Source organism: Triticum urartu, chromosome 7A, assembly GCF_056163025.1.
Source record: "Triticum urartu cultivar PI428250 chromosome 7A, HENAU_Tu73, whole genome shotgun sequence".
Taxonomy (NCBI): Eukaryota; Viridiplantae; Streptophyta; class Magnoliopsida; order Poales; family Poaceae; genus Triticum; species Triticum urartu.
The window spans coordinates 651008412-651080180 of NC_141879.1; the positions used below are offsets into that span (position 1 = coordinate 651008412).

The 71769-nt window shown below is 46.1% G+C and overlaps 1 protein-coding gene, 8 non-coding genes and 3 pseudogenes across 10 annotated transcripts; all 12 read right to left on the reverse strand.

Annotated features, from left to right (window-relative positions):
• Positions 1-21572: 21572 nt before the first annotated feature.
• On the reverse strand, positions 21573-21656 carry LOC147961057 (small nucleolar RNA Z102/R77; annotated as a pseudogene).
• Positions 21657-21761: 105 nt separating this feature from the next.
• Positions 21762-21849, reverse strand: LOC147961058 (small nucleolar RNA Z102/R77). Its single transcript, XR_015612474.1, has one exon. It is a non-coding gene; the product is annotated as a small nucleolar RNA Z102/R77 (small nucleolar RNA).
• A 53-nt stretch (positions 21850-21902) lies between these two features.
• On the reverse strand, positions 21903-21998 carry LOC147961059 (small nucleolar RNA Z101). Its single transcript, XR_015612473.1, has one exon. It is a non-coding gene; the product is annotated as a small nucleolar RNA Z101 (small nucleolar RNA).
• A 248-nt stretch (positions 21999-22246) lies between these two features.
• LOC147961060 (small nucleolar RNA Z101) lies at positions 22247-22344 on the reverse strand. The gene has a single exon (XR_015612472.1). It is a non-coding gene; the product is annotated as a small nucleolar RNA Z101 (small nucleolar RNA).
• Positions 22345-22636: 292 nt separating this feature from the next.
• On the reverse strand, positions 22637-22730 carry LOC147961061 (small nucleolar RNA R64/Z200 family). The gene has a single exon (XR_015612475.1). It is a non-coding gene; the product is annotated as a small nucleolar RNA R64/Z200 family (small nucleolar RNA).
• A 191-nt stretch (positions 22731-22921) lies between these two features.
• On the reverse strand, positions 22922-22995 carry LOC147961062 (small nucleolar RNA Z199; annotated as a pseudogene).
• Positions 22996-23328: 333 nt separating this feature from the next.
• LOC147961063 (small nucleolar RNA snoR97) lies at positions 23329-23433 on the reverse strand. Its single transcript, XR_015612459.1, has one exon. It is a non-coding gene; the product is annotated as a small nucleolar RNA snoR97 (small nucleolar RNA).
• A 115-nt stretch (positions 23434-23548) lies between these two features.
• On the reverse strand, positions 23549-23664 carry LOC147961064 (small nucleolar RNA Z278). The gene has a single exon (XR_015612464.1). It is a non-coding gene; the product is annotated as a small nucleolar RNA Z278 (small nucleolar RNA).
• A 134-nt stretch (positions 23665-23798) lies between these two features.
• On the reverse strand, positions 23799-23887 carry LOC147961065 (small nucleolar RNA Z223). The gene has a single exon (XR_015612461.1). It is a non-coding gene; the product is annotated as a small nucleolar RNA Z223 (small nucleolar RNA).
• A 31-nt stretch (positions 23888-23918) lies between these two features.
• Positions 23919-24003, reverse strand: LOC147961066 (small nucleolar RNA R16). Its single transcript, XR_015612471.1, has one exon. It is a non-coding gene; the product is annotated as a small nucleolar RNA R16 (small nucleolar RNA).
• A 622-nt stretch (positions 24004-24625) lies between these two features.
• Positions 24626-27056, reverse strand: LOC147961067 (polyubiquitin-like). The gene is made up of 2 exons (XM_087538112.1): positions 26900-27056; positions 24626-26200 (listed from the first exon to the last, which is right to left on the reverse strand). Exon 2 carries the CDS (start codon positions 25971-25973, stop codon positions 24840-24842), a length of 1134 nt encoding a protein of 377 aa, XP_087394238.1. The 5' UTR covers positions 25974-26200; positions 26900-27056; the 3' UTR covers positions 24626-24839.
• A 19446-nt stretch (positions 27057-46502) lies between these two features.
• On the reverse strand, positions 46503-55350 carry LOC125518035 (polyubiquitin-like; annotated as a pseudogene). Its single transcript, XR_015612392.1, has 4 exons — positions 55161-55350; positions 53572-54250; positions 50043-50047; positions 46503-47207 (listed from the first exon to the last, which is right to left on the reverse strand). The product of XR_015612392.1 is annotated as a polyubiquitin-like (transcript).
• Positions 55351-71769: the final 16419 nt, after the last annotated feature.

The following is a 71769-nucleotide window of genomic DNA, read 5'->3' on the forward strand; positions in this document are numbered from 1 at the left end:
AAAATTCAGCATCATGCCTTGACCATATCACATCACAACATGCCCTGCAAAAACAAGTTAGACGTCCTCTACTTTGTTGTTGCATGTTTTACGTGGCTGCTACGGGCTTAAGTAAGAACCAATCTCACCTACGCATCAAAACCACAACGATAGTTTGTCAAATAGACTCCGTTTTAACCTTCGCAAGGACCGGGCATAGCCACACTCGGTTCAACTAAAGTTGGAGAGACAGTCGCCCGCAAGCCATCTATGTGCAAAGCACGTCGAGGGAACCGGTCTCGCGTAAGCGTACGTGTAAGGTTGGTCCGGGTCGTCTCGTCCAACAATACCGCCGAACCAAAGTATGACATGCTGGTAGGCAGTATGACTTGTATCGTCCACAACTCACTTGTGTTCTACTCGTGCATATAACATCAACATAAATAACCTAGGCTCGGATGCCACTGTTGGGTTTCGTAGTAATTTCAAAAAATTTCCTACGCACACGCAAGATCATGTGATGCATAGCAACGAGGGGAGAGTGTTGTCTACGTACCCAACGCAGACCGACTGCGGAAGCGATGACACGACGTAGAGGAAGTAGTCGTACGTCTTCACGATCCAACCGATCAAGCACCGAAACTACGGCACCTCCGAGTTCGAGCACACGTTCAGCTCGATGATGATCCCCGGACTCCGATCCAGCAAAGTGTCGGGGAAGACTTCCATCAGCACGACGGCGTGGTGATGATCTTGATGTACTACAGCAGCAGGGCTTCGCCTAAACTCCGCTACAGTATTATCGAGGTATATGGTGGCAGGGGGCACCGCACACGGCTAAGGAATAGATCACGTGGATCAACTTGTGTGTTTAGAGGTGCCCCCTGCCTCCGTATATAAAGGAGTAGAGGGGGGAGGCTGGCCGGCCAAGGAGGGAGGCGCAGGAGGAGTCCTACTCCTTCCGGGAGTAGGACTCCCCCCCCCCCAATCCTATTCCAAGTAGGATTCCCAAGGGGGGAAAGAGAGAGAGGGGGCCGGGCACCTTCTCCTAGTCCTAATAGGACTAGGGGAGGGGGAAGTGGTGCAGCCACCTTGGGCTGCCCCTTTCTCCTTTCCACTAAGGCCCATGTAGGCCCATATGGCTCCCGGGGGGTTCCGGTAACCTCCCGGTAACCCGGTAAAATCCCGATTTCACCCGGAACACTTCCGATGTCCAAACATAGGCTTCCAATATATCAATCTTTACGTCTCGACCATTTCGAGACTCCTCGTCATGTCCGTGATCACATCCGAGACTCCGAACAACCTTCGGTACATCAAAATGCATAAACTCATAATGTAACTGTCATCGTAACCTTAAGCGTGCGGACCCTACGGGTTCGAGAACAATGTAGACATGACCGAGACACGTCTCCGGTCAATAACCAATAGCGGGACCAGGATGCCCATATTGGCTCCTACATATTCTACGAAGATCTTTATCGGTCAGACCGCATAACAACATACGTTGTTCCCTTTGTCATCGGTATGTTACTTGCCCGAGATTCGATCGTCGGTATCCAATACCTAGTTCAATCTCGTTATCGGCAAGTCTCTTTAATCGTTCCGTAATACATCATCTCACAACTAACATATTAGTTGTAATGCTTGCAAGGCTTATGTGATGTGTATTACCGAGAGGGCCCAGAGATACCTCTCCGACAATCGGAGTGACAAATCCTAATCTCGATATACGCCAACCCAACATCTACCTTCGGAGACACCTATAATGCTCCTTTATAATCACCCAGTTACGTTGTGACATTTGGTAGCACCCAAAGTGTTCCTCCGGCAAACGGGAGTTGCATAATCTCATAGTCATAGGAACATGTATAAGTCATGAAGAAAGCAATAGCAACATACTAAACGATCGTGTGCTAAGCTAATGGAATGGGTCATGTCAATCAGATCATTCAACTAATGATGTGACCTCGTTAATCAAATAACAACTCATTGTTCATGGTTAGGAAACATAACCATCTTTGATTAACGAGCTAGTCAAGTAGAGGCATACTAGTGACACTTTGTTTGTCTATGTATTCACACATGTATTATGTTTCCGGTTAATACAATTCTAGCATGAATAATAAACATTTATCATGATTATAAGGAAATAAATAATAACTTTATTATTGTCTCTAGGGCATATTTCCTTCAGAACTGTCAAGGGATTCCCATTATCACCCAACCGCGTAAGGAACGCAAAATCCGGGAACATAACACCGATATGACGGAAACTAGGGTGGCAGGAGTGGAACAAAACACTAGGCAAGAGGCCGAGCCTTCCACCCTTTACCAAGTATATAGATGCATTAAGATAACAAGGTAATATAATGATATCCCAACAAGAAAATAATGTTCCAACAAGGAACGATCTCCAATCTTCACCTGCAACTAACAACGCTATAAGAGAGGCTGAGCAAAGCGATAACATAGCCAATCAACGGTTTGCTAGGACATGGTGGGTTAGAGGTTTGACATGGCAATTTGGGAGGCATGATAAGCAAGTGGTAGGCATCGTAGCATAGGCATAGCAAAAGAGAGAGCATCTAGCAAAGCAAAGATAGAAGTGATTTCGAGGGTATGATCATCTTGCCTGCAAAGTTGTGAGAGTTGACTGGATCCTCGAAAGCAAACTCAACGGGCTCCTCGTTAGCAAACTCGTCTCCCGGCTCTACCTAAACAAGAAAAACAAGCACAAGGAACACAATCAACTACGTGCAAAGCTCAAACAACATGATGCAAATATGGCACGGTTTGAAAATGGCAAGCAAAACAAATATGGCACCGGTCTACGATAAACAGCAAGTAGCCATCTAAATGCATCAAGATAAATATGCTACAGCACTCGAACATGGCAACAAGATACATGGAAGGGATCCATTCATGATGCTCGACAAAAGATGAACACTAAGCTACGGCCAATTCATCCATTAACAGGTTCAAACAAGCATGGCAAAAGTGCAATTGGTAAACAGGTTTCAGACTTAGTGAAATTAACACAAGCCTGGAATTTCAGATCAGGTAGCACACTTTGGAACATGAAAACTATATGCTAGAGGAAATTAACATGGCAAAGCAAGGCATGACATGGAGCTACTCAAAGAGCTTAACAAAAGTCCCTTAGTGACCTTGAGCCAAAAGGGATCAGAAAATACAATTGCAAGCATGTGAACATGGCAAAAACATAATCAGATCTCTGACTTAGAGAAAAACTGGAGCATGCAAACCAGAAATCAAGTAGGCATGTTTACGAGCTTGATGCACTCACTACAGAGCAAGGCATGACAATCTAAGCATACACCCATCAAGAATACACATTATATAAGCTAGACATGGCAAGAACAACAACATAGCATGCACGGGTCAACTATAACATCCTCGGCAAAATCGCTAACAAGTAGACAATCTGCCCAGATTCATGAAATAGCAAAAGTAGAGCTCGATTGACTCAAGCTAGGATGCTCCATAATTGCAAACAAAGACATGGATGGATAGATGACCACAAGATTAACAAATCATCCTTACTGATCATCCTCAAAAGAGGCACGGATCACTAGGAAACAACATGAACATATGGCATATTGATAAAAACAGATCAGGACTTAGTGAAATTGCTAAGTCCCTGAAATCAGCATTAACGAATGCACCACTTTGCAAGCTTCTACTAGTCACCACACATATCACAAAAATACATGGATAGCACCTATGGAAAGATGGCAATGCATATAACTAAACTCATGTAGAGCTCAGGGGCATATCATGCACACATTAATCATGGCAAAAATGACAAATAGCTATTTGGTGCACCAGATCTGACAATTAACTCAAATAGCACTCTTCCAACAGCATTTCTGGTATCAAGATGAGCTCAAATGAAAATGATGCAATGAGATGAAATGATGTACTCTCTGAGGCGAACATTTTGATATGCTACACGCCCAAAACGGAGCTACGGATGCGGAGTTACGATGCGTCAAATTTGCCAAAAATTCTGAGAAACTGGGGACTTAGAGAAAATATACCCTCCGGATCTAGGGTTACTGTTCACCCAGACCGGACCTAGATCGGGCGGCGCGCGGATCGGAGTTCGTCGGCTGGACTTGACGGGCTCACCGGAAAGGGAGGTCGCCAGCTTGCCGGAGAGGGAGGAGGAGGCGCGGGGCGGCGCCGGAGTTGGTGTAGCACGGCGGCGGGGCGCGGCTCCCGCGGCGCGGGCGCGCGGCGAGGGGAGCGGTCGGCGGGCGGTGAGGCGGTCGCCGGAGCCCGGTGAGGCACGGTGCTTCGGCCGCCGGAGTTGACGAAGGCGGCGGCGAGAGGAGGCCGGGCGGAGGCGGGCGAAGCCGGGCGGCGGGGCGCGGCGACTGGGCCGCGGGGGCCTCGCATGGGCCCGGGCGGGCCGGCGCGGCGGTGGGCAGCGGCGATGTGGGGCTGAGGCGCGGGCCAACGGGCGGCTGACACGTGGCGGCGGCGCTCAGGTCGGACACGTCCGGCCCAGCGGAAAAATGTCCGGCGGCGCGAGGGGTGGATCTAGGGTTTCGGGGGATGAAGGAAACGTGAATTTCGGAGGGGGTGATATTTATAGGCATAGAGGGAGCTACGAGTGTCCAAATGAGGTGCGGTTTTCGGCCACGCGATCGTGATCGAACGCTCTAGATGATGGAGAGGGTTTTGGTGGGTTTTGGGCCAAATTGGAGGGGTGTTGGGCTGCAACACACACGAGGCCTTCTCGGTCCCTCGGTTAACCGTTGGAGCATAAAATGAAGTCCAAATGGTACGAAACTTGACAGGCAGTCTACCGGTAGTAAACCAAGGCCGCTTGGCAAGTCTCGGTCCAATCCGGAAATGTTTAACCCCCACACACGAAAAGAAGGTAGAAATGACCACCGGAGGAGATAGGAGCGCCGGAATACAAAACGGACAACGGGGAAAATGCTCGGATGCATGAGACGAACACGTCTGCAAATGCAATGCACATGATGACATGATATGAGATGCATGACAACGACAACAACACACGGAGACAAAACCCGAACCCGAGAAAATAAAATAACTTAGTGCCGGAAACGGCAAGAGTTGGAGTACATATTAGGTAAATTACATCCGGGGTGTTACATTAAGACTAAATAAGTAAACTCAATCTCTAAAGAAACATGATGAGAAAGCATCACAAATACACATAGTCAACATACCGACCAATGCAAAGCTAAAACCGAAAAATAGAAGACAATAAGAGCAGTGCCCACGTGTATCATCTTCAAATGAGGCACTACCTAGCACCTGTGTTTCATGGTGACACACCACAAGTTCCATAACCTACAAGAAGAAGAAATTATGACTGTGACGATCTTGGGAAGCAGGACACTAAATCCCAATGACCTAGAAGACCCTAACACCAGCTCTCCACCTTTAAGAAGGTGTGGCATTTGCATATTCTTTAAAACCCAGCTACCTTGCACATAAATTTGTGGTATATATGTGTAACACCCACGATGCGGCTATGTCTCCCATGTGTCGGGGCACGACTTAGAGGCATAACCGCATGGTAGGCATGTCGCAAGAGGGGTAATCTTTACACATTCCATGTACTGAATAAGAATGGGATAAAGAGTTGGCTTACAATCGCCACTTCACACAATACATAAATATATCATACATCATCCAAAATACAAACAAGGTCTGACTACGAAACCAAAATAAAGAAAGACAACCCCAAATGCTAGATCCCTGATCGCCCCAACTAGGCTCCTCTACTGATCATCCGGAAAAGACACATAGTAAGGGCCCGAATCCCCGTCGAACTCCCACTTGAGTTTGGTAGCGTCCCCTGCACTGGAATCATCGGCACCTGCATCTATTTGGAAGTATTTGTGAATCACGGGGACTCAGCAATCTCACACCCTCGCGATCAAGACTATTTAAGCTTAAAGGTAGGCAAAGGTAGTGAGGTGGAGCTGCAGAAAACACTAGCATATATGGTGGCTAACTTACGCAAAAGAGAGCGAGAAGAGAAGAAAAGCATGGTCGAGAAGCTATTAATGATCAAGAAGTGATCCTGAGGCCACTTACGTTCAAGCATAACACGAGACCGTGTTCTCTTCCCGGACTCCGTCGAAAAGAGACCATCACGGCTACACACGCGGTTGATCCATTTTAATTAGATTAAGTGTCAAGTTCTCTACAACCGGACATTAACAAATCCCCATCTGCCCATAACTGCGGGCACGGCTTTCAAAAGTTCAAAACCCTGCAGGGGTGTCCCAACTTAGCCCATCACAAGCTCTCATGGTCAACGAAGGATATTCCTTCTCCCAGGACGACCCGATCAGACTCGGAATCCCGGTTACAAGACATTTCGACTATGGTAAAACAAGACCAGCAAAGCCGCCCGATGTGCCGACAAATCCCGATAGGAGTCACATGTATCTCGCTCTCAGGGCACACCGGATAGGTCAAGCTATGAGTAAAACCAACCCTCGAGTTGCCCCGAGGTGGCCCCGCAGACTGCCCGTTTCGGACCAACACTCAGAGGAGCACTAGCCCGGGGGGGTTTAAAATAAAGATGACCCTTGAGTCTGCAGAACCCAAGGGAAGGTATATGGTGGTAGGTAGGCAAATGGTAAAACCAAGGTTGGGCCTTGCTGGAGGAGTTTTATTCAAGGCAAATTGTCAAGGGGTTCCCATAACACCCAACCGCGTAAGGAACCCAAAATCAAGGAACATAACACTGGTATGACGGAAACTAGGGCGGCAAGAGTGGAACAAAACAACAGGCATAAGGCCGAGCCTTCCACACTTTACCAAGTATATAGGTGCATTAAAGTAAACAAGATATAATAATGATATCCCAACAATATCCATGTTCCAACACGGAACAAACTCCATCTTCACCTGCAACTAGCAACGCTATAAGAGGGGCTGAGCAAAGCGGTAACATAGCCAAACAACGGTTTGCTAGGAAAAGGTGGGTTAGAGGCTTGACATGGCAATATGGGAGGCATGATATAGCAAGTGGTAGGTATCGCGGCATGGCAATAGAGCGAGCAACTAGCAAGCAAAGATAGAACTGATTTCGAGGGTATGGTCATCTTGACTGAGATCCCGCAAGGAAGAAGAACGGGTCCATGAAGAAGACAAACGGACGTAGTCCAACGGATCCTCACAAACGCGACGTTACCGGAACTAACAAGAAGAAGCAACAGCGGAAAGAAGCAAACAACATGGTAAACAATCATCACATAAAGATGGCATGATGCACAACCAAGGATGATGCATGTTCAGTTTAAATATGCATGGCATGGCAAAGTGCACAAACAATACTACAAATTCAATGGAGCTCAATATGCAACGAGTTGCATATTGACGAAACACCACATGACTTATTTAGTTCTCTCTCTTTAGGTACTCAACAATATTAAATGTTGTTAAACATGGCAAGAGGAGAAGCATAAAGAAATTATCTATTTAGGCAAGTTTAATTAAGGCCGGAACGCCAAACAACAATTCCGGTAAAACCCCATATGCATTTAGCAATTTAAGGCAAACAACAATTTTAAACATTTTAAATGTTAGTATCATGATGCGGATGACATGAATAAGTTATATGCAATTTTATGAAAAAGTTGGCATGTTAAAAGATATGGAGCATTTTGTCACCATGGTGGAAAGAAAGGGTGCCACAGCGACGATAACGAAAACGGTGCCACGGCAACGTTCCGGTTCCGGTAATTCGATTGAGATGCCGGTGGAAAAGATAGGGCGTGAGCGAGTTGAGCAAGATGGTGGGGTGATCCCAGTAACCGGGTTCCCATGGGTCAGCGGCAAACGAGGAGGACCGAGCGAGCAGCGATTCGAGCATGGTGCAAACATGGGCATCTCATATAACACATCATATGCATACGGTCTACGGGCATCTTTCCGGCGGTTATACCTTCCAAAGGTGCATTTACAGAGTGATTCGAGTTCGGTAAAGGAAGTAGGCATTCTCGCGACGGTAGTGGTACACGGTCGTCGTGGAAGTAGTTGTTCACGGGTCGTTGTGGGAAGTTGTCCTTCTTGTGGTGACGGTAGTGGAAGTAGTGGTACATGTTTCATAGTCGTACACATTCCGTAGATGTTCGGTGTCGTAGTGAGGAACATGACATCCATGGGGTCTTCGAGGGTCAACGGTAGTGGTACATGATACGTCTCCAACGTATCTATAATTTTTTATTGCTCCATGCTATATTATCTTCTATTTTGGACTGTATTGGGCTTTATTTTCCACTTTTATATTATTTTTCGGACTAACCTATTAACCGGAGGCCTAGCCCAGAATTGCTGTTTTTTGCCTATTTCAGAGTTTCGGAGAAACAGAATATCAAACGGAGTCCAAACGGAATAAAATCTTCGGGAACGTGATTTTCTCACCGAACGTGATCCAGGAGACTTGGACCCTACGCCAGGGGGTCAAAGAGGAGGTCACGAGGGTGCCCCCCCCAGGGTGCGCCCTCCTGCCTCGTGGGCCCCTCGGTGCTCCACCGACATACTTCTTCCTCCTATATATACACATGTACCCCCAAACGATCAGAACAGGAGCCAAAAACCTAATTCCACCGCCACAACTTTCTGTATCCACGAGATCCCATCTTGGGGCCTGTTCCGGAGCTCCACCGGAAGAGGGTCGTCATCACGGAGGGCTTCTACATCATCCTAGCCCCTCCGATGAAGTGTGAGTAGTTTACCTCAGACCTTCGGGTCCATAGTTAGTAGCTAGATGGCTTCTTCTCTCTCTTTGAATCTCAATACAAAGTTCTCCCCCTCTCTTGTGGAGATCTATTCGATGTAATCTTCTTTTTGCGGTGTGTTTGTTGAGACCGATGAATTGTGGGTTTATGATCAAGTCTATCTATGAATAATATTTGAATCTTCTCTGAATTCTTTTATGTATGATTGGTTATCTTTGCAAGTCTCTTCGAATTATCCGATTGGTTTGGCCAACTAGATTGGTAGTTCTTGCCATGGGTGAAGTGCTTAGCTTTGGGTTCGATCTTGCGGTGTCCTTACCCAGTGACAGAAGGGGCAGCAAGGCACATATTGTATCGTTGCCATCGAGGATAACAAGATGGGGTTTATTTCATATTGCATGAATTTATCTCTCTACATCATGTCATCTTGCTTAAGGCGTTACTCTGTTTTTAACTTAATACTCTAGATGCATGATGGATAGAGGTCGATGAGTGGAGTAATAGTAGTAGATGCAGAATCGTTTCGGTCTACTTGTCACGGACGTGATGCCTATATACATGATCATGCCTAGATATTCTCATAACTATGCTCAATTCTGTCAATTGCTCAACAGTAATTTGTTCACCCACCATAGAATACTTATGCTCTTGAGAGAAGCCACTAGTGAGACCTATGGCCCCTGGGTCTATTCTCATCATATCAATCTCCATCACTTTAATCTTGCTTTGCTTTTTACTTTGCGTTTACTTTTTACTTTGCACCTTTATATCAAAAATACCAAAAATATTATATCTATCAGATCTCACTCTCGTAAGTGACCGTGAAGGGCTTGACAACCCCTAATCGCGTTGGTTGCGAGTAGCTATCGTTTTGTGCAGGTACAAGGGACTTGAGCGTGGCCTCCTACTGGATTGATACCTTGGTTCTCAAAAACTGAGGGAAATACTTATGCTACTCTGCTACATCATCCCTTCCTCTTCGGGGAAAACCAACGCAAGCTCAAGAAGTAGCAGTACACACGTCGCCGGGGTACTTGACGGATCCAAGAGGTACTTGTCGAAATGCACGTCGACGGTAGTGGAACTTGACGCATCGTCGTGTGGAGTCGTACTCGGTGTCACATGTAGTCGAACTTGAGGTGGTCTTGGCGTTTCGGGTCTCGCAGTGTAGTCGAACTTGGTGGCCTTGACGAATCCAAGAGCGTTGGCCGTACTCGGCGTGCAGTCAGCAAAGATGGTCTTGACGATCCCGTGCCTGTTTTGGCAGGCATCCGTGGTCATCGCCAATAGAACTTGGTGGCCTTGGGTCTTGGTGTTGCTTGGGTTGGAGACACACGGCAGTGCTCGCTGTTTGTAGGTCGTCGAGGTGCACACAAGCTACGGGTGCCGATGGTCGAAGCAGAGGATGTCAGCACACGGACGTGGAAGCACAGGGAGGCGACTTGTCGGCGCGAGGGAAGGCAGCGACGCATGGGAGGAGGAGTCCTAGCGGTGGAGCTCCATGGGAGGCGCGGCCATGCGCGGCTGATGGAGCTCCTCGAGTAGATAAGAAGCCGGTGGTGGCTGGGCGTTGGGGACCTCGAGGCCTTGGGGATGACCTGCAGCAGAAGGAGGTGCGGGCGGCAAGACGACGGGGAGGCGCACGGGGCGGACCAGAGCGGCGGCCTTATGGATGGAGGAAGGAGGTCAGGCGTTGTGAGGGAGAGCAGGAGACCGAGCGAGGGGAAAAGGGAGCATGGGGAATCGGGCGCCGGACACAGGGTCTCGCTGGAAAAGGAGTTGAGGGATGGCAGCGGCAGCAAGGCCATGGTGGAGGCGAAGGGATCCTGCCGGCAAGGAGAAAGCAGAGGTGGCAAGGCGGCGGAGGTCGCCGGCAGAGCGACCGGGCGCGGGGGTGCGTGTCCATGGGGATCGGGATCCCTCTCCTGTGTGTGGTGACGGCGCGAGGGGAGAAGTGGGGATCGAGGAAGAGAGGTTGTGCGGGCTAGGGTTAGGAAGGGGTCGGATGGGCCGGGAAGTAGATGGGCCGGCGCGCGAGTTGGGAGGCCCAGCTGGGCTCTCTTCTTTGTCTAGAGAAAATAAAAAATAAAACAGGGATAGGAAGAAAAGAAAGAGAGGTTAGGGGGTGGAGCTTGCGCAGGAGGGTATTTTCTCGGTGTCACAAAAATGAGTTTGACCCAAGAAAATTAGAAGTGGCATAAATGAAAGGTATAAACTCAAACTCATTTGAATTTAATTCAAATGGGTTTGAACTCGGACTAGGTAAAAGGAAGGTCCACAAAATGTTCGGATTTTTAGAGAAGCCTCGATAAAAGAGATAAATAATTGTTGCCAAGGTTTGGAGGTGAAACTTGAAGTAGAAAAGGCATGGGCTTATTTTTGCAAGTGTGTTGTGATAAATTCCAAATTAAAGGAATATTTGGTATAGCTCCCTAATATTGGGAGGGTATGTTGTAAAGAGAATCACCATGTGACTTCCCTCGGTTTAAATGGACCAAAGATCCATGCAATTTATTTAGTTGAGTTTTAAAACGGGTTGCGTGATGACATGATGCCATGCACATGATGCAATGATGAATGCAACGAACCAAACAAATCACACGACGAAACCCGGAAATCATGGAAGGCACCTGAAGCTCCGGTCTTGGGGCGTCAAAACACTCCATCACTACGAGAGGATCTCGTCCCGAGATCTAGGATGGCACCGGAGGGAAACGGAAGAGGAAGAGAAGAGGTAAAACTAAGTTGCTTCTTTGACAAACGAGTGAAACCAAAGAGCCTTGAGAGGTTGAACAACTTGAAAGAAAGAATACAACAAATATGAACAAAGTTGAAAACAATCCATTAGAAAAGAGGAACAAGGAACATTATGGGAACCTTGTAGGTTGAAAGACATAAGAAAAGGGTTACAATGGACAAGAAGTACATGCAAGCACTCCAGTTGAAACGAGATGACAAGGAATGATAAAGATCAATTACGATAACACTCCAGTTGGAAAAGGAAGGCATAGAATATGATCTTGACAAGATGAGAGGATATATACTTGATGAAATCAACAACACACTGCCTCCGTAACAAATGTAAGAATGGAATCAAAAGAACGGAGGAGAAAACAACTTCTTCTACCTCAAATGAGCTTGAAAAAGCATCTTTAGGAGAAGGGTCGAACGGAGTTGTTGGAAAAACCAACAACGAAAGGAGTAAGCTTGTTGTGGGCTTATGGAAAACATCTCGAAATTTGAGGTGAAATTCTGCCACTAGCAGAAACAATAGATTGGACTGATATGACCAAGGAGACGAGAAGCTTATCTCATCGGGAGGATAAATGAAGAACTTGGGCCATTTATAAGCACCATAAATAGCAACAATCCTTAGGGAAAGCTTTAGGTGAAATATAACCCAAGATAATTCCAAGGAAGAAAATGATGGGTTTAAATATCTCATTCTTAACAACTTGCGAATCATGAAACACGAAGGGAAATTGTCAAGAATGACATAACACCACCTCAAAAGATAAAGTAGGAAGAATTGCAGTTCGGAATGTAAGATGAAGAATGCTTGAACTCCTCAAAACAAGACATGCTTTGAACACCATGTTTATTTGAGAGCATAGCTTGGCGGATCTTAACTTCGAGAGAAAATCTTGAGGACAATTGAAGAATGAAAGGAATCCTTGACGAACCACCATGTAGAGCCTCCATGAAGAACTCCGGTAATAAAAGAATGATCAAACAAAAAGGGAAAGTTGAAAAGAACTCCTGGAGAAGCCTTGCAATGATTAGGTGAAGCTTTGAAATGATATAACCGAGAAAAACTTGGAACTCAGGAAAGAAAGAAGAACAACTGAAATCAAGAATTTTGATGAACCTCCGGAATAAGGAATTGATCACTTGGATGAAACAGGAATAAGAATTACATTATGCGTATCCTTCACCAATTTAGATTGATGACAAGCAATGGATTTGGCATACTACTTATTCTCGTAGAAAGGATTAAGATAGATATAGCGTCACTTGGGAAGGTCTTCAACGAACCACCGGTAGGATTTGGAAACAACGAATGAATTAATATGATAACGAAGGAAGAAGAATCTTTGAACAAATCACCATAAGAATTGGAAAAGAACGAAGTAAAGGGATGAATCACCGGTAAGAATTAGAGAATGAATGAAGATACTTGAGGGAATTTAGATACAAGTGAAACGAAGAGATCACGAGCTGATAAGAGAATACTTGAATGATACACATGTATGATTTGGGGAACAATAGCTGAAAGCTGAGAATGAATAAATCTTCTGAAATGATGCCCTTCGGAGAATCAAACTGAAAAGACTCCTGAATTGCTCCGGATGGGTGAAAAAAATTCACAATCGAAAACAATCATGAGAGGATGGCATCAAGCTTGAACTACGCATCTCTGGGAGAACGGATAAGATTTGGAGGAAAAATTCTTCTTCGGTCTTCAAATCCGAGAATGACGATGAGAAACACCACCATGAATTGTTGAGGCACTCCGGGATGAAAATTAGAAAGGTTGAACTGATGATGAAAAATAATTTGAAAGATCTTGGAGAAACACATATAACTGATGATAATTCATTCTTACATCAAACTTTGACATGAATTTGAGAATAACTCCAGAAAAATTAGAAGAGTTAGGTAAGATCCTGGGAAACACCTGTGGGTTAGGGCCCACTGAAAAGATACACCGTTGAACGATTTAAAAGAGAGAATGCGCCGGTTGAATTAAATGTCTTAAATGAGATAACATCCTCAAAAGAACTTGAACGAATGCAGAGTGGAAACACGAATCTTCGAGATATCTTCAGCACTCCGAAACAATTGAATAGCGAGAAGTGGATGATTAAGAGGTGCACCGACATGAGAAAATATTTGAAACGAGGAAAAGGATAAGATCGACAAAGCTTGACTTGAATCCACCGGAGAAGAAAACAGAACGAAGAATGATGAACTTGAAGCTCCGTTAGTATCTTTCTGAGAATCACCGGATAAGAACATTGACGGAAAAGAACGGAGAGACTTCCCATCAATAAAAGGGATACTTGATTAAGAAATCCGAGTCCTTTAAGAAAAAGGGTGGGAGGGCGGGAAAAACAAGGACAACTTCGGACGGATGAAACAAACACCGTTGAGAAACTTATAATTGATCTTGCGGATGTTGAAATGATCGGATCCACTTGAAGAGAAGCACACCGGTTGAAAAGGATTGACATGATAATCTCGATTATTAGGAAGGATTAGTATTCACATAGAAATATGAGAACACCGCTTAGGAAAGGTATGGAATCAACATTTGACATTGAAGCAACTCGAATACCACAACTGAAAAACAAAACAAAGGATTGGCTTGCAAAATAAGCCAAAAACAAACATATGATAGATCCCATATCGTATCATGTGTCTGTTGGAAAGATATTCTAGGAGCTAATTGAATTCCCACTTATCAACTCCCGAAACTTTCCGGTTATGCAATCAGGTGTTGGGGATACAGGGGAAGCATAATATCTCACCCAAAACTAACAAATCCTACATCCAGCTGTATCCATCCTTCAACACATAACCAAGAAACCTTCGAAAATCATTTACCTCAACCTTCGAAAAGCATCCGTTATACGAGTTATGGCAATACTCCTGAACTCCCGCCCCAGTACTGGGTGGCGTCGAGGTTATCTCACCAACAACTGCATAAAAGAGATTTTCGATGTCGGCGAACTCAGGTATTCCAGAACTGCAACGATAAAATTGTGACGACAACACCTCGGAGCTCAACTCCCCTGGACACTGCCACAACCCCTAAATGTCAGGAGGCACCAAGAACAATGTTCTCGTGACAAAACCATCGGAACGATTCCAAGATACTCGCGTGATCCTAAAAAAATCCGTGAAATTTGAGGAGAGAAGAGTCAAAACTCTACGTCAGGAGGCCTCACCAGAGCGACGAAGGGACTGAGGAGTAAAAAGAATCCTACTCTCCGATATATATATATATATATAATCCTAAGACTCAAAACATTTTCTTCTAGACTCAACAATGTCAGTGATTCGATCAAGCAGGGGGCTCCTAAGTCGGGGAAGCCTCTGATTACCAACTTGTAACACCCACGATGCAGCTATATCTCCCACGTGTCGGGGCACGACTTAGAGGCATAACCACATGGTAGGCATGTCGCAAGAGGGGTAATCTTTACACATCCCATGTACTGAATAAGAAAGGGATAAAGAGTTGTCTTACAATCGCCACTTCACACAATACATAAATATATCATACATCATCCAAAATACAAACAAGGTCCGACTACGGAACCAAAATAAAGAAAGACAACCCCAAATGCTAGATCCCCGATTGCCCCAACTAGGCTCCTCTACTGATCATCCAGAAAAGACACATAGTAACGGCCCGAATCCTCGTCGAACTCCCACTAGAGTTCGGTAGCGTCCCCTGCACTGGCATCATCGGCACCTGCATCTGTTTGGAAGTATCTGTGAGTCACAAGGACTCAGCAATCTCACACCCTCGCGATCAAGACTATTTAAGCTTAAAGGTAGGCAAAGGTAGTGAGGTGGAGCTGCAGCAAACACTAGCATATATGGTGGCTAACTTACGCAAAAGAGAGCGAGAAGAGAAGCAAAGCACGGTCGAGAAGCTAATAATGATCAAGAAGTGATCCTGAGGCTACTTACATTCAAGCATAACACGAGACCGTGTTCTCTTCCTGGACTCCGCCGAAAAGAGACCATCACGGCTACACACGCGGTTGATTCATTTTAATTAGATTAAGTGTCAAGTTCTATAACCAGACATTAACAAATCCCTATCTGCCCATAACCGTGGGCACGGCTTTCGAAAGTTCAAAACCCTGCAGGGGTGTCCCAACTTAGCCCATCACAAGCTCTCACGGTCAACGAAGGATATTCCTTCTCCCAGGACGACCCGATCAGACTCGGAATCCCGGTTACAAGACATTTTGACAATGGTAAAACAAGACCAGCAAAGCCGCCCGATGTGCCGACAAATCGCGATAGGAGTCGCACGTATCTCGTTCTCAGGGCACACCGGATAGGTCAAGCTACGAGTAAAACCAACCCTCGAGTTGCCCCGAGGTGGCCCCGCAGGCTACTCGTTTCGAACCAACACTCAGAGAGCACTGGCCCGGGGGTTTAAAATAAAGATGACCCTTGAGTCTACAGAACCCAAGGGAAGGTATATGGTGGTAGGTAGGCAAGCTGGAGGAGTTTTATTCAAGGCGAACTATCAAGGGGTTCCCATTATAACCCAACCGCGTAAGGAACGCAAAATCAAGGAACATAACACCGGTATGACGGAAACTAGGGCGGCAAGAGTGGAACAAAACACCAGGCATAAGGCTGAGTCTTCCACCCTTTACCAAGTATATAGGTGCATTAAAGTAAACAAGATATAATAATGATATCCCAACAATATCCATGTTCCAACATGGAACAAACTCCATCTTCACCTACAACTAGCAATGCTATAAGAGGGACTGAGCAAAGCGGTAACATAGCCAAACAACGGTTTGCTAGGAAAAGGTGGGTTAGAGGCTTGACATGGCAATATGGGAGGCATGATATAGCAAGTGGTAGGTATCGCGACATGGCAATAGAGCGAGCAACTAGCAAACAAAGATAGAAGTGATTTCGAGGGTATGGTCATCTTGCCTGAGATCCCGCAAGGAAGAAGAACGAGTCCATGAAGAAGACAAACGGATGTAGTCGAACGGATCCTCACAAACGCGACGTTACCGGAACTAACAAGAAGAAGCAACACCGGAAAGAAGCAAACAACATGGTAAACAATCATCACATAAACATGGCATGATGCACAACCAAGGATGATGCATGTCCGGTTTAAATATGCATGGCATGGCAAAGTGCACAAACAATACTACAAATTAAATGGAGCTCAATATGCAACGAGTTGCATATTGACGAAACACCACATGACTTATTTAGTTCTCTCTCGTTTAGGTACTCAACAATATTAAATGTTGTTAAACATGGCAAGAGGAGAAGCATAAATAAATTATCTATTTAGGCAAGTTTAATTAAGGCCGGAACGCCAAACAACAATTCCAGTAAAACCCCATATGCATTTAGCAATTTAAGGCAAACAATAATTTTAAACATTTTAAATGTTATTATCATGATGCGGATGACATGAGCAAGTTATATGTAATTTTATGAAAAAGTTGGCATGTTATAAGATATGGAGCATTTTGTCACCATGGTGGAAAGAAAGGGTGCCACAGCGACGATAATGAAAACGGTGCCACGGCAACGTTTCAGTTCCGGTAACTCGATTGAGATGCCGGTGGAAAAGATAGGGCGTGAGTGAGTTGAGCAAGATGGTGGGGTGATTCCAGAAACCGGGTTCCCACGGGTCAGCGGCAAACGAGGAGGACCGAGCGAGCAGCGATTCGACCATGGTGCAAACATGGGCATCTCATACAACACATCATATGCATACGGTCTACGGGCATCGTTCCGGCGGTTATACCTTCCAAAGGTGCATTTACGGAGTGGTTCGAGTTCAGTAAAGGAAGTAGGCGTTCTCGCGACGGTAGTGGTACACAGTCGTCGTGGAAGTAGTTGTTCACGGGTCGTTGTGGGAAGTTATCCTTCTCGTGGCGAGAGTAGTGAAAGTAGTGGTACATGTTTCGTAGTCGTACACATTCCGTAAATGTTCGGTGTCGTAGTGAGGAACTTGACATTCATGGGGTCTTCGAGGGTCAACGGTAGTGGTACACACGTCATCGGGGTACTTGACGGAACCGAGAGGTACTTGTCGAAATGCACGTCGATGGTAGTGGAACTTAACGCATCGTCGTATGGAGTTGTACTCGGTGTCACATGTAGTCGAACTTGAGGTGGTCTTGGCGTTTCGGGTCTCGCAGTGTAGTCGAACTTGGTGGCCTTAACGAATCCAAGAGCGTTGGTCGTACTCGGCGTGCAGTCAGCGAAGATGGTCTTGACGATCTCGTGCCCGTTTTGGTAGGCATTCGTGGTCATCGCCAATAGAACTTGGCGGCCTTGGGTCTTGGTGTTGCTTGGGTTGGAGACACACGGCAGTGCTCGCTGTTTGTAGGTCGTCGAGGTGCACACAAGCTACGGGTGCCGATGGTCGAAGCAGAGGAGGTCAGCGCACGGACGTGGAAGCACAGGGAGGCGGCTTGTCGGCGCGAGGGAGGGCAGCGACGCAGGCAAGGAGGAGTCCCAGCGGCGGAGCTCCATGGGAGGCGCAGCCATGCGCGGCTGCTGGAGCTCCTCGAGTAGAGAAGAAGCCGGCGGTGGCTGGGCGTTGGGGACCTCGAGGCCTTGGGGATGACCTGCAGCAGAAGGAGGCGTGGGCGGCAAGACGACGGGGAGGCGCACGGGGCGAACCAGAGCGGCGGCCTTATGGATGGAGGGAGGAGGTCAGGCGCTGTGAGGGAGAGCGGGAGACCGAGCGAGGGGAAGAGGGAGCGTGGGGAATCGGGCGTCGGACACAGGGTCTCGCTGGAGAAGGAGTTGAGGGATGGCAGCGGCGGCAAGGCCATGGAGGAGGCGCAGGGATCCTGCCGGCAAGGAGAAAGCAGAGGTGACAAGGCGGCGGAGGTCGCCGGCAGAGCGACCGGGCGCGGGGGTGCGTGTCCATGGGGATCGGGATCCCTCTCCTGTGCATGGTGACGGCGCGAGGGGAGAAGTGGGGATCGAGGAAGAGAGGTTGTGCGGGCTAGGGTTAGGAAGGGGTCGGCTGGGCCGAGAAGTAGATGGGCCGACGCGCGAGTTGGGAGGCCCAGCTGGGCTCTCCTCTTTGTCTAGAGAAAATAAAAAATAAAACAGGGATAGGAAGAAAAGAAAGAGAGGTTAGGGGGTGGAACTTGCGCAGGAGGGTATTTTCTCGATGTCACAAAAATGAGTTTGACCCAAGAAAATTAAAAGTGACATAAACAAAAGGTATAAGTTCAAACTCATTTGAATTTAATTCAAATGGGTTTGAACTCGGACTAGGTAAAAGGAAGGTCCAAAAAAGGTTCAGATTTTTAGAGAAGCCTCGATAAAAGAGATAAATAATTGTTGCCAAGGTTTGGAGGTGAAACTTGAAGTAGAAAAGGCATGGGGTTATTTTTACAAGTGTGTTGTGATAAATTCCAAATTAAAGGAATATTTGATATAGCTCCCTAATATTGGGAGGGTATGTTGTAAAGAGAATCACCATGTGACTTCCCTCGGTTTAAATGGACCAAAGAGCCATGCAATTTATTTAGTTGAGTTTTAAAACGGGTTGCATGATGACATGATGCAATGCACATGATGCAATGATGAATGCAACGAACCAAACAAATCACACGACGAAACCCGAAAATCATGGAAGGCACCTGAAGCTCCAGTCTTGGGGCGTCACAATATGCATGTCATAAGTGGGGTACCCAAAACAAACCCAAACTGAATCCTATTGGGTCCTCCTTTCCTTACATGGACACATGAATAATTTGAACCTGCAATAGGATTAACTCTCTGCGTCTAACATTGTACATGGTCAATTCTCCATGCCATCAAATCTCTCGTCTTTACCACAGATAAAAGATCATAGATATTTTGAACTTGAACCGTCACCCAGGGGCGAATCTACTAAGGGGGCTTTAACAGGCTTGAGTCCCCCCTCCAGCACTGCAAGAATTTTTTTTACTACTAGTTTCATGGCCCAATTCAGCCACTTGCAAGCCCAACCCAACAGATATTGGCATGATACAGGCTTTGAGCCCACCCTTCAGTTTCTGTCTAGATTCGCCACTGCCGTCACCTATTTATACAGCCTCCCCTCCCTTCCCAACATATGTTTGAGATGTTAACTATGGTCGATTAGTTGCTCTTCTCATATTATTTGCTCACTATATATGGTCAACCTAGCCATTCCATGGGAATGGTAGGTATAAGGAGAGAGGTTGCTAAAAGTAGCAACTAGAAGGTTACCTATAGGCAAAGATATCGTTCAAGTTTATGCGCCCTTAGCTAGGCCGACGCTCAGGCTATAGCTGATAGGAGGATATGTCTTACATGTACGTGGGATCCAGCATAGATGCAGTGCCTCCAAACACTATTGATGCTCTTACATGTAGTTGTGCGTCGCCATTGGTTGTGAACGGCCCCCACACATAGCAAAAACCCACCGCTCAACCACTGTGTACTCCCCTGACAGAACAACGCCATGACCTCGCACCTCTGCCGCCAAATCTAGCACAACTTGTATCCCAACCCTTCTCATATTCCTCCAAAGCGCAGGGGCACTATAGGTTTCTGGATGTCTAGTGCTAGTCTCGGTCGCAACCTCCACTTGCCGCACACACCAACTCCTTGCCCATCGTAGTTGCTCCAACTACATCAGGCTCATTGTCTTTCCATGTGCACTACCTGGCGTTGTCCTGCAATGAGCAATGCCGGATATGGGCGGCGAAGCCACATCATGGTGGTGACTGTGTCGGATCCAGCTCGTGGTGACTTGCAATCACGATCTCTCTTCTACAATCTTTGAAGGAAGTCTTTTTTACAATCTGAAGAAAGGTTCTTGGATACGGACAATGTTTAAGGAGAAACTTTCTCTGATCAAGTTTCTTGGATACGATTTCTCCTAAATTTTTATCCGTTCTTGACTCAACCTAGAAATTCCATGGGATTCTTGATCAATTAAGGTTGTAGAATTTTTAGTTCTTAATGGATGTTTTTTTCCATTGCCTCTTATTATGTCCATACCTGAAAATGAGCCAATGTGTTTGACGTTCAACAAAGATAATAACACGACGTCAGACACGCCCAGCTCGTGCTCCCTGTAGACATACAACATATTAGATCATTGCCCTGAAACGCCATGCCAAAATATTGGTCGTTGACCCGGGTGTGGTGTTCATTTGGATGGAGGCCAAATAATTGGTGTGCCCACCCCTCTGTAGTTCAATTCCAGCCAACTTTTTGGCAAGGCGTGGGTTAGCAAATCCCGCGCCAATTATTTGGCAAGCCCTCGATTCACATGGCCGGAGCGGGCGCAAACCAAACGACCTCTATTATACCTATAGCAATAGGTCTGCATCATCATGTGATTTATGGAAGAGATGTCGTAGATATGAAAATATCCAAAAAAAAAAAAAACTAGCCTAGGACTGGCTAGTGCAGTGGTTTAGTTTATGGCCTTTGAGTACCAGCAACAAGATTTATAAGGGGTGTATGGTCCTTTATCAACTTGACCATCATCTTAAACTAGACCTGAAGAAGGTGGGGGTGGGGGTGTATGGTCCATTCATGCATTGAGAGTGAGATTTCTAGACGACCTGAAAGCGGTGTCCTTTGTGATCACCTGAACTATGCACTTGTGATCATCACTCTATCTGGGCAAACCGATTAACAACAAAATCATCAAATAAAACACAAGGTCATTGGCCTCGTACTGAAGATTAGATTGTTCCACATGAAGAAAATTCAGACATATGCTTGTCTATAGTATAATTTATTTAATCCTCAGCCGCAACATCATGAATAACCATGGCACTAGGAGAAAAAAACATGAAAAGAGATCCAAGATCACTTCCAGCAAGAAACAACACTGCCTCCCATCTGACATCAAGGCCGGGAGGAAAGAGAATGGCCGCCAATCGGCCTGAGGATTCGGTGACTTGTCAAAGGAGACCGGCCAGCCAACATGGGTGAACTGCACTAAAATCATTTTTGGTACCATTCTACAACAAAGAACTCCAGCACATCTTTTTGAAACTAGGAAAGCATAAAACAAAATCATTTCCTTTTGTATCAAAGAAGCGAGGATGATCAGATTCGGTTCAGTATTTAGGCCATCATCTTGACCAATCAAGCCAATAAGGAAATTAATCATTGATCATCTCATCTCTGTCTATTTAACTAGAAAATAAATCTATTGATTAAATGCAATTACTATACAAATAACAAAGCTAATGAACATTATGAGGCAACCAAAAACATATCAGCTTATTGTGATGTTCAGTTTCAGATCAGTATTTAGGCTATCATATCGGCCAATCAAACCAATAGGGAAACTAAAATCTCATTCATCATTCCATACCACCCATTACAAACCAAAGCAAAAGGTTTTTGAAGGAGAACTACTGAGTGAGGGGGGTGCATCAGATCACCAAGGTGAAAAAGAATGACATCACATAAATGCCTCAGACGAAAATTACCCATAAACTCGTGTCTCCTCATCTATATCAACAACTCTCATTTCAACAACAACAAAATGGCCAACAAATTAAATAAGAGAAAGTGGCCAAACTGGCAAGCTTTTCTTTCTTGGAACATATAGAATAAAACTAGCATGGGATACGATCAGATAGAGCTATTACATGATTCATTGGACATAATATCATCCGTCAACAATGTAATTATGCATAGAATGACTCTTCTTGTTCTAGAACAAAGCACAAAGAAACAAAAAAACACAAAGGAAGAGGATATTATCAAGGATGCATCAGATCTCTAAGGTGAAAAGTGTCTGACATCACAGAGATGACTCAAATGCAAATTACTCATAAAATCTGTGTCTCCTTGTCTGCAACAACAATGCTCCTTCGACTTTGAAGACAATACAAAGTCAAGTCAAATTCAACAACAGATAAAGCAATATAGTTCCTCGACGTTCAATCGCATCTGAGTAGTGCATTCGATGATTAACATACGAGAAGCATATGGGCTGTGTTATTGTGTGATGAAACGGCACATTTATCCGTCACACCAACTCTGTTTTGTTGCAGCGAGTATGACTGTTCTTCCATCAAGAAAATCGCGAAGGCATCAGCAGTTTGTAATAAGGCACAAGAGCGAGGTAGACCATGAATATTAAAGATGGTATTTCATTGCTCAGTCATATGATATGAATTCTCGCTGACGCCAGGGGCATCTCTGAAGTCTGACATGCGAAAATACATAAATTCATCACCACAATGCCACAAAACGAGAACACCTAAAATGGCAAGTACAAGAAAAAAAGGATAAACAAAGATGCATCTGCATGATGGATCAGAAGGAAATTAAACATGGTTATTAGTCACTAGACATCAGAAACACGGACCAACTTTTCTTCATCAAATCCCACGAGATCTTTTGGAAACGAAAAATAAGAGAAAAAATAAGAAAGTGATCATCGGGGAGTTAAATACTAAGAATCAGATCATGGATCATATTGTTGCAGTATTCCCTCATCCTTTGAGACAGATGGGTCCATTGCACCAGCCAAAAGAATTGAGGGGGAGGAATTGTTCATGAACTGGTCATTTATCATTGATGTGCTCCAACTTCCACATTACCCAAATGAATAGAGCTACTGAATTTCCTGGAAAATAATATCAAGCGCATTGTTTAACTATCTACTCCCTCCTTCCCAAAATATAAGATCATTCTTGTGTCAAAAATGATCTCATAGTTTTGGACAAAGGGAATACATTTTAAATTTTATTACATCTAGTTCGGTTCAAGGCAAGTAAGATTGCCATTGTGAACTTAAAACAGATCCCAACACAGATGGTTCAGGCGGGAATGCGTGAGTGAATCTCGTGTCGTTATTTAACTCCCATCTCATAGGAACAAGAGACAAAGCTGATGACAACACACGGTCTGCAAGTTTTTCAGCCTCTACCACAAATCAGAGGTACTTGTGGAATGATAGTTAAACTAAGCAAAGATGATACACAAACGCTTAGTTTTGTCAATTAAAAAACAGAAGTCAACTTGGAAACAACAAGAAAAGTTTCATGTGATCATCAAGAACCTCAGACTTGCCCATTGGATGTCATGTGGATACAGCGCCTCCAGGTAGGTTCATCCTGTAAACAGGATCCTGGAGCCATCTGCACGTCAAAATGTTGGGCATAGCATCATTGGCATTTCAGATGATGTTTCAGAACAAATTACAAGCTCCTAATTCAGATCAAGAACATGGAAGATACAAAGGTTCAACAGCTATATTAATCATGAATTTCCACTATCACCACTGGGAAACCCACAGCTTTTTCATTGCACTGGCTCAGATCAATATAACAGGTTTTTCAGTCATGAATTCTCAGAAGCAGAAATGGCATATTTTCCCTAAAGTAAGAGTGCAAAAATAAGAAGCTCATATTAAGAAATAACTGATGGGATTGCCTTGGATAATAAGTAGAGTTTTGTAAAACATATCAAAGATTCAGTGTATAGCATATAATATTTCATATCATTTGCCAACCCTGGGTTTGCACAACGAAAATTGATAAATTTGCAAGGAAAAAAAAGAGAAATAGATCACGTTACAGCAAGGCATTAGATAATAAGTAGTCCACACATGGAATATCTGTTGTCACTTGTCAGCAGGAAGAGTCAAAAGAGATCGAAATTTTTGATATTTTTTTTAACTAACAGCTATGTATTGACCTAAAGCAAATAAAACATGTGGTATCTTAGAATAGAACTTGATGCATGTCCTGATCCGTTGCTCCCATACTCGGTGGCAATGGTGTGTTTTTGATCTCAGACTCCCTCGTCGGCATGGTAAGGAGAAATGATCATAATAATCAGTCCAGCCATTTTTCAGACCATGAGGACTGCCACCTGTGAAAATTAAAAGCAATATATTGTCTCTATATATGCACTGCTTTCATGTTTTGAACTGACTAGTGTAGGACATACGCAGATGCTACAACATATAACTAGCCTAGGACTGGTTAGCGTAGTGATTTGAAGTGATGTTGGGTACATTAGGGAAAACACAAGCGTTTTAGATGTAGAAAGGGCCTATGCAGATGCTATGACATAGAACTATGTTTTTCACCAAGGCAAGAATAACAGAATTATAGACCGACCTCAGAATATAACAGAATAATAGACCGAATTCAGGGCTCACTTACTCATAGTTCACCAAACATGTTGCACAACAGCAGAAGTTTCAGACCCAACCAGTAAACACTGCATCACAGTACTATAAGAAACAAAGACACCTACAACAGACCCAGACAACACACCGACAACTCCAACTAAAGCACCAAGACTTGCGAACCCAGAAACAGAAGCACCATGTCCAGGAGCTTACTGGCCACCACGGAGCCGGAGCACCAAGTGAAGGGTGGACTCCTTCTGGATGTTGTAGTCCGCTAGGGTGCGGCCATCCTCAAGCTGCTTACCAGCGAAGATCAGGCGCTGCTGGTCCGGGGGGATGGCCTCCTTGTCTTGGATCTTCGCCTTCACATTGTCAATGGTGTCAGAAGACTCAACCTCCAAGGTGATAGTCTTGCCGGTGAGGGTCTTGACAAAGATCTGCATGCCACCACGGAGGCGGAGGACAAGGTGGAGGGTGGACTCCTTCTGGATGTTGTAATCAGCAAGAGTGCGGCCATCCTCAAGCTGCTTGCCGGCGAAGATCAGACGCTGCTGGTCCGGGGGGATGCCCTCCTTGTCCTGGATCTTAGCCTTAACATTGTCAATGGTGTCCGAGGACTCGACCTCCAGGGTGATGGTCTTGCCGGTCAGTGTCTTGACAAAAATCTGCATGCCACCACAGAGCCTGAGCACCAGGTGGAGGGTGGACTCCTTCTGGATGTTGTAGTCCGCTAGGGTGCGGCCATCCTCAAGCTGCTTGCTGGCGAAGATGAGACGCTGCTGGTCCGGGGTGATGCCCTCCTTGTCCTTGATCTTCGCCTTGACGTTGTCGATGGTGTCAGAAGACTCAATCTCCAAGGTGATAGTCTTGCCGGTGAGGGTCTTGACAAAGATCTGCATGCCACCACGGAGGCGGAGGACAAGGTGGAGGGTGGACTCCTTCTGGATGTTGTAATCAGCAAGAGTGCGGCCATCCTCAAGCTGCTTGCCGGCGAAGATCAGACGCTGCTGGTCCGGCGGGATGCCCTCCTTGTCCTGGATCTTAGCCTTGACATTGTCAATGGTGTCCGAGGACTCGACCTCCAGGGTGATGGTCTTGCCGGTCAGTGTCTTGACGAAAATCTGCATGCCACCACGGAGCCTTAGCACGAGGTGGAGGGTGGACTCCTTCTGGATGTTGTAGTCAGCAAGGGTGCGGCCATCCTCAAGCTGCTTGCCAGCGAATGGTCCGGGGGGGATGCCCTCCTTGTCCTGGATCTTTGCCTTGACGTTGTCTATGGTGTCAGAGGACTCAACCTCCAGGGTGATGGTCTTGCCGGTCAGTGTCTTGACAAAAATCTGCATGCCACCACGGAGCCTGAGCACCAGGTGGAGGGTGGACTCCTTCTGAATGTTGTAGTCGCCAAGGTGCGGCCATCCTCGAGCTGCTTGCCAGCAAAGATGAGACGCTGCTGGTCCGGGGGGATGCCCTCCTTATCCTGGATCTTGGCCTTAACATTATCGATCGTGTCAGAAGACTCGACCTCGAGGGTGATGGTCTTACCAGTGAGGGTCTTCACAAAGATCTGCATCTGTAAATACAAATCACACAGAAGAAGAGTAAGGCACGGTACAGGGAAATCTGCAGAAAGCCAACAATAGATGAACCAGATGGCCACGGCACAGCGGAGATGAATTTAAACTAAGAATCCTGTAGAACTAAGCCACTGGATTTGACCATGCAGTGCTAAATTTTAGCAGAACTCACGACTAAAATATTTTAGCAATCTTTAGCAGCGTGGAAGCACTACGAAGGTAAAATGTCAACAATAATATCAAACCCACATGATTCTTTTTAGAATAGAATCGATGCATAACTACAAGCAACTAGCATCGATGCATAACTACAAGCAACTAGCAAATTACAGGCGTATCCTTCGACAGATCAGGCATAGGTGTGTCATGAGCGGTACAAAATCATAAATCCGCAAAAAATCTACCAAGATTTATCAACAGCCCAGCAGAACTAGCGAACTATGTATAACCCAACCAACAGCAACCGCATCCCAATCGGCAGTTCTACTCGATAATCCAGGGAAGATTTATATCTACAATCCGGCATCATCAACCTCGACTAACCGAACCAGCAGCAATTGACCAGCAATGACTACTCGACCCACAGATCTACACCAAACTACGAACAGCAATAGAGGGGAATCAACTAACAATCTACAGAGCCTGATAGCATGTGAACAAGAGGCAAGGACCGGAGGGATCGGAGGCTCGCATACCTTGAGGAGGAGGAGGAGGAGAGAACCTTGGCTTCGCTTGGATCGGAGGTTTCTCGGTGAGACCGGAGGGGGGGGCCGGATTGGATTGGATTGGATTGGATGTGTGGAGAGGAGACGGGAGGGGGCGGGGATTTTATAGCAGGCTCGGACGGGAGGGGAGGGAGAGAAGGAAGAAGAGACACGGCACGCCTGACGTGTGGGGAGGAGAGAAGGCGGTCGCGGAGTCCACCCCCCACCACGCAATTCCTCCAGGAAAAAAACCCGGACACGAGATTCGATGGCGATGCCGTTGGGTGTTTGGCTGCTTGGGGGCCGTCTGAGTTTTGGACGTCGGCTCACGGCCGTTGGTGCGTTGCCTTAGCGTCGTTGGTCACGCGTGAGTCGTGGTCCCTTTCCTATGCCGGCACGCACGGGCACAACTACTATATTTTTTCTCTCTTCATAGACCAAAACTCTGCCTAGCGGAAAGAAGAAAATTGATCAGAAGAAAGCTGGCCAAAAATGATACGGCCACGCAAACACGCCGAGGCCGTGCTCCTAACGGGTCAAGACTCCTCCCTTTCAAGCGATCCGAGTCGACGCTCTGCCACACGACCCAAAGACACCGCTCCAGAATACAAACCTTGGCAATACACGAAACCAGCCCCCGAGGTTGTGCAGCTGACGGGCCGATGACTCCACCACCCGAGAGGCCAGAACACGCACGTTAAGGCCTTGTACAATGGAAGGTGTTTAGGGAAGGTGCTTAGAGAAAAGGAAATCCTGATTTATTTTTCTAAGCACCTTCCATTGTACAGGGCCTAAAGCACAAAGACGATCTCCGGTGTCGCCACTCCGCTAGGGAAGAACAAAGAGGTGATGATGGTGGTTTTCTTGGCGAGCTAGGGTTCTGGCCGTGCCAACCCGTGGGAGCGACCGGGGGGTGGGAGGGGGGGCAGTCCTAGCTAGTTCTGAATTAGGCTACTATACTGTGACGTGAATTTGGTTTTGAGTTTTTTTTAGTGACCTGTATTCGTATTTATGTCCTTTTAGAATTTTGTCCGGAGTTTTTGAATATGCACCTCTTTATTTTGTAATTAGTTGAATTGAATTTGTCTTCCTTGAGTGGAAAGCATGACTTGATAGTGCACCGCCAGAATTTTAGCAAGGGTACTCAAACTTATCAACGATCGGTAAATTTTACGAGCTGTTGCTGGTACAATACAATGAGTTATTTTTTCTAATTGACAATTGGAGCAGGGCATCGTGAAGGTGTTAGAGCCACGTGCGAGTGTACCCCATGGATGGTGCCGATCTAAGATGAAAAATCGTTGGCGAAGATTTTTGGAGGTGGAAAATGCAACAACGGATTTGGTGACAAGCCATTGGAGATAAAAAAACAAGGAAAAATACGGGCGAGGGATGATTTAGAGATTGAAGCAACGAAAAAGCAAAGGAGAGAGAGAAAAAAGAGGCAGTGACGAAGGAGGAGACAGCTCAGACAGGAAAGACCAATACGATAGTTGCTGAATCGAGCAGGAAAGACGAAGACGGTAGTGGCTGAATCAACTCAAAAAAAATTAGGAAACACAAATAGCCGGTCCTATTCACGAGGGGCAACCGGAAGAAAGAAAAGTGTTCTCACATCACATCTAAGGATGACAATGGGTAGGGTATAAGCAGGGTAGAGCAATGTGGTGGGGTTGGGCTGTCGGGTCCGACGAGGCGGACGCGCCCAGAAGCCCCATATCCGCCCTATATTTGGGCGGGATATGAGGGATGTCGATCAGCTTGGGCGTTTGAGACTTGTTTAAAGATCCTTTCTGGATTGATTTTTTGTGACTGGGCCATCCGCCCGGATGTTTAAGGCGTGTTTGGGGGCATCTGGCTGTAGATGCTCTCACATGATGTCATGCTCACGTCTTCCCGTCCTACACGTCGCCATGGCCCATTGTCCTCACATCACACGGTGGATGTCTGCTTTCGTTCTTACCCTCGCATTTCCTTTAAAAACTTTAAAAAGTCATCATCACAAAGAAAGAGAAAGGGGCATGATTACACGAGACGTTTCGTGCAGAGGCCATTTCTTTCTGTTGGTGTCGCATTCGGAGCCCTGCATTGTCGTTGCCGTCGCCGTGTCCACTAGCGACATCCGGAGAAGAAAAGAATCGGCATCTTTTTCGCGTGGCTCCTCCCATGAACTGGTTTTGGTATGTGCGTATGGAATCATCGTGACCTGCCGCTCCCGTTCCGTGACCTGCCGCTCCTGTTTTCGTAGGTTATTCAGACATTATTTTCGCGATGTGTGTGGATATTGAGTTTCCACGTTATGTTATATCCCCACCTTCGCATATGAAGCTATATCGTGGAAAAGCTCCATAATGACACTAATGGCATCAATGATGATGCAATTTATTATGTGGCATGTTAAGAGGCTACTGAGCAGGTTGTATGTCAACTAAGTTTTATTCCCGAAATTATGGCAGTAGACATCATTTCTAAACCACCTACTACAATATGAATATGCAGTTTTCTATGCGAGTAACAACAAGTCAAATGGCGTTGCCAAAACCATTGACAATATGTTTTGTGTTGTGAAAGATAGAATCCAGGATCAAGCTATTGAAGTTGAGCGTATGAGTACGTCTGAATGTTTTATGGATCCATTTATCAAAGACTTACCACCCAATTGAATGATTATTTTGCTAGCATGGGGTGTTGTAAAGTCTTGTTGATCCTGGAAATAAGGACCGTTGAATAATCCAACTCCCATAAAGCATTATGTTTTCCATTTCAAGATAGAACGATATACTATAAGTACTGAGGTCCAATGTCATTTGATAGGTCATTGTGACACCTTACTTTGGTATGTTATTTCTGTTACGAGTGGGTTTATGATGTTTGTTAACCTTACGATTAAGGAGGAGAATGTTGGAATTTGATTTCAGGTAACAACCCGAGAGAAACCATGAGGTTTTTTCACCCCACACCTTTCACGTAGGAGCCTTGATCGGAGGCCTCTAAACCAACAACTTTGGACCCGGTCCCCGGCCCCAGCACTTGATATAAAAGAAAGAAAGAAAAGGATAGCACGTAAGAGAGGCTAACAGAAACCGTGGCTACCGACCAAACTGCCCGATCCTAAAGTTGTGCTAGGGGCTGGAAGACCGACGTCTACCGGCGGCCACCAGGAGAGGAGTGCTGCTGGCATCCATGGGCTTCCTCTTCGACTGCGGCGCTGCTGCATCCCTGCTGCCATATACCTTGCTGCTGCTTTTCTCATCGGAAGGACTCCACATCTCTGGAGACTCATGGCAGCCTGCAAGGATTATCCAATAATGATTTCTACAAGTCAAGGTCAATCCCAAATTTTTAGTATAAGAGGTGTTCTAATCTGGAGATCAAGATCCTATTATGTTAATACTAAAGGATGTTTCTAACAGAAAATGCAACAACAGATTTGGTGACAAGCCATTGGAGACAAAAAAACAAGGAAAAATGCGGACGAGGAATGATTTAGAGATTGAAGCAACGAAAAAGCAAAGGAGAGAGAAAAAAGAGGCAGTGACGAAGGAGGAGACAACTCAGGCAGGAAAGACCAATACGATAGTTGCTGAATCAGGCAGGAAAGACGAAGACGGTAGTGGCTGAATCGACTCGAAAAATTAGGAAACACAAATAGCCAGTCCTATTCACGAGGGGCAAGCGGAAGAAAGAAAAGTGTTCTCACATCACATCTAAGGATGACAATGGGTAAGGTATGGGTAGGGTAGAGCAATGTGGTAGGGTTGGACTGTCGGGTCCGACGAAGCGGACGCGCCTAGAAGCCCCATATCCGCCCTATATTTGGGCAGGATATAAGGGATGTCGATCAGCCTGGGCGTTTGAGACCTGTTTAAAGAGACTGTCTGGATTGATTTTTTATGACTGGGCCGTCCATCGTCCATCCGGATGTTTAAAGCGGGTTTGAGGCATCCGGCTATAGATGCTCTCACATGACGTCATGCTCACGCCTTCTCGTCCTACGCGTCGCCATGGCCCGTTGTCATCCTCGCATCACACGGTGGATGTCTGCTTCGTTCTTACCCTCGCATTTCCTTTAAAATCTTTAAAAAGTCATCATCACAAAGAAAAAGAAAGGGGCATGATTACACGAGACGTTTTGTGCAGAGGCCATTTCTTTCTGTTGGTGTCGCACTCGGAGCCCTGCATTGTCGTTGTCGTCGCCGTGTCCACTAGCGACATCCGGAGAAGAAAAGAATCGGCATCTTTTTCGTGTGGCTCCTCCCATGAACTGGTTTTGGTATGTGCGTATGGAATCATCGTGACCTGCCGCTCCCGTTCCGTGTACAGAGATGCCGAGGCTTTTCCTCGCTTTGTTTGCAGCTCAACTGCATCGAAGTTCAGAACAGGGATTTTACGTGCAGTGCATGTTTGTCTGGTCTCTCCATTGCAAATTTTGCAAGGAAAGAATATGTTCCAGTCGTACTACTAATGCCTAACTTGGCGTGCTGACTGCCGGCTGTCGGCGTTAAGTTAAACATGGTTTATGAAGCTTCGCGGTTCGTCCTTGACTTGGTAGGATATATCAGATCGATCATAGAGCCCATCTGTGTTAATATTGATTAATCAGCGGTACGATGAGTCCGACGACGATGCATTAGGATGGAGAACGACCCTACACCTAAACCTAATGATAATCTATCGCAAGACAGCGACATTGCTACTATCATCACCTCCTTTGCCACCCTTCAACCTGGAAAATATGTCGCAAGAATGAAAAGCCCTACCCACCATCATTTGTGTATTGCAGTATTGCCTTGCACCTGTCCCGTGTGTTGGCATCTAGGCATAGAGAGCGGCGGTTCGTTTTGCCTCGCTCTACAGATAAAACTAAACTACATAACACATAGTAATACCCAAGGAAGAACTCCAGATGGCTCAACCAAATATAAGGTGCCAAGAAGCACAACTATAAAGGTTGCGAAGAAAACAAACACACGAAGGATTAAAAAAAGAAGTGTCGTCTAACACCGCCGAAGCCCTTGCCAGCTAAAACGCTCGTTGACCAAGGTTGAGGCAAGGTGATGCTGTGATGCCAACATGTGAGAGGCATCAAACGTAGGGGGATAAGCCTTCGTCTGCTTTGAGAAGGGCAAACCTCATTGCAATATGTACCTCACTGAAGGAGGCCACCTGTTCCCCTCACCCTGGCATGAAAGACGTCGTCCCGTTGGTCAAAAGACACCAGACCACCAACGACAAGAACACTTTGCTCATCTTGTGGTATTTGACGATGGGTTAACCCATCAAAAAAGGTTATAACGATGGTGGCTACATTTGGTAATCCTTGTTCATGCAGAAATGCTTGCGGATGCATATTTGAACTTCCCAAAACCTCTCATGCCAAACTAAATGTTTGGTCAAAGAACAAGCAGAAACAAAATGAACAACCATCCGGCATGGAGTGTGTATGCCTGCAGTTTTGCTTATGATGGGTTTGAACAGTAGGACCCAACAATCTCCTACCATGGCATGAATACCCCAATAACCTATGCGCTGCCCAACATGGTCACACAACGAGGACCCTAGCTTATAAATAAAGGTGAAATGAGTAAAAAAATCTAAAAAGTACTAAATGTGAGCATAAACTAAGGTGGTCAGGACAACAAAAAATTTTGTAGAGAGTGCACATGATTGAAGTCGCGACTGTCATGTTGCATCTCAGTATCTAGAGCAAGTTTTTTCCCCACCGAACTGGAGCAAGTGAAGGCTGGTGTGCAGGACATAAATCTTTGTCAAAATCAAAACTAATATTTCAGATAAGGAAATATGGTCCATCTCTGCATCAAAACAGACAACTCATGTCACGTGTTGCTTTCCTTCTTATCCTCTAATTTCCTTAGTTTTACTTTTTTTTTGGAAATGGAGGAGGACCCCCGGCCTCTGCATCTGAACGATGCATGCAGCCACTTTATTAATTATTCACACAAGACCTTACAAAGTCATACAACAATAAGACTGAAGACACCGTCTAGGCAACAAAAGTGTCGCTACTCCTATCCAAGAGATGAAGGATGCTGATAGTCTAGGCCTAGTACCAAACAGATCTCGCAGCCAAACCTAACATCTAAGACCTGAGGTCCCATCTAGGACGCCTGCCGGGTATGGGTCACCTATTAGCCCGGTGCACTCCTCAACCAGGATGCCTGCCGGGTCTGAGGCCGCCGCAGCCACCTGCCACCAATCCATCTTCAGAGCTGTACTGCTGCATGTACGTTACCCGGTCTAGCTGCCGTCGACGCCACCACGACGCCAGACCGCGTCACCCTCCTGCGCGAGTCCATCTCCGCACATCGGACGCAGAGTCACCACAACGCCATGCCGCCGAGACCCGCCGCCATCAATGAGTGAGATGCCGCACCGCTCCACCAAAGAATCCGTCCTCTGGTCCTGCATCCAGCTGCTGCTCAAAAACCGATGCCCCCACGAGGGAAAACGATGCCCCAAAAGCACCGCCATCGTCCGATCCGGAAACTATGGATCAAGGTTTTCACCCAAAGCAGCGCAAGCAAGTCGACAGAAACTGCAGAGGCGATGTCTTCAACAAGATAACGACGCAAAAACGCCGCCATCGCCCGCCATGACCCGCGTCATAGCACGGTTTTCACCGGCAGCCCCGTTTCCCCACTGTACGACGGGACTAGATGCGAGAAGCCACAACCATGTAGCCGACCACCTCCGACGAAGAAGATGGCCACCACCTCCACGCCAAGGGCCGGAGCCCCTGACGTCCTCATGTCGCGTGCCTAGTCCAGAGGCCGCTTGACGCGCCGGAACAAAGGATGCGCATGACGGGTCGAGGAACCACCATCCAGATCCGAATGGGATCCAGATCAGACACCCTAGCCGCCGACGTGATCTCTTCATCGCCGCCACCAGCACGACAACCCTGGTCGCCACCGGCCTGCGCCATCGCCCTTGAATCGGCCGCAGTGGGTCGCCGCCACCCAGATCCGATCGCCGGCCGAGGAAGATTGCCGCCGCCGCCGCTGCGGCCCGCAGGCTTAGCCTGCGATGCCCTCGGCGGCGGCGGCGGAAGGAGAGGGAGGCTCGGCGGGGAGGAGAGGGGGGCCGGCGGGGAGGCCCCGGTGCGGCGCGGCGCCGCTGCACAGGGGAGGGGGGGGGAGGGGAGGTCGTGATGTTTGGAATGAAGATCAACATGGTTCGACGAGACGCTTCCTACAAAGTGCTTTACGAAATGCTTTAAGAAAGAATTAAGAAAGGAACAACATGGTTCGACGAGACGCTTCCTACAAAGTATGAGGATTGCTCAGCATTGTTGTTGCTTGTTTTTACACAGCATTGTTGTTGCCTTCGCTGTGTCCTCTTGCGACATATGGAGAAGAAAAGATAGCCATGACTTCTCCCGTAAACTTTTTCTGATACTTGCATATGGTGGATGCTCCTGTTCCGTCCCATGTATTATAATGCAGAGGCTTTCCTTGCTTTGCAGGACGACTCAACTGCATCAAAATTCAGAATAGGGCATTTTACCTATTCTTTTTGGGTGGGGAAGACCATGGCCTTTTACTTGTAGCACATGTTTATCGTATCTCTCTATTGCAACGAAAAGATTTGTTCCACCACTTCGGTACAATCCCCCTAAATACATCAACGGTTGTGATTATCCCATACTCCTTCATAACGATGGGCATGATGGTCTTTTTTAAAAATACGATGTTTTTGTTAGACAATAAAAGTAGACCTAGACGGCGGCGAGACCTTCGTTACCCGGCGCGGGCCGGCCCAGCAGGTGCTAGGCCGCTTGCTATTGAAAGGCAGACGTAAAATTCCTCAAAAGAGGAGTATGTTCCATCGTTTCGGTACAACCCCTAAACACATCAACGGTTGTGATTATCCCATACCTCTTCATAACGATGGGCATGATGGTCTTTTTTGAAAGTATGATGTTTTTGTTAGACAATGAAAGTACACCGAGACCTTCGTTACCTGGCGCACAACTGGGCCGGCCTAGCAGGCGCTAGGCCGCTTGCTATTGAAAGGCAGACGTAAAATTCCTCAAAAAAGGAGTATGTTCACACTAGGAATCAAACTCATCACCTTATCCTCTGGATAACACAGCTTTGCCACTCCACTACAATTGCCTTTGGTGACAAAAACAGCAGAAAGCTTTTAAGAACATACTAGAACGATGTGCAAGACCAGACCGTCGGCCCGCCATTCTGGACCTCCCAAGAAAAAAGTATGCGTTTTATTCGCACTTCTTAGGGCTCGATCTAGCGACCTCTCGAATAATAAAGCTTGTCAAAATAATTGGGGCGACCAGCTAGATGGTAGATAATGGTTAGAGGAAGGGAAATAACCTTTATGACTTCAACTTTTCATAAGTATATAAATTATCAGTTGGATTCCTGCCATTTGTGGATATATTTTCTAAAATTCCAAAACGCCTCCATTCACTTGAGATAGGCATTGGCTATTTCGCACAGCCGCTTTGCCGACCAACGAGTTTGGAAGATAGGCATACTGCAAAACAAGGTTTGAAAAAAACATTAGCTAATCCAACTAATTTCAGATAAACATGAGCTAAAAATTAATGGAAAAGTATTGGATAAGTAGCTAAAATTTCAAAGAAAAGATATATGTAGTTTCAGAAGCAAAAACTGAGTTCCCTGTGCTATAAGCTAGCAGTACAAACATTCCTGTAGTTTCACAAACATAAGCTACAGACATAACCTACTAACTAGTTTCAGAAAGGTAAGTTTCTCTGAAATATAGCTATTGTTTCTGAAATTACATATATGTTTCTCTGAAACTACAAACTGGATAACTGCATGAGCTACAGAAGCTTTGAACTAAAAAAAATTTACATATATGTTTCTCTAAAAAAACAAACTGGATAACTGCATGAGTATTGGAACAGTAGCTTCAGAAAAAAATGAAACAAGGGGATCGTATAAAAACTGCACGCTCCAAAAATTCAAAAACACACCTATGAGTTTTCACAACTATGCGAGTTGACTGCTTGAGTTTCAGTCCAACGAAGGGCTGTTGATCATGCATTTCGCGAAAATGCAGTGGTTTCTACGACTAGTTGATCAGGCTCTGAATTCTGTTTTAGACGCTTTTCGTTCTGCTGTTAGTGTTAATTGAATTTAAGCTTCAAAAGGATTGTCTCAATTCTGCAACAAGTTGGTGGCTCTGAATTCTGTTTTAGAAGTTTCAGTCCAGCTTGAAAGGGTTGTCTGAATTTAAGCTTGAGAGGTCTTATAAGCTGAATGTAGTTTGTCAGCTGGCTTGTTGGTCAGCTGCATTATCTGACTAGTTTTCTACACAATGCAGGCAGCCAAAAGAGAAGCTGCAACGCCAGATACAGATGATGTAGGCGACAGGAAGTTCATAACCTCAGAAGTTTCGCCACCTCCGACGCAATGACAACAAAAATGAACACCTACTTTTGCCTCCAAACATATAGATAGACATATATGGATTCTAAGAAAAAACTCCAAACTAGGTGAGAGCACGTCTGCTAATTTGTAGCAGCAAATAACTGAACTAACATTTCAGCAACCCAAAACACACATATCCAATGCAAAACCATACATGTATTCTACAATTCTGAGTTCTGGCGCCGTTTCGTTCCTTCGGGAAAAATGCATGCTCAAGCAATCGAACAGGGAACAATCTTTGGGGCCCGACAGCGAGCAGTAATAGATCGCGGCGGAAATGCATTACGCGGTGGGCGGGACGAACAGCAGCCTGGGTGGAGCCGACGAGATGGGAGCATCTTGTTCGGGGGGAGGGGGAGGGTTGCCTGATCCATACCTGTCAGACACCGCCGAACCCGTTGTCGTCGCCACCGCGGAGGATATGCGCCGCCGCCCAACGCCCTGTGCCGCCGCCCCCGCCGCCCAACACCCCGCACCGCCCGCAGCTGCCCGACGCCCTGCGCCGCACCACACCGCCGCCCTCCTCTCTCGAATCCAGCCGCGTACCCTAGCCTTCTCAGTCGATAGAGCTGGTCAGTTGATAGAGTCGATAGAAGAGATGGTCAGTTGCAAGAATAACTATACTGGAACAATGACTCTGTTTCAGAAACGCACGCGCGTCACGCAGAAGCGAGGAGGCTGACATCCGTCCTATCAACAGATGATCCGAGGGACGCGTAGCCGGCGGATGCGGCGCGAGTGATTGGTCGGGTGAAGGAGAGCTTTTCCCTAAAAAAATTAGGGTCATTTGACGGATGTGGAGAAACAACGTGCTCTTAAATGGAGTTTTCTGGCCTATCCGGACTTGAACATGGTGTTTTTTTAACACTAGTAAATGCGCACGTGCAATGCACGTTAATATTTAGGCAATATATTAATTGCACACGGATATTAGGTATGCTATTATTTGTGTGTTAATCTTGTGATTAGTGTAATATTTGGCATGCTATTAATTGCACGTTAAACACGTTTAACGCTCGCCATTGGAGCAGTCTAGGTCGTTGGATTGACTTGGTTCGATGGCCGAGATTAGTTGGATCTGCCTCTTTGGGCCTTTTTATATTGATATAGATTCTTGAAATGGTCCCTTCTTTTCCAAGCCGATGGGCAATACCCATGGTAGGACCGGCCCAAGAGCTCGCGGATTTGAAAAAGGTTCATCATTTTTTTAATTATTTGATGGATCAGAGAAATTTCACAAAAATCAAAAGAAAATCACTAAAAAAAGGCTGCAAAAAAGCGTTCCCTGTTTTGGGAACATCGGCTTCCCAGCCATTATCCCGGTTTTGGGAACCTTCTCGAAGGTCGTGAACCGCATTTTTTCTTTTTCTTTTTCTTTTTCTCTTTTTATATTCTCTCCTGTTTTATTTTTTCTGATTCTTTTTCCCTTTTTCGTATTCTTTGACTTTTCGTTCTTGTCTATTTATTTTTTCTGTTTCTCATATATTCAAAAATTTCAGAATTCAAATTATGTTAGTATTTTCCTGATTTTTTTGTGGAATTCATTTTTTTACTGTTTTTAAAAACTGTCCGCGTTCAAAATCTTGTCTGCTCTTTTCAAATAATGTTCGTGTTCTGACATTCTGAGCAAGTTTGAAAGATATGAACATTTTTTAAAATTTCTGTACAATTTTTTAAAATACTAATATTTCTATTTTATGAACAAAAAAGGAACAACAAAACCCAGAGCGAAAACCATGCATAAAAAAGGGAAAGAAAAACCAAAGAGTTAGCCCTTTATACGTTTTATGAGGGGGTTGTACCGAAGCGGGTCTCTTTGTTGATGTGCAACTTGGCGTGCTGAGTGCGGTAAAGTAATCGTGGTTCCTGAAGCTTAATGTATAACTTATCATGAGGGCAGCGGGTTGAAGTTGGCTTTGTCGTGCGTCTTGGACTTGGTAGGATATATCCGATCGATCCTAGAGCTCGTTTGTGTTAAGATTGATTAATCGGCGGCACAGTGACATTGCACTAGGTTGGAAAATGACCCTGCATAATCTTTGAACAAGATTTATTAATACTTTCTCCGTCCCATAATATAAGAGCGTTTTTGACACTGGAGTAGTTTGTATGGTGACTAGGTGAGATGAACTTGCAAGAGCGTTTTTACGGAGCGTTTTTGACACAGGCAGATGGTCTAGAACTCGGAAGACTGTTCCGGTAGTTCTAGATTGATTAGTGAGTTAGCCGCATATAAAGGTTCAACACTGAATAGTACCATTACAAGAGCCTCTGAGGCAGAGAGACAAGTGGATGTTTCATATGCTACTTTTCTTGGTCAAACTAAAGTTTCATCCACTCATCGGTCTATAATGGTCTAGATTGTTCTGGCCAGTCCATATTTTCTAAAGAGGTATAGTTAATAGAAGTAATTCAAAGAACCCCGGGCCGTGTTTCATTGCAAAAGAAGCTATGATTCATCTTCCATTACACGGAATAATACCGTGCAACTATTGGCAAAGAATTACAATATAGTTATCATAGTTGCTATTGTTGTGTCAAAGAGCCCCGTCGACCCTGACGATGATCGTTGTCTCTTGCACCATCACCTCGTCCTATGCGATTGCGTAACTAGACCCGACTGTCTTTCTAGGTCCAGAGGGCCATGATGGTTCTTCAACATCTATAACCCCGACCCACTATAGTCTCTCGATGGGTCTTCCATCCAAATCCACCCACCACCGCATTATATCTAATAAATATAGAAAATGCAGTAAAATTTATCTAGGTTCACCTACATTACACCGCCCTCTCATAAAATTCTTTTTATCTAGGTTCACCTACATTACACCGCCCTCTCATAAATTATAAACAGGCTAATTTCCAAATATCAACCGAGCCCAAGTTGGTAGTCATATATACGTCCACGTATACGAACCTATATGATATGGTATACTTCCACACTAAGCAATTAAGGCAGAATGCGTCGTAGCAAGTTACCGCCTGCCTTGCTACCTGTTGCACTACGTTGTGTATGTAAGTTGTAAAAGCATCTCCAACAGGCGCCTAAGAAAATACCTCACGCGTTAAAAGTTATTGTTTTTTGTGCGTTGGAGACAAAAAACAGCGCCCCTACATATGTTGTAAAATAGAGCACGCATAAAAAAAATTAGTGCATGGGTGTGTGCGCGGGCTGGTGTGCTGCAAATTTGGGGTGTCAGATTGTGCACGCGGACTGCTGCAAATGGAGCCATCGGATTGGGCGCCGTATTTTTATACATCTGAAAAACCTCTTCGTCGCGTCCGCACGTAAAAAGACTATTTTGATATTGTAAAAGAATTATACCGCGCCGAGACGAAGCGTGCCTGTCAGAGATGTTCTAAAGAAAAGGCTCGCTGTGTAGGTGTACACCTTTGGTCGGCTGCAAGATCAAGCCAGCATGTGCAACAGTCAAGCTATCGATCCAGCCCTGTTTGCTTCCTATCCGTGGAGCCGGGAACTAATCACCTTCGTCTAATCCTTACGTTATCGACACGGTGAAGTGCGCGCGGGTCTCACATACCCTTTGCCATGTAGGAGTACTTGGTTAACTTTTGACATCATATTCAAAAATTCGTACATACTGGTGCCATACAATATTGTTTAACGAACTGAATAGGCTTCAACTTGATCTTCATATAAACCATGTAGATGCTCTAGCTATTAAATTCCGGTTTTAACGATGTGATCCTCTGCATGATGCATGCATTGGTGGAGTGGAGACTAGTGGACATGCAGATGCGATCACACTGGAGTAACTGCATTACACGCGTGCACTGGTCCGACATTTTTCAAGGGGGGCAGAGGATAGGGAAGTTAATTACGAGATTAATCCATCTAATGACTTAGGGAACTTGTACTGAAGGAGTGTCTGATTTTCATTACGCACCTAATGCACAGGGACGGAGAGTAGCCAAGGAGGAAAACAGCCACTGATTGACAGAGGACAAGTATCGGAATATTGTTTGATTCTCCCGGCTGGCGCCGTCATAGCACTTGTGCTTGTCCTGATGCATCTCATGTCAAGTTGAGTTCTAGGCCATGATCTCTCAAAAGGAGTTAAGCTCGATCTCCTCATCGATCGGTCGTCATGTTCATACACTGCATATTCTTGTTTAAGTCACCATTCTGGTATTAGAGCAACTCCAATGTAAGGACCCAAACGGACACCGATTTTATCCGTTTCGTGTCTGTTTGAGTCATCTGTCCGCCTAGTGGACATGGGGCGGACAAGCCTTGTATCCAACGCATGTCGACCCAAACTCTCCGCACCGCCCGCCCCCCTCCTCTCTCCCTCGCGCCGCCCGCCCCCTTCTCTCTCCTTTCGCCGCCCCTCCTCTCCTCCTTGCGGATCCCCTCCCCCGCAAGATTTTTCTCTACTCGCGCCTCTGCTGCAGCCAACCTCTGCTCGCGCCGCCGTCCGGGCCTCGAGCCCCAGCAGGAGCGCGCGGAGGAGCCCTGCGCCGGTGGCCTCGCTGGGGCGTGGAGGAGCGGCCGAGCGCGCCGTGGCGACCTGCTCCGATGGCCTCGCGGCGGCACGGAGGAGCGACCGAGCGCGCGTCGGCGATCTGTGCCGACGGCCTCGCTGCGGCGCGGAGGAGCGGCCGAGCGCGCGTCGGCGACCTGCGCCGGTGGCCTTGCTGCGGTGCGGAGGAGCGGCCGAGCGCGCGGTGGAGACCAGCACCGGTGGCCTTGCTGCGGGCGTTGCAGTCGCTGACATATGGGACCAGGGCAGACACGAGCAGGCGACAGCGGTGGACGAGAGCGTCCGCTTCGTACCCATTTTTTCCAGATTTGGGTCAGATATGGACCGGGGACGGACAGCAAGCGGACACGGACGTCCGTTTGGATCGCCCCGTTGGGTCAAGTTTTCTGTCCGGATGACTCAAACGAATAAAATGGGTCTTCCTATTGGAGTTGCTCTTAGACTATGAGGATGCTACCCGGAACCAAATCACCAAACTGGAATTCACAACATGGTAGTAGTAGATAGCACTTGGTGTGCAAAGATATATTCATCTGGATTGAGCGTGAGGAGAGGACCCAACAAAACTCTTCTGTGCCATGTGTGGATCCTCCGAAGACGATGTGCTACCCAGATGTTCTCGGAAAGAGCGCACTAGTTTATAAATAAAGGCGAGGTGAGTAATATTTTGTACTAGAAGTAATTAATTATTTTTTCTAACACAGTGCAGACGCAAGTGCTTGTATAAACGCGCATATACTTATCCCTATGAACCCTCATGGGCAGGGGATACCTCTCTCCACCTAACTATCCTAATCACAGGTTAGTTCACATATGCAATTAATTACAATAAGGTATTTTAAGCAGAATCAATTACAAGGTGGAACGACATACAATTTTTTATAGCTAGCGAATGCACACGATTGAAGTCGTGACTAGGCACTCATCGCAAAAAGAAAAAGTCGTGACTAGGCACATGGTGTTACATCGGTGTTGCACTAGGTTACACAAAATAAGTGAAGAAACATTTATCTTATGGTGTGCGTAACATGAATTTTGTCAATTGTGACTTCCTCTCTAATACTTTTTTCTCTGTTTTGTTTTTCTCTCTCTCCTACTATCTGTGGGGTTTTCACTGGTTTTATTTTCAAACTGTTTAAACTGTCCCACCTTTTGTTGACTTATCAAGTAAAATTATGTTTTCTTTGATAAGCCAATAAATTTTTATCAGATAAATGATTACCAAATAACATCCTAAAGTTTATTTAGGTAGATAAATCATATGCAGCATTTGATAAACATTTATTTACACAATCATATTTTTTGTGAGCGTATTTACACAATCATATTAATAGAGACAAATAAATCACAAGCTAATATACTACTCCCTCTGTTCCTAAATATAAGTCTTTTTAGATATTCTAATTGGGACTACATATATACGGAGCAAAATGAGTGAATGTACACTCTAAAACATTCTAGTTGTTATTAAAATGTCTAAAAAGACTTATATTAAGGAACGGAGGAAGTAGAATATTTATATCATGTTGCAACGCACGGACAGTTGTCTAGTATTGGTATATAACTAAAGACTTCATATCTCTTCATGTGCATCTAAGCACACAGCCACATTTGTGATTCTTGGTAGAAGAAAATAACTCCATCTTATCAAGGGCAGAGGAAGCATGCAATCGTTGGCGTCAAATGACACCAATGATTTCTTACAAACTTGTTAAGATTTAACAAAGTTCTCTTATAAATATGTAATGACAACACTACACATAGGAGAATGACACCATCGGTGTTTTTCCCCACCTTCTCCCCTGGTCTTATTATGTCAATGCACTAAAATTATAAAAAATATCCTATTTTAAAAAATTAGTTTAAATATAATGAAATTGGTTATTGTAACTTACTGTAGCAATAATGATCTACAACAAAGTACTATTAAGAGTAATTTAGTCTATATAATTTACATATATGCGCTACATTTAATTTTGACATTGTAGTACTGTGCAGATTTTTTTTCCGCATGTGTAGTGCATAGAAACCTTGTTTTAGCAACAAAAAAAAATCCCACAAGATAGATGCTCTACAACCATGTGGATTTTCTATGGTAGTAACTTTTATTTCTTTTGTGGAAGGCAATGATGAATATAGTTAATGGTTTTGTACCTAGATGGACTAAAAATGTGACACATTTAAAATAGATTAACCAGTATAAGGACTTGTTTATTTTTTTAGAAATCTTATTCTTGGAGAAAACTAAAATCGGTATGAATGAATATATATTTCATTTCACATTGTTCTTAGTTCTTACATACATGTTGCTCGGGACTAACTTATTGCACATAGCCTGCAACTTCAAGGTGAGCACTTCCTGGATGGGACCGTCTATGGATCCCAAGGGTTTCGAATCAAGCAAGCCTGATGCTGCCAGTCTATACTTTGTTGTAGTGACGTGTCGATCATGCTAACAGTGGCAAGAGGGTCGAATTATATCCAACTTAAACTCTCCACAGTTGATGTGCATTTGCACGTCCCTATACCTCTCATGCCGACTCAACTAGCCATAGGTTAAGTTCAACCACATGTCTCTTCTCTAGTGGCACGAAGTCCTTCAAAGAATAACTACTATTTGGCGGTTATATATATGCATGTTCATTAAGAAATGGCATGGTACCATGTGCAAGATATTTGTTGGTGCATGTTGGAAGAACTAAATTAAGTAACACTTCATGTGACTGAAAGATGGAGGAACTGAAAGGATGGGAGACTTATAAAGGACACTCGGGGAAATAGAAGGTAAGAATGCAATCGTGTATGTTTATTTATTAGCACGGAAGGACAAGGTAGATATGGTATGCTTTCCTGCTGGATGTGCTTCACAATTTGATATTGTATCAGCCTAAATACAATGCATACGGAAACTAATAAGAACCCTGTATGTTTCAAACTCTAATATTGCATCGGTGTAAATACAATGCATGCATATAGAAACAAAGTAATAAGAACCATGGGCGGGAATAATCGAGAAAGTATCCAATGCTCCTCGACATGGAGTAATCCCAGAATTACCATAGAATTTTTGCATTTCTAATTTTTTTTATTGAACTTCACAAAATAATTGATACACTTCTACTACACAGATCAATTATACTACAAATTTCAAATCCAAAATATTTGTAGCTCGAAAGTTCGAAAAGAAGACAAATCCAAAATTAACATTGTTGATGAGCCAACTTCAGAGTGCAAATTGGGTATACTACTTTCCACAACTAGATTTGTCCTTATTTAATTCTATATCTGTATTTTAAAATTAGATTTGAATATTTGCAACAAGATTAATATATAGATTATGTTTAGACTGAGTTTTTGTTTAACATTTGGGAGGTACCGGGAGCACTCCACACCTCGGAATACCTGATACTTCTTGACAAATATTCGTCTATCGGGCATCGCTTTTTTTGCTAGTAGGCTGATTTCTTGAAATTTAGTAACAATTTATACTTTTTTCAAGAGATAAAGTAACTTTTTTGGGGCTTTTCGATCGATGGGCCAGTTGGTATTATGGGATCAAAATCAAGTAGCTCATAGATGTATCACTTTTTAGAAAACAAAAGGTAGCTTCATTACACACAACCTCTGGAGAAACTAAACATGCATATAATCAAATTGTTACAAATCTGATAAAATTGGAAGAGAGAGAAAGAATATGTCATAGAATATTCCCAAACACAACACATGTTGATGCTATGTCTCTTGTAACTACTATGTCAGAGGCTACTAAGAGATCATCCACATTCGATAGCAACTATGCAACCATGAGGTGTGGAGGAGCATAGTCTTCAATGCAACGCATCCATCGAGGGATATGACTGACATCATCGATATCGACCAGTGAATCAGTGACGTCAATCCCTGGATTTTCTTCTAAGGTAGCAGCATGTACTGGCGTTCCACAATGGGTAGTAATATAGACTAGTAACATGCACATGTTATTAGTCTATGTTACTACTAAGCCACAATGGGTAGTAACATATGTGTCGTAATATGGAACACTTTATTTATTACGCTATAGACACATCTTGCCTTAATATGTGTGATGTTACTCATACTAGTAGTAACTAGCTATGTTATCACTTTCGTTCCTTTGTTCATTTATTGCATGCCACATCATCTATTTAACCTAGATATGTGTGATGTTACTACTCCCTCCGTTTCTTTTTACTGTGCATATAAGTTTTGGTCAAAATCAAACTACACAAAATTTGACCAAATTTATACTCCCTCGGTCCTTTTTAGTTCGCATATAAGATTTGACTGAAGTCAAGCCTTGTAAAGTTTGACCAACTTTATTGAAAAAAGTACCAACATCACAATCTGAAATCAATATCAATAGATGTGTCATGACTTAAAGTTTCATATTGTATAACTTTAGCATGACAGATGTTGATATTTTTTCATATAAATATGGTCAAACTTTCTGAAGTTTGACTTCAGAGAATTCTAATATGCAGAGTAAAAAGGACCGGAGTGAGTACTAAAAAATATGAACATATACAATACTAAAACTATATAATATGAAAATACATTTCATGGTGCATCTGAAAATATTGATTTCATATTGTGAATTTTGATATTTTTTAATATAAAGTTGGTCAAATTTTATCAAGCTTGACTTTGACCAAACCTTATATGCAAACTAAAAAGAAACGGAGGGAGTACCTAGTTATTGCATGTTGTAATTTTAACTAGTATTATTAATTTGGACATTCAACACGATTAACTCTCTGCACCTAATACGTGGTCCATGCTCTGAAAAATTGCATGCCATCAAATCTCACATTTATCATGGATATTCTATTGCGTAATACGTACTAAGATTGGGATAGATTTGACAGAAGTTCCGGCACTTGTGAAAAGACATACAGAATTGCCTCAACAAAAATGGATGAAATTGGACCGAAAAAAGCCATTCAGCTTCGTTATCGATTACTCCCTCCGTTTTAAAATAGATGACCGAACTTTATTGAAACGGAGGGAGTAGGTATCAATGGGAACATCAAGATGAATGAGTTAACTAAGTATCAGATCGACCAAATTGAACAAATGATAGCTCAAGATGCAAAGAACATTGTCCGAAATAGATTTGGACCGAAAGGAAGTACTATTATCAATTTTCAGGATTGTGTTTTCATTAAATTTTGACTCTAGAGTGCTCGCATGATCCAAGAGAGTTAAAGTGCTGCATCAAGGACTGATTATGGAGGATTACCGTTTAGCTAGTTTCAACAATACTACAGGACCTACCATTTGAACTGATTTTTGACACGTTTAAGGAAAACACAAGTACTGCAAACGGGCATACGCAGATGCTACAGCATAGAACTAAGTTCTTCCACCACAGCGAGAAGAAAACATTAGAGAAAAGCACATCAAATGCATCAGAAGAAGCCGCACTTCAACACCAGGCAAGAACAACAGAATTATAGACCAAATTCAGGGCTCACTTATTCATAACCTGCCGTACGACAGAAGTTTCAGATCCAACCGATAACAGTGCATCACAGTTCTGTAGAAACAAAGACACCATCAACAGACCCAGACGAGACACCGGACAACTACAACGAAGGAACCAAGGCTTGCGAACCCAGAAACAGAAGCACCATTGCCAGGAGCTTACTGGCCACCACGGAGCCGGAGCACCAAATGAAGGGTGGACTCCTTCTGGATGTTATAATCAGCCAGGGTGCGGCCATCCTCAAGCTGCTTACCAGCAAAGATGAGGCGCTGCTGGTCTGTTGGGATGCCCTCCTTGTCCTGGATCTTCGCCTTCACATTGTCGATCGTGTCCGAAGACTCAACCTCCAGAGTGATGGTCTTGCCCGTGAGGGTCTTCACAAAGATTTTCATGCCACCCCGGAGCCTTAGCACCAGGTGGAGGGTGGACTCCTTCTGGATGTTGTAGTCAGCAAGGGTGCGGACATCCTCAAGCTGCTTGCCAGCGAAGATGAGACGCTGCTGGTCCGGGGGGATGCCCTCCTTGTCCTGGATCTTCGCCTAGACGTTGTCAATGGTGTCAGATGACTTGACCTCAAGGGTGATGGTCTTGCCGGTGAAGGTCTTCACGAAGATTTGCATGCCACCCCGGAGCCTGAGCACCAGGTGGAGGGTGGACTCCTTCTGGATGTTGTAGTCAGCCAGGGTGCGGCCATCCTCGAGCTGCTTGCCAGCGAAGATGAGACGCTGCTGGTCCGGAGGGATGCCCTCCTTGTCCTGGATCTTAGCCTTGACGTTGTCGATAGTGTCCGAGGACTCGACCTCAAGGGTGATGGTCTTGCCCGTGAGGGTCTTCACAAAGATCTGCATCTGTAAACAACAAAGCACGCCGAAGAGTTAGAAACGGTACAGAGAAATCTGTAGTAGATCAAACAATACATGGAACCAGATGATACAACAGGGATGGAATTGTAACTAAGAAAACCCTAGAATAAGCTAATCAAATGATTGACAGTGATAACTTTTGAAGGACCCGCTGTCACAAATATATTAGCAGTTCTATCAGCTAGCGCAATCTCTAGCCTCATGGGTAAGGGACAGTATAAGGAAAACTGAAGGGCATCAAACAATACATAGATGGTTAAGAATAACCTGAACTGTAGAAGAGAAGTAGCTGATCGATTGACAGACAAGGGATAAATTTTAGCAGAAGTTCAATCATTAAGCCTCGTGGAAGCAAACATGTTACACGAAAATCGACGTACAACTACATGGCTATCAGGTATACTCCTTAGTCCTTACAGATCAGGCAAGGGTGCAATATGAGGGCCACAAAATCAGAAGTCCACAATAATACTACTCCTATATAGATGAAAAACCTAGGGGAATTAGCTAACTGCAACTAGAGTGATATAGATGAACCGAAACGGCAGCAAACCCATCGGAATCGGCAGATGTACTCGAAAATCCACGCATAATAGAGAGATTTAGCCACAGAATATGAATTCCAAAACTATTTCAACTACAACCGAGCCTAATCAACCTCGAGTAACCGAACCAGGAGCAATCGACCGACAATAATAGCGCCTACGCAGCAGATCTACTCCAGACGACTAACAGCAATCGAGCACTACAAATAATAATCTATGAACAGGAGGAGGCAAAGGGAACGGTCGGAGAGCCGCATACCTTGAGGAGGGGGACGAGATGGCCTTCGCTTCGATCGGTTGAGAAGATTTTCCGGCGAGATGTGAGGGGGGCTGGACTGATTTGTGGATAGCAGACGGGAGGGGGCGGGGAATTTATAGGAGAGAAGTGCATGTTACACCCTCAAACTCTAGCCCTAATCTAATATACACCCCCAACTCCAATACCGTCTAATATACACCCCCAACTCACAAAACTGGCCATAATTCAACCCTCCCTCCCTGTTGACCGGTTTTGACCCAGTTTGACCGGTTTTCACTGAGTGAACAGTAAAAATAAAATTTTAAAAACCATATTTTTTTTTGAAAAAAATTCAAAAATGTTCCAAGTTTTTTTCACCGCGTGAACAGTAAATTAAAAAAAATCACCTTTTCAGCATGTTTGGACACCTGAGTAAATTCGAGATGTCCGTAAATTCGATTTTTTTTTCAAAATTTCAGCTTGGCGAACAGTAAAATCGATTTTTTTAAAACCCTTTTTTTGCATGGATGATGTTTGAGCGCGTGCTGATTTTCTTTGGATTTTTTTCCCGAATTACTGTTCACCATGCTGAAAATTTTGAATTTTTTTCGAATTTACGGACATCTCAAATTTACTCAGGTATCCAAACATGCTGAAAAGGTGATTTTTTTTGAATTTACTGTTCACGCGGTGCAAAAATTTGGAACTTTTTGAATTTTGTCAAAAAAATAATTTTTTTGTTTTAAATTTTTTTATTTTTACTGTTCACTCAGTCAAAACCGGTCAAACTGGGTCAAAACCGGTCAACAGGGAGGGGAGGGTTGAATTCTAGCCGGTTTTGAGAGTTGAGGGGTGTATTTTAGACGGTATTGGAGTTGATGGATGTATATTAGACTAGGGCTAGAGTTGGGGGTGTAATATGCACTTCTCTCAATTTATAGGCGGCTGGGAGCCTGGGACGGGAGGGAGAGAAGGAGGAAGCGCTACGGCACCGGCCGCGGATAGGGAGAGGAGGGAGAGGCGGTCGCGGTTCGTGTTTTGACCCTTTTCTAAAACTTATTTGAAATTTAAAACCTATTTATGATTCTACGCCATAGAGATGGCTACTATAGTTGGATGTTTTGTGATCATATCTGCAAGGTTTCATCGCGGAAGCATGTCGGTGGGTAGGTGCATGGCTTTCAAAATTATTCAAATATATATCTTGTTCACAATACAAATTAGTAGATAAATGCAGCTGATAACATCTTCCTTTTGTGGAGTGAAAGGGAAAAGATATATATTTCTTTGGTTTGTTGCCGCTATGCAACAAAACAAATTAATAGCTTGTGGAGCCTGAATCCCTGAGCCTGTTACCGAATCCATGAAAGATAAACCACAACATATTGTGAAACCTCAAGTCAAAATAAATACAGAATGATGGTGAAGTTTCACATCATTGCATTTCCTGGATTTTTCTTTGTCTCTCCTCTCCCTGAGTTCTCATCTCCTGGTGAAGGTGCAGTTACCATGCGAGGAGGATGCATATAATAATACGGCATATCAAGTGAAAATTTGTCAACCTCCTTTCGTTGAATCTGATAAATTGATGCCATGTAGATGCACAAGGTATTGGTCTCTGATGTTGAACTTTCAGCAAAGAAACGAAAAGGAGTAGTCCTCGCAGGAATAACATTATTTGCCTTTTCAGGTGTTAGTAAACCTTTTTGACTGGTAAAGATTTTAGAGAAAGGTGTGGTAGCTGCCCAGTGTCCCTCACTACTGGAAACAGAGAATTTGCCACCAGTCAGCTCTTTGCCGTCTGCTAGCGGACGGCAAAGAAGGCCTTTGTCGTCTGCTTATAAAAAACGGACGGCAAAGACATGGCTGACGGCAAAGAGCCTAGTTGCCATCAGCCTTTTTTGCCGTCCGCTAGTAGACGCCAAAGAGATGGATGAGGTCCAGTGGAGGCCTAAACCTTAATGGCCCATCAGCCCCACCCCATTACCGTCTGCCAGCAGACGGCAAACCAAACGCTACCTAACGGCCCGCCCCCACCCCACCTCCCACTCTCTCTGCCCTCTCACTCCATCGCGCCCCCGACCCCAATCGCCACCGCCGCCGCCCCCGACCCCCACCGCCCTCGCCACTGCGCCGTGCCGCCCCACCACCCGCCTATGCAAGCATTAACTTGAAGAAGATGAAAAAAAGAAGTAGAAAAAGTAGAAAAAGAAAGAAAAGAAGGAAAAGAAGGTCGAGGGGTCGAGGGTCGAGGATCTCCGAGGGATCGAGGGTCGAGGGGTCGAGGATCGTCGAGGGGTCGGGGTCGAGGATCACCGAGGGGTCGAAGTTTTTTTTCATAGTTTGAAGTGTCGATACTTTATGTGATGTGATGTCGTAAATTTTCTTGACTTGATCGCTAAAATTTACAGGCTTTGTGCTATTTCATCTCCTTGGAGCCATCGTGGTCGAAGTTTTTGGTCTGTGATCTCGCCATTGTTCGACTACTTCCTCTATAGCCAAGGGTGAGCTACGAATCCACCTTCACCTCCTACGCTCTTTTAATCATGTCGGTAGATTTCATTTTCATGCTAAGTCGCGTAACCAGTATGTGTCTCCCGTCCGAAAGGGTTGCATCTATAAATATGCATTCAGTTGCATATTTATCACATAACTCATTCGGATTGTCCAGCGATTTCCACGGACAGCCCGAGGATGTGTAGATTGGGTACGTTCTCCATGCTCTACCCCATTCCAAGACAAAATTTCGTCAGCGCCTCCCTGTTGTTCTCCGGATGCACATTCTCTCGGCTTTTTGCCGAGACGTGTATCATGAGAACAGCGGGGAGGTGCTACCGAAATTTTGTCTCAGAATGGGATAAAGTATGGAGAACGTACTCAATCTACACATACTCGGGTGGGATTAGGACATATCTTTACCTATTAGAGTGTAGGTTGCATGGACGTACTAAAATTGACAAACTAGATTAACTGATGGATATACATGCTGAATTATATACATTTCTTGTCTGTCCAGTAGCTAGGCAAGATGAGTGATCGTGCGTGGATGTACACCGATCACACTAGTTAGAAAGAGATGACCAATAAATGATTAGCAAAAATCAAAGGAGTTCTCCGTCTGTGGCGGACGGCAAAGGCTTGGGGGGGCATGACGCGTGCCTGACATCAGATAGCACACGGCAAAGGGGAGGGCATGTTTGCTGTCCCCTGGCAGACGACAAAGCCTCCCGTTAGCCACCTAACGTGGCTAACGCCTGTTATTTGCCGTCCATGTTCTTTGCCGTCTGCCACTAACGACAAAGGGTTTTTGCCGTCCGCTTTGAGGACGCAGACGGCAAAGAACCTATTTATCGTAGCTTTTTTTGCCGTCAGCGACAGACAGCAAAGAAGTTTGCCGTCTGCTTTTGGTTCCTTTGCCGTCTGCCATGGCAGACAAATAAGCTGATACATGTAGTGCCTATACCCTTATGAACAATAAATTAAAAAAGGAAACTAATTAAAAAAGGAGAGATTTTGTGACATCAAATTTATAAAACATTTTAGGTGCTTGAAAATGACATGATTATGTCCCTATGCCCTCATTCAGAATATGGTATCATATCGGCTTAATGACATTGCGTATGAAAATAATAGCCATGTTATTGCCACCATGTAGGTAGTAAAACATAAGAGGTGTTTTTCAATAATAGTTTTTTTATTAAAGCATTAAGGTAAGACAAAATAAGTAAACTCGATCTAATAAAGCATCGCAACACAGAGTCAACATACCCACATAACTAAAAGAGAAAAATAAAAGACAATGAGAGCAATGCTTACAATCAGCATCAATAAGGCATCTAGCCCTAGCGCCTCCACATTTCATGGCGACATTACAAATTCCATAGCCTACAAGAAGAAATGCCGACTACGACTATCTTGCGAAGAAGGCCACTAAAACTTAGAAGACCCTAATACACTGTCTCCGCCTAAAATAAGGTGGGGTATGATACAGATTCTTCAAAACTTAGCTCGTCACACATAACTTTTTAGCATGGATATCATAAGAGGGTACACAAAAACAAATCGAAGTTCAAATCATATTGGGTCCTCGTCTCCTTACAACATGTATATATACACATGTGTAATTTTAACTAGTATATTAATTTTAACCTTCAAAGGGATTAACTCTTTGCACCTAACATTGCACGTGGTATGTGGTCTCAAATTCTCCATGCCATCAAATGTATCACCTTTATCGCAAATACTTCCGAAGCTAAACTACATCATATTTATACAACCTCTCTTACTTTCCCCATTGTTCCCAACATCTTTTTCAAATGATGACAATCGTTGATTGATTAATTCATCTTCCTTTTGTCTTTGTCACTCACTATCTCATCAACCAACCACTGGATAGGAATGGGAGGTATCAAGAGAAAGGTAGCGATGATGTATCAAGAGAGAGATAGCAACTCGGAAACAGCTTGTGGTAGATCAGGGATACACTAAGGTTTAGATCATGTTGGTAGGTAGTTAAAGTGGCATATGGGTTGCGCAACGTGATTTTTATACGATTGCATAGCCCAAATTTTTTCATAAAAATGATGTAACTTGGAAGTTTTGCACTTGTGAAAAAATACATTATCCAAAATGCTACATACCAATAATTGAAAACTGGGACAAACAAAACCATGTGAGCATTGTTTTCTTAGGGCTTGCTACTCGTCGGTTGGCTGATCTTTGGAAAAGATTGGCCGGGTGACCAGTCCGATCTCACGATCCTATCCTCTTTCACTTGTTGCAATTATAACAAGACCTCATGTTGCAACTTCAGCTCGTGTCTTATTGTCATTGTGGCAAGCTAGACCCTTGTAGCGGCCCACGTCCACCCACTTTGCAACGGCAACTCCAGCAACAGGGAACGACCCTCACTGTCACCGGACGCCCCAACATTGCAGCGCCGGTGCCCCAACATTGCAGCGCCGGTGCCACATGTTCACGTCTTTGGCTGGAGGTCGCCGCGTCTACAGCAGCCGCGCCTGTGCGAGAGGGCATCAGGGGTCATGCAGCCAACACAAGCACAAGATCAGCAAGAAGAACACACATATGTTTGAATAAAATGGGGCAACGACCAGCACACGGGACTCCACGTATCTTAGAAAATTTGAGGATCAAAGGGATTCTACAGGCCAGAAAGTTGGCAAGTACAAAAAACAAAATCTGTTTGAACACACGCATTTCAGAGGATAGAGCATAGAGGTCACCAACCAGAAAACATGTGCCAAAAGCAGATCAAATGCATCAGAAATATCACAAGAAACCACATAACACAACAGGAAACATCAGGCAAGACAAACAATATTATGGATTGAATTCAGGGCTCACTTAATATTAAGTTCATCAAAGCTGCTGCACACCAGCAGAAGTTTGCAGATACAAACGATAACACTGCATCATAGTACGGTATAGAAACAAAGACAGTTCAGGCAACGACAGACATAGACCAGACTCCTTTGGAGGACACCGAAGACGAGACTTGTGAACCCAGAGACAAAAGCAGCTCCATGGCCAGGAGCTTACTGGCCACCACGGAGACGGAGCACCAAGTGAAGGGTTGACTCCTTCTGAATGTTGTAGTCCGCCAAGGTGCGGCCATCCTCAAGCTGCTTACCAGCAAAGATGAGGCGCTGCTGGTCCGGGGGAATGCCCTCCTTGTCCTGGATCTTCGCCTTCACGTTGTCGATGGTGTCAGATGACTCCACCTCCAGGGTGATGGTCTTGCCGGTGAGGGTCTTCACAAATATCTGCATGCCACCACGGAGCCTGAGCACCAAGTGGAGGGTGGACTCCTTCTGGATGTTGTAATCCGCAAGGGTGCGGCCATCCTCGAGCTGCTTGCCGGCAAAGATCAGGCGCTGCTGGTCCGGGGGGATGCCCTCCTTGTCCTGGATCTTGGCCTTCACATTGTCAATGGTGTCTGAGGACTCAACCTCCAGGGTGATGGTCTTGCCGGTGAGGGTCTTGACAAAGATCTGCATACCACCACGGAGCCTGAGCACCAAGTGGAGAGTGGACTCCTTCTGGATGTTGTAGTCCGCAAGGGTGCGGCCATCCTCGAGCTGCTTGCCAGCAAAGATGAGACGCTGCTGGTCCGGGGGGATGCCCTCCTTGTCCTGGATCTTTGCCTTGACATTGTCAATGGTGTCAGAGGACTCGACCTCAAGGGTGATGGTCTTGCCGGTGAGGGTCTTCACAAAGATCTGCATCTGTAAATACAAAGCAGACAGAAGCAGATTAAGTTACAGTACAGGGATATCTGCAGTACGTCAAACAATAGATGAACCAGATGGCCACCATGCTACAAAGATGAAATTGCAACAGAGATGAAATCAGCTAGAGAGCTGACAGCAAACTGCCCAGGAGCTGGCCACTAGAACAAGCCAATGGATTGACATAATATAAGAGTGTTTTTGACACTATACTAGTATCAAAAACGCTGCTATATTATGGGACGGAGGGAATAGCATATCTACCAGCGCAGTTTCAATGGGAGCTGATGTAATCTGGTTGTACTGAGAAGCTTGTCAACAAGCCTAGAAACCAACAGTAATATCGGCAAACCGACATGAATTTAAGAGTTGAATTCAATGCCCAACTACGGACGCTACAAGCAACTACAAAGCTGAACTATTAATCTAGCAAATCATAGGTGTATCCTTCCACAGATCATAGGGCTACAAAATCAGAAACTAGCTAACTAAGTCTATAACGAGATAGATGAACCGAACCAACAGCAATCGCATCGCATCCCAGTAATACCACGAAGGTGTACCCTTCAACATATGAGGCTCATGAGCGGTACATAATCAAAAATCCACAATAACAACCAAGCAGAACTAAGACGAACCGACCCCACAGCAATCCCATCATAATCGGCAGATCTGCTCGAAAATCACGGCATAATCAAGAGAGACGTGTTAACTACAATCAGGCCTAATCAGCCACGACTAACCGAACGAGCTGCAATCGATCAACAGCAATAACGCCTCGACCCACCCACAGATCTAATCCAAATCCATACGACTAGCAGGAATCGAGGGCGGTGCTAGCAACGATCGATCCAAGGGCACGCACGCACGCACGAGAGAGCGAAGAAGAAACCGTAGCCTCGCATACCTTGAGGAGGAGGACGAGAGAGCCTTCGCTTCGCTCGGATCGGAGGTTTCCCGGTGAGATCGTAGGGGGGCTGGATTGGATTGGATCGGATCGGATGTGTGGAGAGGAGACGGGAGGGGGCGGGGATTTTATAGCCGAGCCGGCTCGGACGGGAGGGAGAGAAGGAAGAAGCACTACGGCACCGGCACGGGTGACTTGTGGGGGCCGGAGCGGATACGAAGGGGAGAGGCTTCCCTCAAAAAAAAAAAAGGGAGGGGAGAGGCGGTCGCGGAGTCCGTCCCCACCACGCAAAAAATCCAGGATATGGGGAGGAGATTCCAAAGGTGACGCCGTCGAGGGTTCGGCTGGTTGGTGGCCGTTGGAGTTGGACGGGTCGGCTCACGCCGTTGGTGTGGTGCGTGAGCGTGACACACTGGGCCTCATGATCTTTCCTTCGCCGGCACGCACGGGACGAGGATATGATTTTGAATTTTCACTGGTATAATCCTACATTTATATATTATAGGTTTGCAACAAGATATTTTGCGGCTGGAAATATTTGACCCCATTTCTTGAATTTATACGGCTTCATTTTGTTATTATAGTTCAATTGAGTTTGTGTTTCTGAGCCTGAAAACATGGCTTGACAGTCGTGAATAAGAGTAGAGTGCCGCAAGCATATTTTAGTAAGGGTATTTAGACTCATTCGTGAAAAAAAATGAATTTTCCACTAGTATGTTGTCCGAACTGCCAGTTGGAGTGGATATCTAGAAGGTGTCGCGCACTCATGTACAAAGACCATCTAATATGACCAATCGATAGTCAAGATTAGAATGCACAAAACGCAACGACATGACACGCCATCGAAGATAAAAAAACGATGAGAAGAAGAAAGTGGGAAAAAATGAGGAGATGGCGAAGGGGACACGAAACACTGGGCACGAGTGATGGAGGAGAAAATTATGGGTTAATTGGCATAATATATTTTTAGAAACAAGAGTTTCATATTGGAAAATTCTCTAGCCATTGGTTGAATGTATGATGTCTGGAGATGTATCACGTCGGTCGACTTTCCTGAAGACGACGCGCACCATGCTGGAGAAGTGGGCGACATGGCTGACAGTGGCTAGGGGTGGGCATTTTAACCGAAGACCGAACTACCGAACCGAAAGAACCGGGACCGTATCCGAATAGACCGAAACCGAAAAAATCAGTACTAAATTCGGTCAGCAACTCTGTAAAACCAATATTACATCGGTCGTTTCGGTTATGACCCTCGACTACCCGAAGTACCGTAAGTAACCGAGAAAGAATAGTAACAGGCCAATTCAATGCATTAGGCCCATAGCCCACAATATCAACTAAACCTGGATGCGTCCGTTTAAGCCTTCACTTGGATTAGTTCAACGCTTCCCGTGAGAAAACTCACTTCGACGCAAAAAAGGGGGCTGCCACCGCCGCACCTTATCCACATCTAGGGAACCGCCAGATCTAAGAAGCCGCCAATCGATCCCTCTGGCTGGCGCCGGCGCCGGCACCGCAACATCTCCTCCTTCCGCGAATTTCTTCCCCACAGAGACCGTCTCCAATAGAAGTTTCCACCAACGCTCCATCCTCCAATTCGCCATGCCTACAGGGACATCTGCTTCCCGAGCACCGGCCTGCAATTTTGTTCTTCAAGTTACAGGTCTGCTAGCTGAATCGGTCTGCTGAGATGCTCCAGTAGGATGCAGCTGCATCTCCTCTCCCCATTCCCTTCGGTCATACATGTATTTCTTGATTTTTTTTCTACTGGCAAGTTGTTTGGCTTCTTCGGTCTTGAAAACGACGACCGAACCGAAGTCTCGGTCCACCGAACTCTCGGTTAGCAGGATTTTGGAAGGCCGATCGGTCATCAATTTTGCAAAACCGAAATTTTTATTAACCTGAAGAACCGAACCGATCGGTTCGGGTTAACCGAATGCCCAGGCCTAACAGTGGCGTTAACGGAGGCAAGGCGGAGGGTTGACATGTGCCGACGAGGGGAGGGGGGGGGGGTCGTCTGCATCGAAGAAGGAGTCTTTAGAGAGTTATAGAGGGATGGCCTAATCGGCAACGGAAAAGGCAACTCGAACAAGGCGGGGCGGTGGGGCAACGACACCGTCCACGAGTGGCGGTGCCCGGCAGCAACATCGTGGGTAGACACAGAGCGTAAGGAAGGTGTCGACAACGGAATGGACTAAAACATATTTTTTTTACATGCAACACATAAATATCCAGTCCCATTATGTAATGTTACTCTCCTAAATTCAAATGCAATCAATTATTTTGAATTAAAAAGCACCGAACAGCACAAGCTCTCGGTGAAGACTCCAAAAAAAGGCATCGCGACTTGCTTGACATCCTCTCCAGCATGATGTCCGTGTGATATACGCCGACGCCGTATGACGGCGAGCAAGAGCAACGGGAAGAACGCGTCCACTCATGAACTGCCGTCCCACACGTCGCGTCGTGGATGTTGCTTTCGTTCTCATCCTCCCGTTCCCTTAAAACTTTTATTATCAATTCACAAAATAAACTTTTATTATCACAAAGCCTTCCGGTAAAAAGAAGAAAAGGAGACACACTGTCTCACTGGGGGCGTCACTTTCGGAGCCCAACATTTTTTCCTTTTGAGGGGTTCCGATTAGGGTTGCTGGATGTGTAGACCGCACAGATTAGGGTGGATGTGCTTCTTTTTTTTTGGCACAGCCCAGCATTATTGTTGCCTCCGCCGTGTCCACTAGCGACATATGGAGGAGAAAAGGATCGCCGTGACTTTTCGTGACATTTCCGGTGAGCTCGTTTTGGTACGTACGTACTGTACGTGTGTATATGGAATCCTCCTGCAGCTCAGAGGCTTTCCTTGCTTCAACGCAACTGCATCAGAGATTCAGAGCTCGTAGCGCCTGTTCGTTTAATCTCTCCATTGCACAGAAATGATTTGTTGGCCCCGAAAGAAGGAAAGAGATTTGTTTTAGTTGCTACGGAATGTGCAACCTGGCGTGCTTGCTCTGGGGAGTTAAGGCAAGACCGCAAGAGTCGTGACTTCTGAAGCTTAATAATGCTTTATGTATCAACTACTCTCTCCATCTTATGATGTAATACGTTTTTTTACATGAATTAGTCTTATATTATGAGACGGAGAGGGCAGCAGATGGAAGTTTGCTTCTCGGTGTGTCCTGGGCTTGGTGGCATGCATCGTCAGGTCGACCATAGAGGTTGTCCGTGCTTATATTGAGTGATTAATCGGACGGCATGATGACGTTGCATTAGGTCGGAGAACGACTCTGCACCTAAACCGGATAGTGATCTAGTGCAAGACGGCGACACGGACAGCTGAACAAATCTTAGCACGAGCTATGATGACTAGTCGTATATGGTGAGCAGGTGAGATGAACCCGCTGGGCTTAAGATGACTAGCAGGGCAGGCAGGTGATCTGGAACACGGAAGACTCTTCCGGTCGGTTCGGTCGTTCTAGCTAGATTGATCGGCGAGTTGGCTGCCAATGGTTGAATGCTGGATAGGACTATTATACGAGATCATCCGGGATGGAGTCAAGTGGATTTTTCCTATGTTGCTGTTCTCTGTCAGATTGAGCTTTTGTCTACTCGGCAGTCCACATTGTTAGGCTTTTCAGACCCATGATTTTTGTAAAGTGAATTTAGTTAATGAAAATGAAAATGATTTAAAGAGCCCTGTCGCTGTGTTTACTCTCCAAAATACCACTCCCCCACCTCATAATATAAGAGCGTTTTTAACACTACATTAATACAACAGCCGCACTCATTTTATGAAACAGAGGGTGTAAAAATTATCTACTAGTGCAAAAAAATGTTGCCACTGTCCCACGCTACACCCTTCAATCGTGACGAGCGCTATTTTCTCTTGCAACATCGCCTCGCACCAGCCCTGTCAGCTGCCAGTGCCGGTCGGGTAACCGGCCCCAGCCTTCTAGGCCCAAAGCGCGGCAATTCATCTCCAATAATGTACCCGATCTTCGATGTTAAAAAGAAAGAAAAGAACTAGGCTTGCAACAGTAAATTCAATTTCTTCTCTGCAAGCATTAACTTTACCTTAACTTTGTTGCGCTCTCTCTCTCTCTCTCGCCATTCAACTTTTTCGTACTTGCATCTAGTACCCTTCTCTTCAGATATCAATCACTTCACCTTTATTTATAAGCTAGTGATTTTGAAGCGAGACCATCCTAAGTAGCACATACGTTTTGGAGGGTCCATGCCACAAAATGATATTGATGGTGACGAGTCATCGTGCTCAATACATCGTAAGGAAAACTGCAAACATGCATACACGATTCACATTGGATGATCTTTATGTCTTTGCTTGATCACTAGACAAATAGTTAGTTAGGCCTGAGAGATTTTGGGAAATACAAATATGCGTCTTCACTTGTTCGGCCTCTTTGGCGTGATGATCGGGGAACATCTCAAGACTCTAAAGCTTCGTCCTTTCCTTTTCTTTTGGAAGAAATTCAGTTTATTTTGCTAGTTGACCCAAGAGAAATGTCTCCGCACGAACTTAGTCGATGTACATTTGTATGTCCCGGTACTTCCCATGCCGACACATCTAACAATGTTCTAAGGTGTACAAGGGCGTATGACTGTTTGATGAGTACATATGCCCAAAATGTGTGGGTACAGTTTGCTGCAAGGTATTAATATGGTAGTGACAATCACTAGCTGTGGCATCAAGGCACCTCCAACCGTGTACCCCAAATCTAACACACTAAATGTCTGCTAACACGTCTGGACACGTTCGAGGACACAAATAAGAGAGCTGGCCATCCAGCCGCATGCATCAACTGTTGTCCTATTTCAAATCGAAATTGAATAGAAACGAATGGAGTGTCGTGGTTCTAAGACTGACAGCAGAGTATGGGGTAGGAATGTAGAGGCAACATCCTATCTATGGAGGAGTTGTACACACGAGTTTACGAGTTTAGGCCCTTCTCGGAGGAAGTAACAGCCCTACGTCTCGGAGCCCAGAGGCGGTCGACTGAATATATGTGTGTGAATTACAGAAAGTGCGAACCCTTGTCCCAGAGGAGGGGGACGGCTTATATAGAGTACGCCAGGACCCCACCTCTCCTCTGTTACACAAGGTTCAATGCTCATAAAGGAGGGGCGTTACTGGTAACGTCTGCAATAAAGTGGTGTAAATGCCCATAAAGCTACGGTTTATGTCCTGACCATTACAGAGTGGAGGGCTTCTCATCTTCTGGTGGTCGAGTGTCTTCAAGGTGGTCGAGTGTCTTCAAGGTGGTCGAGTGAGCACATCTTTATGTCCGAGTGGATGATGGTTTCTCTTTGACTGCTTCTGATTCTTTGTAGAGATGTCCTTGAGGAGGGTATGTTGGACAGATCCATGACCCTACCCTAGATACATAGCTTCAACATTAGCCCCCGAATGGATCAGGGTTTGATTGGGGAAGGAGTTGGGAACACTTCCGACCCATTCTTTGTGCTATGAGTATATCTTGGTCTGGAACAATGAGTTGAGGTGAGGACGTCGACTCCTTTCTCAGTCGCCTTGGTCCATTCTTGGTTTTTGTCGAGTGAATTTTCACGGTAGGATTCCGAATGATGATGTAGAGGATGTTTGTCTTCAGTCTGACAGGTTGTTTTGCTCTCCGCAGATCTCGCGGGATTCGAATTTTGGGAAGTGCGCCAGACGAATGGAACCGAGGTTATCGGGACGGATTAGGCAAGTCTCCTCGATCCCCGCGCCACCTTTTTCGCCACGTACTGCGTGCGCGACTATTGCGGGATTTGTTTAGATCGCCTGGGTCCACCAGTCAGTCACTCGGTCGACGACCTTATAAAAGGCCCCGGACCAGGCCTCTGCCCCGTGCGCTCCCATTCTCTCTTCTTCTTCTCCCAATCTCTCCGCCGCGCTCGCTTCTACTCTCGTCGCCGGACTCTCGCTCGAGCTCGATCCGTCGCCATGGGGAAAGAGAAGACGGTGGCGCTGGAGCGCGCGAAGAAGGCGACCGCGAAGGCAAAGGGCAAGCGGACCAGCCGGGGCGGGTCCTCGTCGAGATCCGGCCTGCCGCCAGGCTGGATCCAGGGCGACTGGATCCGCTCGACAATCACCCAGGACGACCTCGACGACCTGGTGGAGGGGGGACTGATCCCCCACAAGTCGGCATGGCTCCCAGGGAACGAAACCGAGCCGCAGCCAAGGAAGGGTGAGTGTGTTCTCCTCGCCACCCACATAGATCGCGGATTCTCACTGCCTCCCCATCCTTTCTTCCGGGGTTTTTTGAACTTCTTTGGGGCTCAACTCCACCATTTCACTCCAAACACCATAGTCTATCTGGCCGCTTTTGTGTCAATGTGTGAAAACTTCTTGGGCTGTCGACCGCACTGGGGTCTTTTCAAACACATCTTCACCTGCCGCTCCCAGTCGATCAAAAAGGCCAAGTTGAGTGACGAGAAGACACAAGTGATTCAGATGTGCGGGGGTTTGGGTATCCAGATGAGGAGCAAGAGTACTTTCCCAGCCATGATTCTTCCCGACTCGGTCGGGGGCTGGCAGTCGACTTGGTTCTACTGCAAAGATCAGCCAACCCCGGGTCAGTCGACTGGACTTCCTCCCTTTTCCTTGGCTCGAGTGGAGAAGCCCGCCCCCCCTGAAGGTAGTTCCAGAAGAGAAGGCGCAGGTCAAGGTGCTGGTCGAGCAGGTCGTCCAGCTTGTCCGCGACGGGGTGGCCTGCTGGAGGTCTTTCTCGGTCGACGCATCCAACCTCTTCAGGCGCGTGATCATCCGATGTGGATGTACTATGGGCTCGAGGATTCCACTCGGATCCACCCGGAGGACGTCAGCGAGGATACCTTGGAGAAGTGGTTGATGGGGATCACCAGCAACAAAGACAACCCTCGGGGGTCTAGGAGGGTGATTCCATTCGACAACTCGCACCAGTCGGAGCAGGTATAATTCTGTCTTATCAAGTATCTTTCCGATTCACCGAGTGATATCTTGTTTATGGTCGATTGAATTTCCTTTGATCGTTGTCCTTTCAGGCCCTCATCGACATGTACTCAATGCCCAACGGAGTGCAGGACCAAGACACCGAGGAAGAAGGGAGCGGTGGCGAGAGCGGCGAGGAGCATTCGGATGCCGAGGAAGACGAGGAGAGTGACGAATCGACTGATGACGAAGAAGTCGACTCGCCTCCTCGCGTGGAGAGGAGATCCAAACACGCTCACGACCCGGCGAGTGCTCCGGACTTGGTGGCCGCGCCGATTGGTCAGTCTTCGAAGCGTCCCAGGACGTCTTCCCCAACGCCGACTGAGAAGACTCCAAAGCAGTCTAAAGTTGCGCCGCCCCCAGCGCCGAAAGCGCCGAAAGCCACCTCCTCCAAACTGCCAAAAGCTTTGCCCAGGATCAAAGTGACCGTTCCTACTATCTCTGGGTAACCATCTGACTTGTCCTTTTCGTCGACTCGATTAACCAGACGTAACAGATTGAATGCGGGTCTTTGAAGTGCTGCTATGTCAGGGACCTCTTCTTTCCAGTACCGGGACGAGGAAATGGAAGATATGGTAACCTCCAACCCAGGTATCAACTCTTGCGATTTTGTTCTTGATTCTTTGGTCGATTGCGTTCTAGTGGTTCACTTGGGGTCGAATGATCTGCCTTGCAGCTCCACCCAACATCATTGATCTTCCAGATGACGATGAAGATGTGGCTCTTAAGACCAGGAAGAGCAAGAAGGTAGTAGCTGGCAGGATGGCTCGACAAGAACCAACTACAACACCTCCCGTCCGTCAACCTGAAGACGCGGGCAGGGCCTCTGTGGCCTTCGCTGTACCCTTGTCGAGTGGGCATCCCGCACCGTCGACTGCACCTGTGATTCCTTCAGCTGTCCAACTCCATGCCACGGAGCTCCAAGCCGCCGCACCTGGGCCGTCTGCTCACTTTTTCACCAGCTACCCCGTCCCGGACAACCAGTCAGAAGCAACTGTGGAAGCCATCCGACAAGCTGACATGATGATGGAGCGGGTGAAGACAGTGCATGAGAACAGCCAGGCTGCCTACGACGCCAGCGCTGCTCTTCGGGCCAATGTCCAGGTGAGTAGACTTTCCGACTGTTTTTGCTCTATGAGGAAATGTTACTCGCAAAATCTTCTTCTACACAATCTCCTGTTGTTTGCGTCGAATTAGAGCACCCACTGGGTGTTTTGTTGATTTAGGTAGTTTCGCTCTTCTACTCGGTCTGGGCGAGTGGGATCAGAACCGGTGGGGGCACGTCAAGTGCACCCACTGGGTGTAGCCCCCGAGACCGCGGTCGACTGCTGGCAGTCGACTGGGGTCTGAGTTCTTCTTTCCTTTCTTTTTTACTCCTTACACTTGACTCAGGCGGACCGGTGAGTAGTTTCGTTCTTCCACTCGGTCTGGGCGAGTGGGATCTGAACCGATGGGGGCACGCCAAGTGCACCCACTAGGTGTAGTCCCCGAGACCGTAGTCGACTGCTGGCAGTCGGCTGGGGTCTGAGCATTTTTTTTTGAGTTGAGTCTTAGTCAGCAGGGGCACGCCAAGTGCACCCGCTGGGTGTAGCCCCTGAGACCGCAGTCGATTGTGTGCAGTTGGCTGGGGTCTAAGCGAACTTCTTTAGGTTTTATTCATTCGGAAGTAAACAACCTTTGATCTTATCGACTGATCCGTCTTTTGCCTTCTGCAGAAGTCTTGCACTCTTATTTCTAAGTTTGCTGAACTTGAGGAGAAGCAGAGGCAACTCAACCTTGACTTGGAATTAGCCCAGCAGAATCTAAAGAAAGCTCAAGACGAAGCCGCTGGTATGGAAGGTAACTGACTGTCGACTGGCTTTTAATACATTTCTTTGATCTCTTCTTTGATTCGATTGTTTCTTTTGCAGAGAAAATGAAGTTGGCTCTGGAGAAGAAGGACTCGGACCTCACCGCCGTGCAAAAAGCAGCCCAAGATAAAACTGCTCTCGCAGACCAGAAGCTTGCTTCAATCGGAACGTTGGAAGGAGAGGTGACCAAACTGAAATCTTGTCTTAAGGAAGCTAACCGCGAAGTGACCAGTCTGAAGAAGGACAAGGTTGTCTTGAATGAAAAGCTGGAGTCTGCGATCCGCAAGAGGAATGACACGGAAGCTTATCTGACGACTCTTGCCAAGAAGCTTTATCTCACGCTGGAAGGTATTTCTTTTAATCCGACTGTGTTGATGCTTCCGATCGGATCTTGCTCGGTCGATTGACTAATTTTTGCTGCAGAATTCTGTCAAGACTTTGACGAGGAAACTGGAAGGGTCGAGACGGGTCTGGACCCTATCGCTTCTCCAGTCTGCGACGAAACTGCAATGAACGTGCTCCGACTGGAGTCCCGTATCGCCAGCGCCACAAGCTACCTCGCGCGCCTGAAGGAGGTAGTCTCCCGAATCGACTCATCGCTTTGGCCGGGGGCGACGCTTTAGAATGACCCGGAATCCCTGATGACTCGACTGAACGAGATCCCTGACCGAGTGCAAGAATGGAAGAAATCGTCCGCCCGGTGTGGTGCTGACGTGGCGTTGTCCTTGGTGCGAGTCCATTGCAAGGAAGCTCGTGAAGACAAGTTGGCTGCGATCAAAGTCGCTAACACCAAAAAGCATGACTTCCAGTCCTTCATGGAGACTTTTATTGCTGCCGCCACTCGGATCGCTGATGGGATCGATCTGAACTCATTCATGGCGCCTGCCAGCCCTCCTCCGGCCGAGTGAACAAACTTATGAAACTTGAATCTACTTTAAATTTGCCTCAGAATGACGAGTTATTGCTGTAACCGTTGAACTCCTTCGGGCTTGATGCCTGAGTACTTTTGATTTGCTGCTTGGAACCTTTAGGTTTTATCTGAATTTGGTTTATCTCCGAATGTGCTTGTGTTTGCCTTCGAATGGACTTTGCTCATTGCTTGGTGTAGTCTTTGCGCTGGAGACGCAGCTCTGAGGTGGCGGCTCCTGTCGACCTGTGCTTCGCCGTCCTTGCGGATATGGATGGAGCGGACGTTGTACTTGTGTCGTAGCTCCGAAGGAGAAGGCTGCAGTCGATCTGCACCTCGTCGTCCTTGCGGATAAGGATGGAGCGGACGTTGTACTTGTGCCGTAGTTCCGAAGGAGAAGGTTGCAGTCGACCTGCACCTCGTCGCCCTTGCGGATAGGGATGGAGCGAACGTTGTAATTGTGCCGTAGCTCCGAGGGAGAAGGTTGCAGTCGACCTGCACCTCGTCGTCCTTGTGGATAGGGATGGAGTGGACGTTGTACTTGTGCCGTAGCTCCGAAGGAGAAGGTTGCAGTCGACCTGCACCTCATCGTCCTTGCGGATAGGGATGGAGCGAACGTTGTACTTGTGCCGTAGCTCCGAGGGAGAAGGTTGCAGTCGACCTGCACCTCGTCGTCCTTGCGGATAGGGATGGAGCGGACGTTGTACTTGTGCCGTAGCTCCGAAGGAGAAGGTTGCAATCGACCTGCACCTTGTCGTCCTTGCGGATAGGGATGGACCGGACGTTGTACTTGTGCCGTAGCTCCGAGGGAGAAGGTTGCAGTCGACCTGCACCTCGTCGTCTTTGCAGATAGGGGTATGTTTCGGACTTAGGCGAGTACTGGACTGCAGCTAAGCCCCCGAGTGGGAGGATTGTTCTCCACTCGGTAGGATTTTTTCAAACTTAGGCGAGTACTGGACTGCAGCTAAGTCTCCTAGTGAGAGAACTTAGGCGAGTACCGGACTACAGCTAAGCCCCCGAGTGGGAGGATTGCTCTCCACTCGGTAGGATTTTTTTCAAACTTAGGCGAGTACTAGACTACAGCTAAGTCTCCTAGTGAGAGAACTTAGGCGAGTACCAGACTGCAGCTAAGCCCCCGAGTGGGAGGATTGCTCTCCACTCAGTAGGATTTTTTTCAAACTTAGGCGAGTATTGGACTGCAGCTAAGTCTCCTAGTGAGAGAACTTAGGCGAGTGCTGGACGGCAGCTAAGCCTCCGAGTGGGAGGATTGCTCTCCACTCGGTAGGATTTTTCAAACTTAGGCAAGTACTAGACTGCAGCTAAGTCTCTTAGTGAGAGAACTTAGGCGAGTACTGGACTGCAGCTAAGCCCCCGAGTGGGAGGATTGCTCTCCACTCGGTAGGATCTTTTCAAACTTAGGCGAGTACTGGACTGCAGCTAAGTCTCCTAGTGAGAGAACTTAGGCGAGTCCTGGACTGCAGCTAAGCCCCCGAGTGGGAGGATTGCTCTCCACTCGGTATGATTTTTTCAAACTTAGGCGAGTACTGGACTGCAGCTAAGTCTTCTAGTGAGAGAACTTAGGCGAGTCCTGGACTGCAGCTAAGCCCTCGAGTGGGAGTATTGCTCTCCACTCGGTAGGATTTTTTCAAACTTAGGCGAGTACTGGACTGCAGCTAAGTCTCCTAGTGAGAGAACCTAGGTGAGTACTGGACTGGAGCTAAGCCTCCGAGTGGGAGGATTGCTCTCCACTCGGTAGGAATTTTTTCAAACTTAGGCGAGTACTGGACTGCAGCTAAGTCTCCTAGTGAGAGAACTTAGGCGAGTACTGGACTGCAGCTAAGCCTCCGAGTGGGAGGATTGCTCTGCACTCGCTAGGATTTTTTTCAAACTTAGGCGAGTACTGGACTACAGCTAAGTCTCCTAGTGAGAGAACTTAGGCGAGTACCGGACTGCAGCTAAGCCTCCGAGTGGGAGGATTGCTCTCCACTCGGTAGGATTTTCTTTCGAACTTAGGCGAAACGGATTCGCGACTAAGCCCACCCACTGGGGGATTTTAGAAGTAAATAAGAACACAACAATCAAATGATAGGACCATAAGCTCTTGTCTTTGATAAACAAATTACAAAGGTGTTTCTTATTACATTTTATTCGAACGAGTGCTGAAGTATAAAAGGGGCGGAGCAGCTCCGCGTTCCAAGCCCGTGGCTCATCTTTCTCATGCTCAATACTGTAAAGATGGTATGCTCCATTGTGGAGAACTTTGGTGATGATGAAGGGGCCCTCCCAAGTCGGGGCAAGCTTGTGTGGTTTCTGTTGATCCACTCGAAGAACCAGGTCTCCTTCTTGAAAGGCTCGACCCCTCACATTTCTGGCGTGGAATCGACGCAAGTCTTGCTGATAGATGGTCGAGCGGATCAAGGCCATCTCTCTTTCCTCCTCTAAGAGATCGACTGAATCTTGTCGGGCCTGCTCTGCTTCCTCTTCGGAGAAGAGCTCAACTCGGGGTGCATTGTGGAGCAGGTCACTTGGTAGGACAGCTTCGGCTCCATAGACTAAGAAGAAAGGAGTTCGTCCGGTCGACCGATTAGGAGTTGTCCTTAATCCCCACAGAACTGACGGAAGTTCATCAACCCAAGCGCCTGCTGCGTGTTTGAGATCACGCATCAGTCGGGGTTTCAGTCCTTTGAGAATTAGGCCATTGGCTCTTTCTGCTTGTCCATTCGACTGCGGATGAGCGACAGAAGCATAGTCAACTCGAGTGCCCTGAGAGGCGCAGAAAGCTCTGAACTCATCGGAATTGAAGTTCGATCCATTGTCCGTGATGATGCTGTGTGGGACTCCATATCTAAATGTCAATTCTCTGATAAAACTGACAGCGGTGCTAGCATCAAGGTTCTTGATAGGCTTAGCTTCGATCCATTTGGTAAACTTGTCGACTGCAACGAGCACATGAGTGAAGCCGCTCCTGCCAGTTCTCAGTGGTCCAATCATATCTAGTCCCCAAACAGCAAAGGGCCAGATGAGGGGGATGGTCTTCAGGGTTGACGCTGACTTGTGAGACATGTCGGAGTAAAACTGGAAGCCTTCGCATTTGTCGACTATAACTTTCGCCATTTCATTTGCTCGCGGCCAATAGAATTCAGCTCGGTATGCTTTAGCCACGATGGCCCGAGAGGACGCATGATGACCACAGGTCCCCGAGTGGATGTCATTGAGGATCATTCGACCTTCTTCTGGTGTTATGCATTTCTGACCGACTCCAGTCATGCTTTCCCTGAACAGCTGCCCTCTTATCACAGTAAAGGCCTTGGATCGACGGACGATCTGTCGAGCCTCTTCTTCATCCTCTGGGAGTTCTTTCCTGAGGATGTACGCAATGTAGGGCACCATCCAGTCGGGAGTAATGGCTAGAACCTCCATGATCAGGTCGACCATGGCTAGGACCTCGACTTCAGTCGGATCTGTGGCGCTCTTAGGTTGCGGGGGCTCTTCAATAAAAGGATCTTCCTGAACGGTCGGCGAGTGAATATGCTCCAAAAATACATTGCTAGGAATGGCTTCTCTCTTGGAACCTATCTTTGCCAAATCGTCGGCTGCTTGATTTTTCAGTCGGGGTATGTGGTGGAGTTCTAACCCCTCAAACTTCTTCTCAAGCTTTCTCACCGCGTTGCAGTAACCAGTCATGGCTAGGCTTCTGACATCCCACTCCTTCATCACTTGATTAACTACCAAATCTGAGTCGCCATAGACCATGAGGCGACAGACGCCGAGTGAGATGGCCATGCGCAACCCATACAGGAGTGCTTCATATTCTGCTTCATTGTTGGAGGAATCAAAGTGAATCTGGAGGACATATCTGAGCCTGTCTCCTCGGGGGGATACCAGAACTACTCCAGCACCAGAACCGTTCAGCATCTTGGATCCATCAAAGAACATGGTCCAGTGCTCAGAGTGAACTTGAGTCGGCAGTTGCTGTTCGATCCACTCGGCGAGGAAATCTGCTATTGCTTTGGACTTGATAGCTTTCTTTGCCTCAAACTTGATATCCAAGGGAAGGAGTTCAATCGCCCATTTGGCCACTCGACTAGTTGCATCTCTGTTATGCAGAATCTCTGACAATGGAGCGTCGCTGACAACTGTAACAGAGTGATCCGAGAAATAGTGTGCAACTTTCTTCGTGGTCATGTAAATCCCATAGACAAGCTTCTGATAATGAGGATATCTCTGCTTTGACGGGGTCAGGACTTTAGAAATATAATAAACTGGGCGTTGAACCTTATAAGCTTTTCCTTCTTCTTCCCGCTCGACCGTAAGTACTGTACTGACGACTTGTCCAGTGGCTGCTATATAAAGCAGTAGAGGCTCTTTGCTGATTGGAGCAGCAAGCACCGGCTGGGTGGAAAGTAGGGCTTTTAGCTCTACAAACGCTGCATCAGCTTCTGGGGTGCACTCGAACTTGTCTGATTTCTTCATCAGTCGGTAAAGAGGCAGCGCCTTTTCACCGAGGCGAGAAATGAATCGACTTAGGGCGGCCAAGCAACCAGTAAGCTTCTGGACATCATGCACACGCACAGGGCGTTTCATTCGGAGTATAGCGCCTACTTTCTCTGGGTTAGCATCGATTCCTCGTTCAAAAACAAGAAAACCGAGTAAATTTCCGCCTGGAACTCCAAACATACACTTTGATGGATTGAGCTTGATATCGTACCTTCTGAGGTTGGCAAAGCTTTCAGCAAGGTCAGTCAGTAGGTCGAAATCTTTACATGACTTGAGCACAATGTCAACCATATATGCTTCCACATTCCGACTGATCTGAGTGAGCAGGCACTTCTGAATCATCCGCATGAATGTGGCTCCGGTGTTCTTCAAACTGAATGGCATTGTGACATAACAGAAGCACCCAAACGGGGTGATAAAAGCTGTCTTTATTTCGTCGGGTCCGTACAGACGGATCTGGTGGTACCCGGAGTAAGCGTCCAAAAAGGACAAACGCTCGCACCCTGCAGTCGAGTCGACTATCTGATCGATGCGAGGGAGAGGGAAGTGATCTTTCGGGCAGGCCCGATTGATGTGCTTGAAATCAATGCACATGCGAACCGAGTCGTCTTTCTTTGGGACCATGACAACATTGGCTAACCACTTGGAGTGATAAATCTCTCGGATAAACTCAGCTGCCAAAAGCCGAGCCACCTCTTCACCGATTGCCTTTCTTTTCTGGACAGCGGACCGTCGAAGATGCTCTTTCACTGGTTTCACCTTAGGGTCGACTCGCAAACGATGGTCAGCCAGTTCCCTGGGAATACCCGGCATGTCAGAAGGCTTCCATGCAAAGATGTCCCAGTTCTCACGGAGGAACTGGATGAGCGCTTCTTCCTATTTGGAGTCGAGTGTAGTTGAAATGTGAGTCGGAGCTGCATTGGGATCTGTCGTGTGAATGTGAATCGACTTCGTTTCACCAGACGACTGGAATGCTGAATCTGTGGCTGGCTTCTTGGCTCGCAGCAAGTCACTCGGATCTGCATTTTTCTGGTATTCTTGCAATTCTACCACGGCCATCTGGGCATCGGCGATCTTTGAGCCCTTCTAGAAGCATTCTTCTGCCTTCTTCCGGTTACCAGAGATAGTGATCACTCCTCTGGGACCAGGCATCTTCAGTTTGAGGTACACGTAACATGGTCGAGCCATAAATTGTGCATAAGCTGGCCTGCCCAGAATTGCATGATAAGCACTCTGGAAATCCACAACTTCAAACGTAAACTTTTCTTTGCGGTAATTTTTGGAATCACCGAAAACCACGTCGAGTGCAATTTGACCGAGGGATGCAGCCTTCTTGCCTGGAATGACCCCATGGAAACTCATATGGCTTTCGCTGAGTCTGGACATCGGAATGTCCATTCCTTTCAACGTTTCTGCATACAGTATGTTCAGGCCACTGCCACCGTCCATCAGGACCTTTGTCAGTCGAGTGCCTTCGACCACCGGGTCGACCACAAGTGCTTGCCTCCCAGGGGTGGCGATGTGCGCTGGATGATTAGACTGGTCGAATGTAATGGCAGTCTGCGACCACTTCAAGTAACTGGGTGTCGCCGGAGTGACCATGTTCACTTCCCTGTTGATGACTTTCAATCGACTTTTGCTCTCAACATCAGCAAAAATCATCAGAGTGGAATTCACGTGGGGATAACCATCATCATCCTCACCCTCATCCTCAGCCTTGTCTACCTCCTTCTCCTTTTCCTTGGGCTGTTTCTCTCAGAACTGCTGGATTAGGAGGCGACACTACCGAGTGGTGTGCTTCGGGTAAATGAAGTTGCCTTCTTCATCTTTTTGGTGTGGATTTGGCACGGCAAATCCAACACGTCATTCCCATCTTGATCTTTTACTTTCTTGTGGTTCCATGGCCCTTTGGGCTTCCCCTTGAACTTTCCTTGAACCACAGCCAAGGCTTCACCCGGAGCAGCTGGCTCGGCCTTGCGCTTCTGTTTCCGACCGAAGTTTCCTCCTCCGGCTTCGTGGGCGACTGCTTTGTGCTTGCTGCTCCAGAGTCGCTCTTCTTCTTCACCATTGGCATACTTGGTGGCAATTTCCATCATCCGAGCCAGAGTCATATTTCCTGTCCGGCCGAATTTCATATTCAACTCCCGATACCTGACGCCTTCCTTAAAGGCACAAATTGACTGATGATCTGACACATCTTCTACCGTGTGGTGTAGGGTGATCCACCTCTGGATATAATCCCTCAAAGTTTCATTCAGCTTCTGAACACAACACTGTAATTCTGTCAAACCTGCCGGCCGTTTGCAAGTGCCCTCGAATGTTCTGACAAACACTCGGGTGAGATCTTCCCAAGTATAGATGTTGCCA

Excerpts from the sequence above, each read along its gene's own strand:
- LOC147961067 (XM_087538112.1), bottom strand. The coding sequence starts at position 25,973 with ATGCAGATTTTTGTCAAGACACTGACCGGCAAGACCATCACCCTGGAG.